This window comes from Choloepus didactylus, chromosome 23, assembly GCF_015220235.1.
Source record: "Choloepus didactylus isolate mChoDid1 chromosome 23, mChoDid1.pri, whole genome shotgun sequence".
NCBI lineage: Eukaryota > Metazoa > Chordata > Mammalia > Pilosa > Megalonychidae > Choloepus > Choloepus didactylus.
Genome location: NC_051329.1, coordinates 12,276,061 through 12,348,149, shown reverse-complemented (window position 1 = coordinate 12,348,149; position 72,089 = coordinate 12,276,061).

The following is a 72,089-nucleotide window of genomic DNA, read 5'->3' as shown; positions in this document are numbered from 1 at the left end:
CCCTCACACGGATGCCCTTTGGCACCTCCTCAATGACCAGCCTGCCACCTTTGAGGCCAATCTTGGTGCCGGCCCTGTCCCTCCTCTCAACAGCTTTGGAGATGCAGCCATCCACCTGGACAGCTCAGTGGGCTTATGTGCCCCCATTCCCCCCAGGAAGACTGGCTGCACCTGGGAGAAAGCAGTAAATAAAGCTAGAATAATCTACACTGTTTCCGAGTATATAAAATCTCTCTGCTCTGTGATGTCCTCAAAGACATGGTCACATTCAGGGTTTTCAAATATCCAATGACGTGACCAAGGTGAATATTGTAACTGCTACAATTTATTAACTGCCAATTATGTGCCAGGCACAGAGCTAAGCAATATACATATATCCTCATTTATCCTGACAGCCATTCTATTAGTGGTTAAAACCACAGGTTTTGAAATCAGACAGATCTGGGTTTAAATCTCAGCTCTGTGGCCTATTGGGTGACCTTGGACCAGTGACTTAATCTCCCCAGGCCCCAATTTTCTCACCTATTAAGGGGTAAAAATACCTACCTGAAAGAGTTGTTGTGGGGAGTAGATGGCATAATGCATCTAAAGAAACTATCACAGTCAGTGCTTGCTTAATATTTGAGAAGAGGAGAAAGAAGAGGCAGTTTAACCAGTTCAGAGAGACTAGTTAACTCACCTAAGGCTACACAGCTCATCAGTAATGAATAAGGGAGTCCAAGCCAGGTACACCTCATTTTCGAATGCTTCTTAGCACCAGAACACTCTCTTCAGATGCATCACAACCCTGCGCGTTTGCATCCTACTTTCCGTACAGCCTTACTCTAGGAAGTGGGAAGGAGTCCCCAGGGCACCAAGGAATACTGTTTGAAAGTCCTGCCCTCTCCACTCCCTCTTGGGAATGCAAAGCCCTCTTACAGGGTATCAGCAGTGCAAGACATGGCTTGTGGGGATCCTGCAGCTTCTCCAAATGAGGAAGCACGTCTGCCTGCAAGCCCATCCTCCATAAATTGTGACTCCCTGAAGGACTCTAAAACCTGCACCTGAGCAAGCCCAAGGCTGTGTGCTCAGCTCTCAGGATTAGAGACATCCTCCAGCCTACAAGACCTGATCTCCCTCCATAAAACTGAGCACTTCAACGTTGTTTTGGAAAAATGGTTTTTCAATAAAACTGCCAGATAAACCAGGAACTAATAAAGGTCTCACCGCCCCAGCCTTCCTCCAAATGCCTCTCAGTCTGTGAGTCCCTCCGCCCCACCCACTCAGGCCAAACTCCTCCCCCTGTGAGGTCTGCCCACCTTCTCTTCCCCATGTGGAAGGGACATATATTATTTGGGGCTATTCCACCCTCTGCATCCTAGATTAAGAACCCAGATTTCTCTTCTGTTGCTCACAAACAAGTATGCTGAGTGACGTACCCTGTGCAGAGCACTCACCCGAGGCTCGGAGTAAACACCACTTCCTAAAGCCTTTCTCACTGGACTTTTTACATCCCTGGCTTGGGCAGGTTTTCCCCCAGAAGCAGACCCTGAGACTAGGATGTGTTCTGGTGGTGATCCCAGCCAGCATGGGTAGTGGAGTGGGGAAGCGGGAAGGGAAGGGAAGGGAAGGAATACAACAAAGGGTGCTTATTGAGCAGGTTATCTCTGTGGGCAGTTGAGGCTCAATCGCACTGAGGAGCTCTGGGACGTAGTATACAACACATCTCAGAGTTATCCCACCTGAGGGTCGAGGAAGTTGAGCTATTTATCCTCCAACTCTGTTCTTCACTGACTGAGGGCTGGAAAGATGGATGGACGGATGGATGCATGGAAGGAAGCAAGCAACCTTCTCTTTTAATACTAAAATGCTTTTAAGGCACCAAAAGTTTAAAAAACAGGGCTTACAGGAGGAAAATTACCTCCTAAAATATAAGCATCAGTTGTATGATCCCTTCTCACTTTTAATTAAAATGTGAAAAGAAAGTGCATCTTTAAATCAAGTTCTCTAAGGCTCTTCTCTATCCATGAGCACCCATGGTTTTCAAAGAATCTTAACTTTCCTGAGATGGATTTGGTTTCTACTTTTTCACATACAATTTCCTATGTGTCTAGATCACCTTCATAATGAATCGTTGTACTAGCCACAGACAAGCGTATCAAGTTGACAAGCCAAGGTTTATTGTACCATCAAACTATAAACACCCTTGTACAAATTATTTTTCCATCTTTTGAATTTCCTTTTAATATATCCACAGGAGAATAACTTTCACAGAATAGGTTGCAGACATTTCTTGTTGCTTCCCCAATAGCTCTTTGATCCATAATAATAGAATTTTTACCTGGATATATGGTAGCCTGGGATGAATACGACATTTCCCAGACTGCCTTGCAGCTAGGTTAGGTTATGTTACTAATTCTGGCCAACAGGATGCAAGCAAAAGCGAGTCAAGCAACTTCTGAGTTGTGCCCTTTAAGAGAAGGCGAAGGTCATTTTCCTCTGTCCCCACTTCTAACTTGCTGACTAGCTGGTGTGAGTGGGTTGCTTGTGGTGGGATTCCAGTTTTCCTTTGATAGAACCATTGAGTTCAGGAACACCTTCCTTCTCCATCATGTTAAAAGAACTCTGTCCCCACATCCTTCAACACCACGGAGCTATGCTTTGAAAAGATAGAAAGGAATGGAATGAGGAGAGGGGTATCTTACTGCCAGACTATACCCCTCACTCTTCAACTCCCGATAGTCAAGACCACAGCTTGTCTAAGCTGGAAAAAGAGTAAGAAGAGATTTAAACTAAATTTTAGGTTGCAGTTTGGAATCAGACTAACATAAAATGGCCAAAAAGTTGACAGATCTGCCTTGAGGATGAAAAATGAGTATTTGACACTGCTCAGCTAGAAGCAATGATGGGACAAAACCTATCCTAGGTTAAGGACCCATAAAACATAAGAAATGTTTTCATTATTTCATCCTATGTATCAGTTATCTACATATTAATGCTGTGTAACAAAAATCACAAATAATAAACATTTATTGCTTACACATCTGGGGTCAACTGGGAGTTGGCTGATCTAGGTTGGGCTCAACATCACTTGTCTCTCATCTTTCTTGGACCAGCAACTAACCCAAGCATGTTCTCCAGGCAACAACAGAAACGTATAAAGCCTCTTGAGGTGCAGGCTCAGAACTATTACATTGTTTCTTCCACCTCGCTTTATTGTCTAGAGTCACATGGCCAAGTCCAGAATCAGAGTGGAAAAGCACTGCAAAATTAGATGGAAAAGGGATCGGCACAGGGTTGAGGGAAGAATTACGGCCACAATTCGACCTTCCACGGCTTACCAAGCTGAGCCTGTTTAATTAACTTATTACAAAGTTTAATCTTTTCTTTACTTTGGGATGTATCAGGTCCTTTAATATGTTAAGAAGTGTTTCAAATCTCCAGTGGATGTCATGTGCCCCACTTGTGTGACAGAAGGTTGTACTCAGGCTCCTCGTGGAGAGTTTGGCTCAGCACTTCTCCCCTCTCTTCTGCTTCGTCACTCCTCTTAGCCCAGCAGTCCCACAGCTATTCCTCTATTCCAGTCCCACAAGGGCTGGAGACCTGTTCCCTACCAGCTGTGTGAGCCTGTGCAAGACACTTAATCTCCCTGAGCTTCAGTGTCTTCATCTATGAAACAAGGACAATTTACCTGCCTTACCCTCTCAGGTTAGACCACCTGGGTAAAAGTACTTTGTGAACACTATAATAATTCTTGAAGCTCCTGGGCAGTTCCTCCGAGGTGATTCTCTCATCACAGCTCCCAACGCCAGGCTCTGCCCACACTAACTCCAAGGGAACTTGCTGCAAGTCTAAAAGTTGGGCCATTTTCTTTAGCTTTGGCATGAGGTAAGAAGGGGGAGCTGTTTCTTTTTGTTTGGACAAAGAAGTGGGGAGTGGGAAAAGAGGGTGGAGGTAGGGAAAAATAGGTCCTGGAATATTCTCAAACTTCAGAGAGTCTTAGTGTGGCTTCTGAAATGCTGAAACCATGCCAGCTCATCTGCTCCCAATGGCAACTTCTGTCCTCCAAACTTGTCCAGAAATACAGGCAACTTAGTTGGTATTCAGGTAGCGGCTGTGCTTGCTAAAGCCATCCAGCATTTGTCACAACCGGAGTCCCCTAACTCCCTTCTGCTTTACTCTTAATTCCAAAAATGTGGGAGTAGGGGGTGGGGAGGGAGCTCATTTCTGATCCATGGCATACAATGGATTTTACACTTTGCTGCAGCTAATGTACTCATAGCCCAAACTAGTTAAAATCATTATTGCAGGAATTCGGACCCTAATACAAGTTTCTAGGTGGATGCTGTTAAAACAGCATCTAGGTTTTTCCTTGCTTCTAACACCACATCTCTTCTTTTGTTGTGTCATTATCGCTTTGTCCTGTCCTGTCAGGTCTGTGCCTGACTGTCCTTGGGTTTAGGAGGGACATTAAGATTCATTCAGTTAAACCACAACATTTTGCCCTCTCTACAACTCCCAATCCAAAGGGGAAATCAGTCAACTACATCTTGACAAGCACCTTCCCAAACTCTACTGAAATGCCTCCAGTGGTCAAGAGCTCACTGTCTCGTGGGGCAGTGACTTCGGATATAGGAGAGCTTCAGATCTTATCCCACCTGCCCATTGCTCCCTCAGCCCTGATTCTGTTCACTGAGACCGTCAAACGTTATTCCCTCTTATGACTGTCCTTTGGCTATATGATATCCATATGATATAGTATGGATATGTCCTTTGGCTCTATACCATGTCTCATCTCTGAGAAAGTGCAAGCCATCAGGCATGACCTTTCTCAGCTTCCCACCCCATACCTGATTTGTATCCCCCTCCATCATCCCGCCCTTTCCTGACATCTAAAGAGTGAACTGCCTTTCCTCTGTTCAAAGCTCACCTTTCCACCTATACCCTTGACTACGTCTTCCCTTGCCTTCTCTATGACCTTCGAGACTGAGATGGAGTTGGGAATCAATAGAAAGAGCAGAGGAAAGGGTCACCAACAGAAAAGGAGAACAGGCTTGAGAGAGAGTTGATGAGTTGAGGGTGGTAACGTGTTGCATTTGAGGTGCCTGAGGGACATCCAAGTGGAAATGTCTAGCAGATGGCTGGACATACGGTTCTGAAGCTTGGGAGGGAGGTCTGGGTTATAGAAGGAGATTAGAGAATCATCAGCATAGAGAAGGTGGTTGGAACATGAGAAGGGATAAGACTGGCCAAAGAGGGTGTAAAGAGTGAGAATATCAGAGAGCCAAGAATGGTATTTGGGGGAATGTCAACTTTTAAGTGGTGAGTGGAGGATGAGACAGAGATGGGAAAGGTACAAGGAAAACCAGGCGAATTTGGTGATATGAACACCAAAGGAGTAGAAAGTAAATGAGGGGTGATCAACCATGTCAGGTGCAATGGCAAGAGCCAGCAAAGTAGCAAATGGAAAACGTCCAGCAAACTTGACAATTAGAAGAGCAGGAGTGACCTTGGAAAGTATAGTTCCTATAGCCGGATGGGGGCAGAAAGCAACTGCAATGGTTGAGAAAAGGCTAAAGGGACTGGAAGTGGAGGCTGCAAAAAGTAGATTCCCCTTTTGAGAAATTTGTATGAGAAGATGGGGAGTTTCTAACATGAGTTTCTGTTTTAGGGTCAAGGTGTGATGGTGGCTGGCTAGAACAACACTCTGACAAAAACTCTTTCCTCTCTCACCAGTCTGTGATGCCTAAAAAATCAATCATTATACTAATAACTCATTCAAGATTTATTAGTTTAGGTAAATGGCTTGTTCTTCTTGGAAAAGTAAATAGTCTCAACAGGGGTAATATTCACTCAAATAACACTACTGAACTCTTCCTACGTGCCAGGCATATTGCCAGGAACCAGCGGTAATAAAATCAATATGATAGGGAAATAAAAATCATTGTTAAATTAATTTCTGCAAATCTTCATGAAAAAGTGAGGCTTACCAGCTCCTAGAAATATACGTGGGTTTTCTTTACTGCACATTTGATATTTCATTTTTCACTTTTTATATCAACCTTATTGAAGCATAATTTGCATACATTAAAATGAATAGATTTTAAGTGTACTATTTGATGAGATTTGACAAGTGTAACCACCCCAATCAAGATAAGAAAAGTTTCCATTACACCAAAAAGTCCTCTCATGCCTCTTTACAGTCAAACCTACCCTAGGTAACTACTGACCTGCTTTCTGTCATTCTATGTTAGTTTTACCTTTTCCATAATTTCATACATGTGGAAATGTATTCTTTGGTGTCTGGCTCCTTTTGCTCAACATAATGTTTATGAGATTCATCCATGTGATCGTGTGCATCAGTATTTATACCTTTTTATTACTTAGTAGTATTCCACTGTATGTACCCCGATTTGTTTATCCATTTACACTGACAGACATTTGAGTTGTGGCCTACTTTGGGTATTTATTAATAAAGCCCCTATAAGCATTCCTCTACCTCTCTGGTCTTGCAGTTTCATTTCTCTTGGATAACTTTGTAGATGTGGTACTGCTGGCTAATAAGGCAAGTGTTTCTTTAGTTTATAAGAAAGTGCCACAGTGTCTGCCTAACCCCCACCAGTGAAGTGTGAGAGTTCCAGTTGCTCTCCCTGGTCACCAACACCTGGTGTTGTCCATTTTAAAAAGCCATTCCAGTCAGTGTCGTGGCATCTTGCTCCAGCTTAATTTGCATTTCCCTGATAATCAATGATGTTGAGCATCTTTTCGTGTGTTTATTTGACATCTTATCTCTTCTTCAGCTAAGTGTCTGTTAAAATCTTTTCTCCATTTTTTAATATTACAAGTTGAGTGTGTGTGTGTGCATGTGTGTGTATGTGTATATATACATATACTCACATATATACATTATATACACGTCATTTATCACATATATCTTTTGCAAATATGTTCTCCTAGTAGCCTTCTCATTTTCTTAACAGTGTCTTCCAAAGTGCAGAAGTTTTATGTTCTTATGAAATCAAATTTATCAAAAAATTCTGTGATTCATGCTTTTTGTATCCTATGTAAGAAATACTTGCCTGATTCAAGGTCTCAGATTTCTCCTATGTTTTCACTAGAGGTTTTACAGTTTTAGGTTTAACATTTAGGTCTATGATCCATTTTGAGTTAACATTTTGCATGATATGATACATCTAGAGCTGCAAATCTTTTAGATGAGGGAAGTTTCCTACCCCCCGGAGTTTTAGTTGAGCCCTGTCCATTCTGACTTGATTGTCTTCTCTGTATGCAGAGGATAAAGAGAACTGTACTTGGAGTCAGAGAACTGGAATGAGAAACAGCATCGCATAGCAATTAAGAGCCTGAGCTTCAGGGTCAGACCCATCTGGGGTCACATCTTCACTCCAATTCTTACTAATGTGTGACCTCACTGAGTCTCCATTCACATAGCTGTATCCAGGGGATGGAAACAATAAGGTCTCACAGGGTTGAGATGTAACACACGCTGTACATGAGATGCAACAAATGGATATAATATATTCAGCACTTTGCCTGGCTTAGTAACTCCTCCATAAATATGAGCAGTTACTGAGTATCTTTGGCCAAATTCTTAATCTCTTGGACTCTGTAAAGTGGGAATACTACCATCTGCAAAGGTGGAAGTGACACAAGAGAGTAAATATCAAAGATACAGCCAAATAAAAAGTCAGACTGGTGGCTGCACATAGGAATCTGAACTTGGTTGGAGAGCCGTGTTCTTTCCTTTCAGTCAAAATAGATTTCCCTGAGAACTGCAGCACTTGCTCTTTTATTAATAAACGTTTGAGATTGGTATATATTATTCTGGATAGACAGCATCCTCAATCTTTTAATGAAGATTAATTTGTTTACTCTGCAAAGAAACAACTCCATTTTTTCTTCCAAAACTGTTACCCTTTTCAATGAAATCTCAAAATGGAAGAGTGCTTGGTGAGCCAACCAGTGCCATGAATTCTGATTAGGCTGTACCCTAGAAGCAACATCAGCTATCTGAGAAACACTTAGCCCTAATCCTTGTCTATGGATTAGGATTGCCAAAATTAGTAAACAAAAATACAAAACTTTCAGATAAACAATGAAAAAATGTTGTATAAGTATGTCCCACGCAGTATTTGGGGTATGCCTATACTAAAAAAATTATTGTTTATCTGAAATTCAAATGTAACTTAGAGACAAATATTTTATCTGACGACTCCACTATGAATTTCATTCTCTAACTGCATGTAGAATTTCCAACAAACTAGAAGGTGGGAGAACTCAGATTGGAAAAGAGAGCAGCTTAGATAAGAGTGACTCACAAATTTCATGGATTTAGATACTTTTCCTCATCTTCAAATACACATTTTTTTTTCCCCAAAAGCCCTAAGGGTCAGCATTATCTACCATTTTACAAATGAGGATATTGAATCTGGAAAAGATCCAGTAACTTGTCTCAAATCTAAAGTAATTATCTAGGAAAGCTGCATGGAAGAAGAGTCCATTTCAAGCAAAAACAATGAATGAGAGAGTCCAGGAGGGAGAATGGCTTATCCTGAGGATGCTGAGTCTAGGGAAGAGGACACTTCCAACCTGAGCACCTGTCGGAGCCCAGCATGTCGCCCGGGCCACTTTCATAGTGAGCTGCATCTCTGTGCTCTCCTAGGCTGCTCACTGTGCAGTGTGGTTCCCTCTTCCCTTCCCTTTCCTCTCCACTCCTCTTGCTTCCCCACACTGCAGCATGGGCATATCATCCTGGCGGTCAGCCAGTGGTAAGAGCAGCATCTGAAGGAAAGGAGAGGTCCCTCTTGGGCTTTGAGGCTAGGTCACGCATCTCAGAGAGACCTTCATGGGGCTATCAACCAAGCTGGCTAGTAACCAAGTAGAACTTGGATTTCCCATTTGTCACTGCCCCCTGTGTGTGTAAAACCTCGGCTAGGAGATGGAGTGGCTGGGCAAAGCAGGATTCAGGCACTCCCTGGGCCCCCCATTAAATTCCACCGAACATGAGAAATAGCACCCAACAATAACAAGTCTGGTCTAGGTGGAGATGAGAGTTCACTTCCGTTGGTGAACAGGAGTGTTGGGAGGACAGAGGACCCCAGAAGAGCCCTGCAGGCAAAGAAGCGGATACTCACGGCATCTGACCAAGGCAGCAGCAGTGCTAAGAGGGCGAGATGCTAACAAATCTTGTGAACCAGCTGATGAAACACTTCCAGCTTCAGGAGGAGTTTTCTTAAAAGATTAGATACCAATTAAGAGGCCAATACAGGAGATCGATCTGGACTTCAATCAACAAATATTTATTTTATTGGGCATCTTCTAATTATTAAGCACCAGTGCAAGGCACTATTCTAGACATTGAGGATGAGTGGAGAGCAAGACATGGCCCCTGATCTCCTGGAGCTTCCATTCCAATAGGGAGAAAGACAATTATGAAATAAACAAGAAAATAAGTAAGATTATTTTGGTTGGCAGTAAGTGCTCAGAAATAAATAAAGCCAGATAATGGGATGTGGAAGGGAGTAGGAGTCCATGATTTGAAAAGATGATTAGGAAAGGCATCTCAGGCTTGGGTTGAGACCTGCAAGATCAGAAGGAGCCAGCCAAGCAAAGATCTGGGGGGAAAGCTTTCCAGGAAGAGGAAAGAGTAAATAAAAGATGCTTGAAGAGAGAACAGACAGGTCATGTGGCTGAAGCAGAGTGAGGGAGGAGAGAGGAGAGGTTTAGGTCAGAGAGGTGGGAAAAGGCCAAATCACACAGGGCCCCGCTGGCCATGGTAAGAAATGTTAATTTTATCCCAAGTGCAGTGGCGAGCCTGTGGATGAAGTGGTAAGTGAAGGCAGCAGTGGGGAAAGGGTACAAAGGTCACTTCAAACAGAGAGAAGACAGGGCTTTATGACAGGTAGGAGGGGAGGGACCCAAAAGAAGTGTAAGTCGAAGGTGGCCATGTGTCTTCCAGCCAGAATGACAGCTGTGTGATGCTCGTACTTTCTGCTTCTGATGTCAAAACCAATACAAAACCAAGATTAACACCACCTAGCAGGTCACAGAATTGCTGGAAACCATCAGTACAAACCAAGATGCTGCTTGAAGAAACGTCAATGGCAGATTCAAAAGTTGATCCCGGAACAGAATGGAGTTTAGCACTTATTTTTAAACTCTGAGCAGGAGTCAAGAACCTCACTGCAGTCCTACATTAGACTCAGGAAGGGAGACCAAACACAATGGCATCTAGAATTTCCCTGGTCTTGTCATTACTGGGCTCTTTTTATTCATTTTTGTTTTCCTAGGTGCTCTCAGCTGGTCAACCCAGATAACTCCACCTCAGCCTCAGGGGCAGGGGGAGGCATGAAATGGTGTTCCCATGTAGGACCTGAACTTGACTCCATGCTCCGCAAAACCAACTCAGTGACCAGAGGCTATGTTTAATGACAGCATGTTAACCCGGACTGAAGAAAACAGGACAGAAACAACCTGTGGCAAAGAGGTTGAAGTTAAAAGGATATGTTCAAGGTAAACTGGGGACGTCACTGACCTCCCCACATCCTTCCAGTTCAGATTCAACTGGCCTTTCTTCTAACCTACTTGGTAAAAGTCATTGAGGAGTGGAAAGCGGCTTTGAAAGGAAGCACAGAGGCTTTGAAATCAGACAAATTGGTGTTCAAACTTAGGCTCTGTCACTTCCTTGCTCTGTGGCTTGTTTCTTAGTCTCACGCTGTTTTGATATGGTAGCCACAAGCCACATGTGGCTTCTGAGCACTTGCAAAGAGGCTAATCCAAATTGAGATGAGCTCCGACTATAAAATACACAACTAGATTTCGAACATAGCATGAAGAAAAAGAATGTAAAACGCTCAGTTGTAACTTCAATATTGATTACATATTTAAATGACAATATTTTGATATATTGGGTTAAATGAAATACATTGTGCAAAATTTATTTCCCCTCTCTCTTTACTTTTTTTAATGATGGCTACTAGAAAAGTCTAATTACATATATGCATTGTATTATATTTCTATAGGACAGTGTCATTGTAACTTGCTGAACCTGTTTCTCATCTATCAAATGGAATGTTAGTGCCCACCAATTGAAATTGATTTGAGAATTAAATGAGATAACATATTTAAAGTAGAGCATCTAAAACTCAGTAGGCAGGCAAAAATAGAATCTATAATGTTACTATTTTTAGCTACTGAGCATTAGTTCACTTAATCCTTCAAAAGGCCTTTGGAAATAAGTATAATTATTCCCCTTTGACAGATAAAGATGTTAAAGCTAAGAGAATGAAAATAATTTGTCCAAAGTCACATGGAAATCTTACTGAGCTAAGATTCATAAGAAAAGGATTAGAGATGTTAAAAATAATAGATATCTTCCTGGTGTAAGGAAAAGGTTCAAAAATAGATTGGGGTGATGAAGGCATAACTATATGATGGTACTGTGAACAGTTGATTGTACACCATAGATGATTGTATGGTATGTGACTACATCTCAGTAAAATTTAATTTAATTAAAAAAAAGATAAATGGTATTAACAAGTAGTCAGTGTTCACCAAAAGGGTATTATACTTCTTATCATGGAAATATATTCATAATGTTTTTAAGTAAAAAGAAAAGCAACTTATAACACAGTAAGCTCAGTGGGATCGTATTTTCTAGGTATGTATGTATATTTGATAAATGACTTCACCCCTCTCCCATTTCCCCTTCCTCAATCCTCTCCAAGAGATTTATGGACTTCTTGACACAGAAAGATGTTCATGCTATTTTAGTGGGTGGAAAAAGCAAATGACAACTTGCACCACGTGAACTCATTTCGTTAGAATATATATAGACACATGATAAATATTACCCTACCCTACCCTCTTCACAAATACCAAGATGTAAATACATGTTATAATATGAGAGACGGTAATAATACATTAAGTGCAAAAGATAAATGATGGAGCAATAAGCACAGTATGATTCCATTTTCTATGACGGTATATTTGTATACATATGGCAGGAGGAATGCCATTTGCTCATCCTTCTGCCTTCCCCTACCCTCACTCCACCCAGGGAGGCAAGAACTTTGGTTGGACCCAGTCCCGGGACTTGGCTGGCCCATGTTTACCAATGGGCAGAGGCTCTATGTGATATGAGATGCATCCTTCTTACCTCACCTCTTGTATCCATACTGCAGAGGGACTGGAGGAATCAGATCCACTCTCATTCTCTCCTCTGTGTCTCAGGATTCTCATCTCTTATCCACTTGTCTCATAGGGTCAGAAGGGTGTGAGATTCTAAGATTCGCCAGGGGCTTGAGGAAGAATAAAGGTCTCTTAAGCCTTGGTAACAAGTGTGTGTTCCAATCTAGCTTACTAAGGATATCTGCATTGGGGTTTCAGCCCAGTCCAGCAAATAATAAAATCACACCTCATTCCTTCTTCCCCACGGTCTCTTGTGTACTTCTTTCCATCAGATATCTTGGGAGAAAAGGTGTGACTGACTCAAATCTAGATTCAGGCGTTCCTGGTTTGTATTCCTTAACCAGATACAAAGCTCTCAACGACCCCCAACAGACACAGAAGTAATTTGGAAGGATACATTTCAAAAATTTTTTGTACCTTAGGAAGTACAAATACAACTGGTTTATATTGTCTTTTTATGCTCAACCATATTTTCTAATTTTTCTGCAAATAATAATGACAAAAAGCAAATTAAAACGATGATAGTTCGTACTATTTGAAGGGATGATTCTCTATGTTATACATGCTTCTTACATTTTCATAAGAAAATGAAATTTTTCTGAAGGAAAATATTCCTTTCTCACTTTTCAGAAAGCTACATATTTCATCTTTTCCAAAAATGCCTAAAACAACCAATATTTAAGATCTGGGCTTCTCCATAGCATAATCAACATAACTTTCTCCTCAAAAAACTGGACTTTTGAGCTTCACGTTTTATCATCTTATTTGCTTTTACAGCTCTGTTGTGAAGATGTTTATTTTCAGCAACAAGCGCAATCAATTCTCTCTCCTTCCTCTCTGCCCCCCGCCTGCCTTCTTCCAGTCCCAAACTGACTTTGAAAGTCCCAGGGTAAAGCCAGCATCCACTAAAGATGGATGTGCTTATCGTGTTATTATACTGCTTGTGCCATGTATAAAGGACCATTTTGTTTTCTTATATTTGTCCTGATTTCTAATTACAATGAAAAACGAAGCTGACAATTGCCTGACCCAAATTAATGCAGATTTTCCATCTTGAAATTGCAAATCATCAAATATCAAATGCCCCTATGAAAAGCAAAAACTCCAAATCAGAGCCTATAAATCAACAGTCCAGGTGGTTGAATTTGGGCCCCTTGTTGTGTTTTATTTAGCTTCTAGTATATTTAGCCTGCATAGTGCTTTAAATCAGAATTATTTATTTATAAGCCAGGAGATTTAATTCCAAAACCCAGATTTCCAACTTCTCTTATAAAATCTATAGACATGGCAGCCCGGGGCCCATTGAGTCTATATGGCCAGGGGACCCGCACCCCTCCCTGCCAGGCTCAGTCCTGTGGGAGGAGGGGCTGTCAGCTCCGGGAAGGACAAGGGAGAACTGCAGTGGCAGCCCTTATCGGAAACTCAATCTACTGATCCAAACTCCAACCATAGATAGACTGAGACCAGACACCAGAGAATCTGAGAGCAGCCAGCCCAGCAGAGAGGAGACAGGCATAGAAAAAAACAACACAAAAAACTCCAAAATAAAAGCGGAGGATTTTTGGAGTTCTGGTGAACATAGAAAGGGGAAGGGCAGAGCTCAGGCCCTGAGGCTCATATGCAAATCCTGAAGAAAAGCTGATCTCTCTGCCCTGTGGACCTTTCCTTAATGGCCCTAAGTGCTTTGTCTCTTAGCATTTCAATAGCCCATTAGATCTCTGAGGAGGGCCCTTTTTTTTTATCCTTTTTTCTTTTTCTAAAACAATTACTCTAAGAAGCCCAATACAGAAAGCTTCAAAGACTTGCAATTTGGGCAGGTCAAGACAAGAGCAGAACTAAGAGAGCTCTGAGACAAAAGGCAATAATCCAGTGGCTGAGAAAATTCACTAAACACCACAACTTCCCAAGAAAAGGGGGGTGTCTGCTCACAGCCATCATCCTGGTGGACAGGAAACACTCCTGCCCATCGCCAGCCCCATAGCCCAGAGCTGCCCCAGACAACCCAGTGTGACGGAAGTGCTTCAAATAACAGGCACACACCACAAAACTGGGTGTGGACATTAGCCTTCCCTGCAACCTCAGCTGATTGTCCCAGAGTTGGGAAGGTGGAGCAGTGTGAATTAACAAAGCCCCATTCAGTCATCATTTCAGCAGACTGGGAGCCTCCCTACACAGCCCAGCAGCTCAGAACTGCCCTGGGGGGACGGCACTCACCTGTGATATAGCACAGTCATCCCTCAACAGAGGACCCGGGGTGCACGGCCTGGAAGAGGGGCCCACTTGCAAGTCTCAGGAGCCATACGCCAATACCAAGGACTTGTGGGTCAGTGGCAGAGACAAACTGTGGCAGGACTGAACTGAAGGATTAGACTATTGCAGCAGCTTTAAAACTCTAGGATCACCAGGGAGATTTGATTGTTAGAGCCACCCCCCCTCCCTGACTGCCCAGAAACACGCCCCATATACAGGGCAGGCAACACCAACTACACACGCAAGCTTGGTACACCAATTGAACCCCACAAGACTCACTCCCCCACTCACCAAAAAGGCTAAGCAGGGGACAACTGGCTTGTGGAGAACAGGTGGCTCGTGGACGCCACCTGCTGGTTAGTTAGAGAAAGTGTACTCCACGAAGCTGTAGATCTGATAAATTAAGAGATAAGGACTTCAATTGGTCTACAAATCCTAAAAGAACCCTATCAAGTTCAGCAAATGCCACGAGGCCAAAAACAACAGAAAATTATAAAGCATATGAAAAAAACAGACGATATGGATAACCCAAGCCCAAGCACCCAAATCAAAAGATCAGAAGAGACACAGCACCTAGAGCAGCTACTCAAAGAACTAAAGATGAACAATGAGACCATAGTACGGGATACAAAGGATATCAAGAAGACCCTAGAAGAGCATAAAGAAGACATTGCAAGACTAAATAAAAAAATGGATGATCTTATGGAAATTAAAGAAACTGTTGACCAAATTAAAAAGATTCTGGACAGTCACAGTACAAGACTAGAGGAAGTTGAACAACGAATCAGTGACCTGGAAGATGACAGAATGGAAAATGAAAGCATAAAAGAAAGAATGGGGAAAAAAATTGAAAAAATCGAAACGGACCTCAGGGATATGACAGATAATATGAAACGTCCGAATATAAGACTCATTGGTGTTCCAGAAGGGGAAGAAAAGGGTAAAGGTCTAGGAAGAGTATTCAAAGAAATTGTTGGGGAAAACTTCCCAAATCTTCTAAACAACATAAATACACAAATCATAAATGCTCAGCGAACTCCAAATAATATAAATCCAAATAAACCCACTCCGAGACATATTCTGATCACACTGTCAAACACAGAAGAGAAGGAGCAAGTTCTGAAAGCAGCAAGAGAAAAGCAATTCACCACATACAAAGGAAACAACATAAGACTAAGTAGTGACTACTCAGCAGCCACCATGGAGGCGAGAAGGCAGTGGCACGATATATTTAAAATTCTGAGTGAGAAAAATTTCCAGCCAAGAATACTTTATCCAGTAAAGCTCTCCTTCAAATTTGAGGGAGAGCTTAAATTTTTCACAGACAAACAAATGCTGAGAGAATTTGCTAACAAGAGACCTACCCTACTGGAGATACTAAAGGGAGCCCTACAGACAGAGAAACAAAGAAAGGACAGAGAGTCTTGGAGAAAGGTTCAGTACTAAAGAGATTCGGTCGGTATGGGTACAATAAAGGATATTAATAGAGAGAGGGGAAAAATATACATGACAAACATAAACCAAAGGATAAGATGGCTGATTCAAGAAACGCTTTCACGGTTATAACGTTGAATGTAAATGGATTAAACTCCCCAATTAAAAGATATAGATTCGCAGAATGGATCAAAAAAAATGAACCATCAATATGTTGCATATAAGAGACTCATCTTAGACACAGGGACACAAAGAAACTGAAAGTGAAAGGATGGAAAAAAATATTTCATGCAAGCTACAGCCAAAAGAAAGCAGGTGTAGCAATATTAATCTCAGATAAAATAGACTTCAAATGCAGGGATGTTTTGAGAGACAAAGAAGGCCACTACATACTAATAAAAGGGGCAATTCAACAAGAAGAAATAACAATCGTAAATGTCTATGCACCCAATCAAGGTGCCACAAAATACATGAGAGAAACACTGGCAAAACTAAAGGAAGCAATTGATGTTTCCACAATAATTGTGGGAGACTTCAACACATCACTCTCTCCTATAGATAGATCAACCAGACAGAAGACCAATAAGGAAACTGAAAACCTAAACAATCTGATAAATGAATTAGATTTAACAGACATATACAGGACATTACATCCCAAATCACCAGGATACACATACTTTTCTAGTGCTCACGGAACTTTCTCCAGAATAGATCATATGCTGGGACACAAAACAAGCCTCAATAAATTTAAAAAGATTGAAATTATTCAAAGCACATTCTCTGACCACAATGGAATACAATTAGAAGTCAATAACCATCAGAGACTTAGAAAATTCACAAATACCTGGAGGTTAAACAACACACTCCTAAACAATCAGTGGGTTAATGAAGAAATAGCAAGAGAAATTGCTAAATATATAGAGACAAATGAAAATGAGAACACAACATACCAAAACCTATGGGATGCAGCAAAAGCAGTGCTAAGGGGGAAATTTATAGCACTAAACGCATATATTAAAAAGGAAGAAAGAGCCAAAATCAAAGAACTAATGGATCAACTGAAGAAGCTAGAAAATGAACAGCAAACCAATCCTAAACCAAGTAGAAGAGAAATAACAAGGATTAAAGCAGAAATAAATGACATAGACAACAAAAAAACAATAGAGAGGATAAATATCACCAAAAGTTGGTTCTTTGAGAAGATCAACAAGATTGACAAGCCCCTAGCTAGACTGACAAAATCAAAAAGAGAGAAGACCCATAGAAACAAAATAATGAATGAAAAAGGTGACATAACTGCAGATCCTGAAGAAATTAAAAAAATTATAAAAGGATATTATGAACAACTGTATGGCAACAAACTGGATAATGTAGAAGAAATGGACAATTTCCTGGAAACATATGAACAACCTAGACTGACCAGAGAAGAAACAGAAGACCTCAACCAACCCATCACAAGCAAAGAGATCCAATCAGTCATCAAAAATCTTCCCACAAATAAATGCCCAGGGCCAGATGGCTTCACAGGGGAATTCTACCAAACTTTCCAGAAAGAACTGACACCAATCTTACTCAAACTCTTTCAAAACATTGAAGAAAATGGAACACTACCTAACTCATTTTATGAAGCTAACATCAATCTAATACCAAAACCAGGCAAAGATGCTACAAAAAAGGAAAACTACCGGCCAATCTCCCTAATGAATATAGATGCAAAAATCCTCAACAAAATACTTGCAAATTGAATCCAAAGACACATTAAAAAAATCATACACCATGACCAAGTGGGGTTCATTCCAGGCATGCAAGGATGGTTCAACATAAGAAAATCAATCAATGTATTACAACACATTAACAAGTCAAAAGGGAAAAATCAATTGATCATCTCAATAGATGCTGAAAAAGCATTTGACAAAATCCAACATCCCTTTTTGATAAAAACACTTCAAAAGGTAGGAATTGAAGGAAACTTCCTCAACATGATAAAGAGCATATATGAAAAACCCACAGCCAGCATAGTACTCAATGGTGAGAGACTGAAAGCCTTCCCTCTAAGATCAGGAACAAGACAAGGATGCCCGCTGTCACCACTGTTATTCAACATTGTGCTGGAAGTGCTAGCCAGGGCAATCCGGCAAGACAAAGAAATAAAAGGCATCCAAATTGGAAAAGAAGAAGTAAAACTGTCATTGTTTGCAGACGATATGATCTTATATCTAGAAAACCCTGAGAAATCGACGATACAGCTACTAGAGCTAATAAACAAATTTAGCAAAGTAGCGGGATACAAGATTAATGCACATAAGTCAGTAATGTTTCTATATGCTAGAAATGAACAAACTGAAGAGACACTCAAGAAAAAGATACCATTTTCAATAGCAACTAAAAAAATCAAGTACCTAGGAATAAACTTAACCAAAGATGTAAAAGACCTATACAAAGAAAACTACATAACTCTACTAAAGAAATAGAAGGGGACCTTAAAAGATGGAAAAATATTCCATGTTCATGGATAGGAAGACTAAATGTCATTAAGATGTCAATTCTACCCAAACTCATCTACAGATTCAATGCAATCCCAATCAAAATTCCAACAACCTACTTTGCAGACTTGGAAAAGCTAGTTATCAAATTTATTTGGAAAGGGAAGATGCCTCGAATTGCTAAAGACACTCTAAAAAAGAAAAACGAAGTGGGAGGACTTACACTCCCTGACTTTGAAGCTTATTATAAAGCCACAGTTGCCAAAACAGCATGGTACTGGCAGAAAGATAGACATATAGATCAATGGAATCGAATTGAGAATTCAGAGATAGACCCTCAGATCTATGGCCAACTGATCTTTGATAAGGGCCCCAAAGTCACTGAACTGAGTCATAATGGTCTTTTCAACAAATGGGGCTGGGAGAGTTGGATATCCATATCCAAAAGAATGAAAGAGGACTCCTACCTCACCCCCTACACAAAAATTCACTCAAAATGGACGAAAGATCTCAATATAAAAGAAAGTACCACAAAACTGCTAGAAGATAATGTAGGAAAACATCTTCAAGACCTTGTATTAGGCGGCCACTTCCTAGACTTTACACCCAAAGCACAAGCAACAAAAGAAAAAATAGATAAATGGGAACTCCTCAAGCTTAGAAGTTTCTGCACCTCAAAGGAATTTCTCAAAAAGGTAAAGAGGCAGCCAACTCAATGGGAAAAAATTTTTGGAAACCATGTATCTGACAAAAGACTGATATCTTGCATATATAAAGAAATACTACAACTCAATGACAGTAGTACAGACAGCCCAATTATAAAATGGGCAAAAGATATGAAAAGACAGTTCTCTGAAGAGGAAATACAAATGGCCAAGAAACACATGAAAAAATGTTCAGCTTCACTAGCTATTAGAGAGATGCAAATTAAGACCACAATGAGATACCATCTAACACCGATTAGAATGGCTGCCATTAAACAAACAGGAAACTACAAATGCTGGAGGGGATGTGGAGAAATTGGGACTCTTATTCATTGTTGGTGGGACTGTATAATGGTTCAGCCACTCTGGAAGTCAGTCTGGCAGTTCCTTAGAAAACTAGATATAGAGTTACCGTTCGATCCAGCGATTGCACTTCTCGGTATATACCCGGAAGATCGGAAAGCTGTGACACGAACAGATATCTGCACGCCAATGTTCATAGCAGCATTATTCACAATTGCCAAGAGATGGAAACAACCCAAATGTCCTTCAACAGATGAGTGGATAAATAAAATGTGGTATACACACACGATGGAATACTACGCGGCAGTAAGAAGGAACGATCTCGTGAAACATATGACAACATGGATGAACCTTGAAGACATAATGCTGAGCAAAATAAGCCAGGCACAAAAAGAGAAATATTATATGCTACCACTAATGTGAACTTTGAAAAATGTAAAACAAATGGTTTACAATGTAGAATGTAGGGGAACTAGCAATAGAGAGCAATTAAAGAAGGGGGAACAATAATCCAAGAACAACAGATAAGCTATTTAACGTACTGGGGATGCCCAGGAATGACTATGGTCTGTTAATTTCTGATGGATATAGTAGGACCAAGTTCACAGAAATGTTGCTATATTAGGTAACTTTCTTGGGGTAAAGTAGGAACATGTTGGAAGTTAAGCAGTTATCTTAGGTTAGTTGTCTTTTTCTTACTCCCTTGTTATGGTCTGTTTGAAATGTTCTTTTATTGTATGTTTGTTTTCTTTTTAACTTTTTTTTCATACAGTTGATTTAAAAAAGAAGGGAAAGTTAAAAAAAAAAAAAGAAAAACAAGGAAAAAAAGATGTAGTGCCCCCTTGAGGAGCCTGTGGAGAATGCAGGGGTATTCGCCTACCCCACCTCGATGGTTGCTAACATGACCACAGACATAGGGGACTGGTGGTTTGATGGGTTGAGCCCTCTACCATAGGTTTTACCCTTGGGAAGACGGCTGCTGCAAAGGAGAGGCTAGGCCTCCCTATGGTTGTGCCTAAGAGCCTCCTCCCGAATGCCTCTTTGTTGCTCAGATGTGGCCCTCTCTCTCTGGCTAAGCCAACTTGAAAGGTGGGATTGCTGCCCTCCCCCCCTGCATGGGATCAGACACCCAGGGGAGTGAATCTCCCTGGCAACGTGGAATATGGCTCCCGGGGAGGAATGTAGACCCGGCATCGTGGGACGGAGAACATCTTCTTGACCAAAAGGGAGATGTGAAAGGAAATGAAATAAGCTTCAGTGGCAGAGAGATTCCAAAAGGAGCCGAGAGGTCACTCTGGTGGGCACTCTTACGCACACTTTAGACAACCCTTTTTAGGTTCTAAAGAATTGGGGTAGCTGGTGGTGGATACCTGAAACTATCAAACTACAACCCAGAACCCATGAATCTCGAAGACAGTTGTATAAAAATGTAGCTTATGAGGGGTGACAAGGGGATTGGGAAAGCCATAAGGACCACACTCCACTTCGTCTAGTTTATGGATGGATGAGTAGAAAAATAGGGGAAGGAAACAAACAGACAAAGGTACCCAGTGTTCATTTTTACTTCAATTGCTCTTTTTCACTCTAATTATTATTCTTGTTATTTTTGTGTGTGTGCTAATGAAGGTGTCAGGGATTGATTTAGGTGATGAATGTACAACTATGTAACGGTACTGTGAACAATCGAAAGTACGATTTGTTTTGTATGACTGCGTGGTATGTGAATATATCTCAATAAAATGAAGATTTAAAAAAAAAAAAAAGTCTCCAGATGATTCCAGCCCCTAGCTATTCAAGTCACCCTGGGGGTTAGACTGCCCCTGGCTGAGCCCTTCAACAACTGGAGCAGCGAGGAGCCATTTGTGCTGTGCCCTGGCTCAATTCCTGACCCACAAAAACCGTGAGCATAATAAAATGGTTGTCGTTTTAGGCCACTTAAATTTGGGGATGATTTATTACACAGCAGTAGATCATCAGAACCGGGACCTAGGATTCTGTAGAGCATAGGTATAATAGCTCATATTTACCGGGCCCTAAGTGCCAGACACCTTGGTAAGCTTTTAAAAGCATCTATTGCCCCCATATAGTTCTCCCAACAATCTTAGCACATTGCTACTATTATCTTCTTCATTTCTCAGATGATTAAATCAAAGCAAAAAAGTCTAAGAAACAAGCCTAAAGCCACAAAACTTCCAAGTGGGAAAAACTGATATTGCACCGAAGCACTACAACTTCCTGCACCCATTTGCTTGGCCCCCTCATTATACTGTCTTCCACAGAACTGTCACAAACAGCAGAAGTATGTGACGGTATCACTAGGGAACCTGTGATGTAGACGGAAATGACAAACCATGAGTATAAAGTATCTTTGAAGTTGCATATTTTATATTTGAAGTTGCATTTTGTGCTCCACCAAACAACTGCTTGCCATCAGATAAAACTGAGGTTCCAGGAAGAAGCTCCGTGTTTAGCCTATGACGTTAATCAGCAACTGGCCTAACGCCATGTTTCCCGGGAGTCGGCACTCCGGTCGGAGAAGTATGGGGCCAGACTGTAACAGCTCATTGCACTGTCAGGAGGTTTGAGGAGACGGAAGTACGGGCAGTGAGCCCATAAGGTGAAAAAGGGGCAACTTGCTCTAATTTGCAAAGGAATCTGGAATGTCCTCGGATCTGGGGGGTGGAAGGATGAGGCCAGAGGATAGATGGGAAAGACACCTGGCCTTATACCCTGTAACAGCACTGTTGCCAAGTAGACAAGGCCCTGGCTTCCAGGTTCTGAACAACCTGGAATCGAATCCCAGCTCTGCCACTAACTCTCTGTGTGACCCTGGAAAAGCAACTGAATGTTTCTGAGCTTCCAGTTCCTCACCTGTAAAACCAGGATCATGTAGCACCAACCTCATAGGGCTATGGTGAGGATTAGAGAGAGAGAGGATGTAGTTAATGGGCAAAGCTGCCCCTCAACAAGGGCTCACCATTACTGTTACACTCCTCCCCACCCCCGCCTCCCGCCACCCCCCAGGATGCTTTGCATGACTAAAGTGATGCTACATGGGAACAGGCTTTGGGAAATATAAACTCCCATGCAAATCCAAGGAAAGGCAAGCTCTCCCACTTCACCTACCGCCTGTTGTATCAAAGACTGTACTTGAGGCGCTGAGTTGTCTGAGATGAAGAAGAGGCATACCCAGCAGGCAAGGCTGGTAATATGAGTGCAAAGTCTACGCAGTCTAACACAATCTTGGTTCTGCAAGTCAGAGTATAAGACAGATAGCTGGGACCACAATTCCCTAGTTTTATCTGAACTCTATTTCTAGGCAGGTTGGGACAGAAAGGAGTAACCAGGACAACCATGATGTGGCTGGGGAATCCAGGAGCCAGGGAAGAGTATGCATGCCCAGGAGCACATGTGTGGTAGGACAGGTTGTCCACTGCACAAGGGCACCCGCCCAGCCAAGAGGACAAGTGGGAGCTGAAGTCCAGGCCACACTACTATTGCCAACCTGGGCATCCTGGCATGGGCTGCATCCACCAAAAGGAAGGAATACCTTTTTCTAATTCCCACGATCGGGCCAGATGGGCCAGGGGTATCCCTGGTGGCGCCAACCAGAGAGCTATAGAGTGTGGGGCTGGCGCCATCCATAAATGCATCTCTGCTTCTAGAAAAAAATCAAAGACAAATGTCTTTCTGTTGGGCAGACTCATACATAACAACCTAGGTCATCATGGTCATCAGCAAGATTGCATATCAGCTCAGCGGGAGGAAGCTGGACTCAGACCTGGGTGTGCATGTCCCCTCTGCCACTTGCCAACTCGGTGCCTTTGAACAAGTCGCTTAAATAATCTGAGCCTCAGTTTCCTTATTGATCAAACGGGAGTAATAAATTCTACCTCATTACTGGGACTGATTATATTGGTTAGTGCAGGTAAAACCCTTAGCATGGGACCTAGCACTTAGCACATGCTGAATCAAAGTTTATTTCTACTGTTTTTTTTTTTTTTTAATAAACTTTTATTTTATTTTTATTTCTTTAACCTTTAGATTTACAGAAAAGTTGCAAGAATAGTACAGAGTTCCTGTATGGTGTATGGTGTACCCACAGTTTCCCCTGTTTTCAACATCAGTGTGGTACAGTAGTCACAACTAATGAACTGATATTGATAAAATAAAATTAACTGAAGTCTATATTTGGATTTCTTTAGTTTTCACTTAACATCTTCTTTCTGTTCCAGGATCCCACCTTACATTTGGTGGTCATATCTCTTTAGGTTCCTCTTTGCTGTCAATGTTTTTCAGACTTTCCTTGTTTTCCATGACCTTGACAGTTTTTCGGGGCGACTGGTAAGGTATTTTGTAGAATGTCTTGCAATTTGTGATTGTCTGATATTTCACTCGTGGTTAGACAGGAGTTATGGGTTAGGGGGAGGAAGACCATAGAGGTAAAGTGCCACTCTCATCACATTATATCAAAGGTACATGCTATTCATAGGAGCTATTTAAAACTAAGTTTTAAATAGGGATTCTTACTGCAGACCTAAGGCTTTAATAGGCTTTTGTGTTCACCAGCCTAATTATTCAGAGACAGACACTAAAGAACAAGGACATGATGGAATATCTCTGAAAAATGAACAACCATTAAAAACCATAATCCCTGAGTTTCAGATCTGTGATTTAGATTTCAAACCACTTCTGATCATACTGGCTTCAGGGAGTTCCTCTAAGTCACTGAATCTAACCTCATTTGAATCACAGAGTCTCTAATAAAAAGCCTGGACCTTCTCCCCACAAGAATATACACCTGCCCCTGTACATAACATTATGATATAATTCTGAGGCATTTGGAGATGTTATTCCTCAAAATCCCATGGAATAATGGTGCACAGACCTCAAGTCACAAAGTCCCCATCGGTAAGTGGAAGTGTCTGCCCTTCAGTTCTAGAAAGGATTTTGTGTCCTTTCAACAACACATTAGATTCACAATATGTTCGATGTAAATGAACTACACATTTATATCCTGCAATTGTTTGGTATTGGGGGGATCACAGATAACAGTGAATGAGACTATGGGAAATGTCAAACCATTTTGTGACTGTCTTTTTGAGCCTTGAAGCAAGAACACAGCAGGAGTGTTTAGGTTGGAATTTCCTCTGAGGGAAGTGGATTCTCCTAGTGCAATCATCGCAGAAAGAGGTTTTTGGATGGGCAAGAGAATAGGTGGGCCTTTGGACTGGGGAAGGGAGGGACTTCTTCCTGTCTCTGGTCTAAGGGATACTGACCTGGATACCAAAGCACCAAGGAACTTGGAATCACCAGGTGTCACTCAGAGGTGAGGATGCAGGTCAAGGCTGGGAGCAGAAGCATGATCAACCCCATCAGGACAATGAAAAGAAGCAGGTCATCAACTTAGGGTTGAGGATGGAAAATTAATGACACATGTTCATTCCTCCTCCCCGTCAATAAGAGCATGAGTGACAGACATTATTTATTGGTTTTCCCAATAGCCATTCCAAATCTCCTTCTCTCTGGCCACCTGAGCCAGTTTCACTTTCCCAGACTCCTTTGCAGCAGAGATAACCATGTGATTCCATTCTGGCCAATGAGATGTAATATGCAGATGGCCTCTGAGAAAATCTTTGATTGCCTGATAAAGGAGACAGAAATGGACAGTATGGACATTTTCCTCCCTCTTGCTTTGTGTGTGAAGATGTATCCCAAAATGGTGGAGACCATCTTGGAAACATGAGGTGACAAGCATGAAGATGAAAAATCCACCTGCTAAGGAGGCCAGAAAAGAAAGGAAGAAAGAGTACTTGGTATCCCCTATTAAAAAGCTGAACCCTATTAAAAAGTTGGGACAGAACAGTCTCTTCAACAAATGGGGCTGAGAGAACTGCATGTCCGTAACCAAAAGAATGAAAGAGGACCCCCACCTCACACCCTATACAAAAATTAACTCAAAGTGGATCAAAGACCACAATATAAGAGACAGCACAATAAAACTGTTAGAAGATAAGATAGGGAAACATCTTCAAGACCCAGTAATAAGAGGTAGTTTCTTAGACCTTACACCCAAACCACAAGCAATGAAAGAAAAAATAGATAAATGGGAATTCCTCAAAATCAAAAGCTTCTGTGTCTCAAAAAACTTTGTCAAAAAGGTGAAGAGGCAGCCACCTCAATGGGGGAAAATATTTGGAAGCCATATATCTGATAAGAGAATGATATCCTGCATATATAAAGAAATCCTACAACTTAAGAACAGTAGTACAAACAGCCCAATTATAAAATGCGCAAAAGATATGAAAAGGTATTTTTCTGAAGAGGAAATACAAATGGCTAAAAAACACATGAAAAATGTTCATCTTCACTAGCTATTAGGGAAATGTAAATCAAAACACAATGAGATACCATCTCATATCAATAAGAATGGCTGTCACTAAACAAACAGGAAAGAAAAAATGCTAGATAGGATGTGGAGAAATTGGAACTCTTATTCATTGCTGGTGGGAATGTATAATGGTATAGCCACTGTGGAAAAGAGTTTAGTGATTTCTCAGAAAACTAGCTATTGAATTACCCTATGATCCGGCAATTGCTTTTCTCGGTATATACCCAGAAGATTTGAAAGCAGTGACATGAACAGACATTTGTATACCAATGTTCACAGCAGCACAGTTCACAATTGCCAAGAAATGTAAACAATCCAAGTGTCCTTCAACAGATGAGTGGATAAACAAAATGTGATATACACACACACACACAATGGAATAGTATGCAGCAGTAAGAAAGAATATGGTCCTGAAACATGTGGCAACATGGATGAACCCTGAAGATATAATGCTGAGTAAAATAAGTAAGACACAAAAGGAGAGATATTGTATGTTACCACTTCCATGACCTCCCTGAACAAAGTAAAATCAATGTCTTATAATGTAGAATTTTGGGAACGTAGTGATACACAGAAGCTAATGAGGGGGAATGATAATCTAATATGTTCATATATGTTAATGATAGTGAATTCAAAGGTATGGGAATGGATAGGGGTGATGATTGTTTGTTAAAGGGATTATAAGTATCAGTGCTGTATTGAAGGCAAATAGGATTTGAAGGGGTTGTTTAAAGCATGTATCCCATAGATCAACACCACAAATACATATAAGTGCTTTCATGATATACTTCTAAGGTATGACACTACTACAGAAAGTTGACCACAGAAAAGTATACACGAAAAATCTACCTATTACATACTAGGGAGTATAATTAACAGGAACATCATACTAGTACCACACAAATCCTATGGACAAATAATTAAGGGCTGAAAAGATCTTCAAAGTGTGTTGGGTCATGAGAATTGTTTTTGTGTGGAAAACTAAGTGATGATAACATGAGATATGGATGGATTATCGTGGACATTACATATGCTATGTGAACTTAGGAACCCCCTACTTTATAAGTCAAGCTCTCAATCTTGAGGCTTGCTCCAGTGAAACTTATGGCTGTAAAGGGGAGGCTAAGCCCACCTCTATTTAGATCTAGGAGTCATCTCCATAGAACCTCTTTTGTTGCTCAAATGTGGACTTTCTCTCTCTAAGCCTAACTCTACAAATAAATTCATCACCCCTCCCCCTGACATGGGAAAGGACTCCCCAGATGAATGAGTCTTCCTGGAGACATAGGACACAGATTCCGGGAATGAGCTGACCCTAGCATCAAGGAGTTGAGAATGCCTTTTTGACCAAAAGGGGGAAAAGAAAGGCAACAGAATAAGGTTTCAGTGGCTAAGAGAATTCAAACAGAGTCAAGAGGCTATCCTGAAGGTTACTCCTATACAAGCTTCAGTTAGATTTGCCAAATGACCACAGTATGATAAGCCCAAGTCAATAATAGTGCCCAAACCCTCTGGAACAGAAAGAAGTAAGAATGAAGACAAGTAAACAGAGCTTTAGGAAGATGTGGTGCACTATCAACCTTATCAATGTACATATTACAGGAATCGCAGAAAAAGAAGAAAGAGAGAAAGGGGCAGGGAGAATATTCAAGAAATAACTTTCTCAAGTCTAACGAAAGACATGACTATACACATCCAGGATACTCAACAAACTCCAAACAGGATAAACCCAAATAGATCAACATTATGGTATATTATAATCAAACTTTCAAATGCCAAAGATAAAGAGAGGATTCTGAGAGTCACAAGAGAGAAGCAACATGTCATTTACAAAAGAGCCTCGATAAGATTAAGTGCCAATTTCTTATCTGAAACCATGAAGGCAGAAGGCAGTGGGATCACATATTTAAAGCGCTGAAAGCAAAAAAAATTGACAACCAAGGATTCTACAACCAGCAAAACTGTCTTTCAAAAATGAGGAAGGCAAATTTAACAAAGGACATGAGTATTACATTCAAGAATCCCAAGAAACTCCAAACAGGATAACTCAGAGAGAACCATACCCAGACACATAGTAATCAAACTGCCCCAAGCCAAGCACAAGGAGAGAGTTCTGAAAGCTGCAATGAAAAGCAATGAGTTATGTACAAGGGAAACCCAATAAGATTAAGTACTCACTTCTCATCAGAAACCATGGAGGAAAGAAGGCAGTGATATGAAATATTAAAGTGCTGAAAGAAAATAATTTCCAACCAAGAATTTTATATACAGCAAGACTTTCTTTTTAAAAATGAGGGAAAGATTAAGGCATTCCCAGATAAACAAAAGCTGAGAGAGTTCATTAACACCAGACCTGTTCCATAAGTGATACTAAAGGGAGTTCTTCATGCTGAAAGAAAAGGACACTAGACATGGCTCAAAGCAGCAAAAAGAAATAAAGGCCTCCGGTAAAGGTAACTATATGAGTAATTATAAATGCCAGTACTATCATACTGTTCTTTTTTGTATGTAACTCTACTTCTTACAGCTGTTAAAATGCAAATGCATAACAAGTAATAATAAATCTAAAGTTTTGATTTGCATGTACAGAGATATAATTTGTAACATTTACTGAAAAAAGGTGGCAGATATAGGGGTACAGGAACAGTGTATGTGTACGCTATTGAAGATAAATTGGTATCGAATCAAATGAGTGTTCAATTTTAACCCCATGGTAATCATAAAGAAAACAGATGAAAAATATATTCAGAAAGAAATGAGAAGGAACTCAAAACGGTACAATACAAAAAAATCAAATACTTATGAAATTCTTGTGTCAGATTGGCCAGGTGATGGTATCCAGGTGTCTGGTCAAGCAAGCACTGGCCTAACCATCACTGTAAAGACATTTATGGATGGTTAATAAATCAGAAGGCTGGTTTATTAAATTATCAGTCAATTGACTGCACCTGTGACTTAATTACATCAATGAAGGACATGTCCTCCTCAATGAGAGAATTCAATCAGCTGGATTTAACCTAATCAGTTAAAAACTTTTAAGGGAGAAAGAGAGAAGACCTTCATTTCTTCTTCGGCTAGCCAGCAAAGCATTTCCTGAGGAGTTCATCGAACACCGTCATCGGAGTTGCCAGTTCACTGCCTGCCTTATGGGATTTGGATTTGTGCATCTCCACAGTTGCATGAGACATTTATAAAATCTCATACTTACAGATATCTCCTGTTGGTTTTGTTTCCCTAGAGAACCCTAACTAATACAAAGACTTACAAAGACAAAATAGAGATATGGCAAAAGAAAGTATTGCATTATCACTAGTAACTTTTAAAGTGAATGGTTAAAATCTCTAGTAAAAAGGGGGATATGAAATGAAAGGAAATAAAGCTTCAATGGCTGAGAGATTTCAAATGGATTCGAGAGGTCACTCTGGTGGACATTCTTACACACTATATAGATCACTTTTTTAGGTTTTAATGTATTGGAATAGCTAGAAGTAAATACCTGAAACTACCAAACTCCAACCCAGTAGCCTTGAATCTTGAAGACGATTTATACCAATGTAGATTACAAGGGGTAACAGTGTAATTGTGAAAACCTTGTGGATTGCACTCCCTTTATCTAGTGTATGGATGAATGAGCAGAAAAATGGAGACAAAAATTAAATGAAAAATAGGGTGGGATGAGGGGGATGATTTGAGTGTTCTTTTTGACTTTTATTTTTTATTCTTATTCTGATTCTTTCTGGTGTAAGGAAAATGTTCAAAAATAGACTGGGATGATGAATGCACAACTATATGATGGTACTATGAACAGTTGATTATACACCATGGATGACTGTATGGTATGTGAATATATTGCAATAAAACTGAATTACTGAATTTAAAAAAAATCTCTAGTAAAAAAAGCAGAGAACAGCAAAATGGATTGGAAAGCATGACCCAACCATATGCTGTTTACAAGAGACTTACCTTAATTTTAAACATGTAAGTAGGTTAAAAGTGAAAGGATGGAAAAAATACACACTGTGTTAAGTAGTAACCATACTAATTTAAGATAAAATAGATTTCAAGTAAAAAAATATGTGACAAGAGACAAAGAAAGCTATTACATACTAATAAAGGGTACAATTCAACAGGAAGTTGTAACAATTATAAATATATATGTACCTAACAGCAGAGCCCCAAAATATATGAAGCAAATATTGGCAAATGTGAAGGGAGAAATAGATGGTTCTATATTAATAGGAGATATCAATACACCACTTTCAAAAACAGATAGTACATCCAGACAGAAGATCAGCAAGGAAATACAAGACTTGAACGAAACTCTAAACCAGCAAGACCTAACAGACATATATAGAACACTTCACCTAACAGTAGCAGAATACATATTCTTCTCTAGTGCACATGGATCATCCAGGATAGACCATATATAAAGTCACAAAACAAGTCTCAATAAATTAAAAAATATTGAAATTGTACAATGTCTATTCTCTCGCCACAACAGAATGAAGCTAGAAATCAATAATAGAGGGAGAAAGAAAAAATTTACAAACTTGTGGAAATTAAATAACAAACTGCTGAACAACCCATGGATCAAATAAGAAATTGCAAGGGAAATTAGGAAATATCTTGCAGTAAATGAAAATGAAAAAACAACATACCAAAACTTATGGGGATGTAGCAAAAGCAACGCTGACAGGGAACTTTATAGTTATAAATTAAAAGAGAAGAAAAAACTAGAACTCAAAACTTCTAGAAAAAGAAGAGCAAACTAAACCCAAAGCAAGCAGAAGGAAGGAAATAAACATTAGAGAGAAGATAAATGAAATAGAGAATACAAACATAGAATCAGCGAAACCAAAAGTTGGGTCTCTGAAAAGATCAATATAATTGAAAATCTTTAACTAGACTGACAAAGAATAAAAGAGAAAGGACACAAATAACTAAAATCAGAAATGAAAAGGAGACATAACCACTGACCCCACAGAAATAAAAAGGACTGTAACAGCATACTATAATAACCGCAAACCAACAAATTAAACAACCTAGATGAAATGGACAAATTCCTAGAAACACGTAAACTACCTACACTGACACAAGAAGAAATAGAGGTCAACAAACAGCAACTAGTTAGAGATTGAATCAGTAATCAAAAACCTCCCAACAAAGAATACAGATGGCTTCACAGAGGAATCTTACCAAATATTCCAAGAAGAATTAACTCCAATCCTGATCAAACTCTTCCAAAAAATTGAAGAGGGGAGAACACTCTTTAGCTCATTCTATGAGGCCAATATCACCCTCATACCAAAGCTAAATAAAGATATCACAAGAAAATTACAGAACAATATCCTTAATGAATATATATGCAAAAATCCTCAATGAAATACTAGCAACCCAAAGCCTATAGCACCTTAAAAGAATTATACACCATGATCAAGTGGGATTTATCCCAGGTATGCAAGATTGGTTCAAAATAAAAATCAATCAATATAATACACCACATCAACAGAACAAAGGAAAAAAGACACACAGGGCCATCTCAACTGATGCAGAAAAGGCATTTGACAAAATCTGACATCCCTTCCTGATTAAAAAACAAAAACACTTAGGAAACTAGGAATAGAAGGAAACTTCCTCAACATGATGAAGGACATATAAGAAAAACTCACAGTTAACATCATATTCAATGGTGAAAGACTGAAAGCTTTCTCTCTAAGATCAGGAACAAGATAAAGATGTCCAAAGTCATCAGTTATTCAACATTGTTCCAGAAGAAAAGCAAACAGGCAAGAAAAAGAAATAAAAGGCATCCAGATTGGAAAGGAATAAGTAAAACTTTCATTATTTGTATAAGACATGGTACTATATGCAGAAAACCCTGAAAAATCTACAACAAAGCTACTAGTGCTAATAAATGAATTCAGCAAAGTAGTAAGGTACAAGATCAACACGCAAATATCAATGGGAATGTATGCACAACTATGTGATGATACTGCGAGCTAGTGATTGTATACTTTGGATGGTTTGTATGGTGTGTGACTATATCTCAATAAAATTGCATTTAAAAAATCAGTAGTGTTTCATATATTAGTACTGAACAATCTGAAGAAGAAATCAAGAAAAAATTCTATTTACAATAGCAACTAAAAGAATCAAAAATTAACTCAAAATAGATCAAAGATCTCAATACAAAAGACAGTACCATAAAACTCCTAGAAGATAATGTAGGGAAACATCTTCAAGACCTTGTATTAGGTGGCCACTTCTTAGACTTTACACCCAAAGCACAAGCAAGAAAAGAAAAAATAGATAAATGGGAACTCCTCAAGCTTAGAAGTTTCTGCACCTCAAAGGAATTTGTCAAAAAGGTAAAAAGGCAGCCAACTCAATGGGAAAAAATTTTTCGAAACCATGCATCTGACAAAAGACTGATATCTTGCATATACAAAGAAATCCTACAACTCAATGACGATAGTACAGACAGCCCAATTATAAAATGGGCAAAAGATATGAAAAGACACTTCTCTGAAGAGGAAATACAAATGGCCAAGAAACACATGAAAAAATGTTCAGCTTCACTAGCTATTAGAGAGATGCAAATCAAGACCACAATGAGATACCATCTCACACCAATTAGAATGGCTGCCATTAAACAAACAGGAAACTACAAATGCTGGAGGGGATGTGGAGAAATTGGAACTCTTATTCGTTGTTGGTGGGACTGTATAATGGTTCAGCCACTCTGGAAGTCAGTCTGGCAGTTCCTTAGAAAACTAGATATAGAGTTACCCTTCAATCCAGCTATCGTACTTCTTGTTATATACCCGGAAGATCGGAAAGCAATGACACAAACAGATATCTGCACGCCAATGTTCATAGCAGCATTATTCACAATTGCCAAGACATGGAAACAACCCAAATGTCCTTCAACAGATGAGTGGATAAATAAAATGTGGTATATACACAAGATGGAATACCATGTGGCAGTAAGAAGGAACGATGTCGTGAAACATACGACCACATGGATGAACCTTGAAGACATAATGCTGAGCGAAATAAGCCAGGCACAAAAAGAGAAATATTATATGCTACCACTAATGCAAACTTTGAAAAATGTAAAACAAATGGTTTATAATGTAGAATGTAGGGGAACTAGCGATAGAGAGCAATTGAGGAAGGGGGAACGATAATTCAGTAAGAACAGATAAGCTATCGTGGGTAAATTTAACGTTCTGGGAATGCCCAGGAATGACTGTGGTCTGTTAATTTCTGGTGGGTATAGCAGGAACGGGTTCACAGAAATGTTGCTATATTGGGTTGCTTTCTTGGGGCAGAGCAGGAACATGTTGGAAGTAAAGTAGTTATCTTAGGTTAGTTGTCTTTTTCTTACTCCCTTGTTATGGTCTCTTTGAAATGTTCTTTTATTGTGTGTTTTTTTTAATTTTTAAAATTTTCTTTATTTTTATACAGTTGATTTAAAAATAAAAAAAAGTTTTTAAAAAAAGAGAACAAGGAAAAGAATATGTGGAGCCCCCTTGAGGGGCTGGTGGAGAATGCAGGGGTGTTGGCCTGCCCCACCTCGATGGTTGCTGAAGTGCTTACAGACATAGGGGACTGGTGGTTTGATGGGTTGAGCCCTCTACCACAGGACTTGCCCTTGGGAAGACTGTTGCTGCAAAGGAGGGGCTAGGCCTCCCTATAATTGTGCCTAGGAGCCTCCTCCCGAGTGCCTCTTTGATGCTCCGATGTGGCCCTCTCTCTTTAGCTAAGCCAACTTGAAAGGTGAAATTGCTGCCCTCCCCACTACGTGGGATCAGACACCCAGGGGAGTGAATCTCCCTGGCAACGTGGAATATGACTCCCGGGGAGGAATGTAGACCCGGCATCGTGGGGTGGACAACATCTTCTTGACCAAAAGGGGGAAATCAAAGGAAATGAAATAAGCTTCAGTGGCAGAGAGATTCCAAAATGAACCGAGAGGTCACTCTGATGGGCACTCTTACGAACAATATAGACAACCCATTTTAGGTTCTGGTGAATTGGGGTAGCTGGCGGTGGATACCTGAAACTGTCAAACTACAACCCAGAACCCATGAATCTTGAGGACGATTGTATAAAAATATAGCTTATGAGGGATGACAATGGGATTGGGAAAGCCATAAGGACCACACTTCCCTTTGTCTAGTTTATGGGTGAATGAGTAGAAAAATGGGGAAAGGAAACAAACAAACAGACAGACAAAGGTATCCAGTGTTCTTTTTTACTTTAATTGCTTTTTTTCACTTTAATTATTATTCTTGTTATTTTTGTGTCTGTGGTAATGAAGGTGTTGGGGATTGATTTTGGTGATGAATGTACAACTATGTAATGGTACTGTGAACAACTGAATGTACGCTTTGTTTTGTATGACTGCGTGGTATGTGAATATATCTCAATAAAATGAATATTAAAAAAAATCAATTATCTAAGAATAAATCTAATAAAGGATGTTGTTTATACAGAAAACAGCAAAACATTGCTAAAAGAAGTCAAAGAAGACATAAATAAATGGAAGCACATTCGGTGCTCATGGTTCAGAATACTAAATATTGTTAAAATATCAATTCAACCCAGGGCAATTTACAGATTCAGTGCATCCCAATCAAAATTCCAACAGCTTTCTTTGCAGAAATGGAAAAGCCAATCATCAAATTTATATGGAAGGGTAAGGGGGTTCCACTTTCCAATATTAAAACTTATTTCAAAGACACAGTAATCAAACCAGCATGGTACTGGTACAAGGACAGACATATAGACCAAGAGAATCTAATAGAGAGCTCAGACATCAACCCTCACATTATGGCCAACTGATTTTTGACAAGGGTGCCAAGTCCACTCAATTGGGAAAGAATAGCCTCTTCCACAAATGGTGCTGGGAAAACTGGATGTCCATATGCAAAAGAATGTGGACCCCCTACCTGACATCATATATCAAAATTAATTCAAAATGGATCAAAGACCTAAATATAAGAACCAGAACTATAAAACTCCTAGAAGAAAACACAGGGAAGCATCTTTAGGCCCTTGTGTTAGTCAATAGTATCTTAGACTTTAAAACCAAAGCATGAGCAATAAAAGAAAAAAATAGATAAATGGGACCTCATCAAAATAAAAAAACTGTGTATCAAAGGACTTTATCATGAAAGTAAAAAAGACAACCTATATACTGCAAGAAAATATCTGGAAACCACATATCTGATAAGGGTTTAATATCCAAAATATATAAATAAATCCTGCAACTCAACAATAAAGGCAAACAACCCAATTTAAACATGGGCAAAAGACCTGAGTATACATTTCTCCAAAGAAGATGTACACCTGGCCAAAAAGCAGATGCGAAGACGCTCAACATCATTAGCCATTAGGGAAATGCGAATCAAAGCCACAATGAGATTCCATTTCATACCCACCAGAATGGCTACTATTAAAAAAAAAAACAAAACACAGAAAATTGCAAATGTTGGAGAGCATGTAGAGAGACAGGAACATTCATTCATTGCTGGAGGGAATGTGAAATGGTGCAGGTGCTGTGGAAGACAATTTGGCAGTTCCTCAGAAAGCTAGATACAGAATTATCCTATGACTGGGCAATCCCACTTCCAAGATTATACCCAAAAGAATTGAGAGCAGGCACTCAAACAGATATTTGCACACTGATGTTTATAGCAGCATTATTCATAATTCCCAAAAGGTGGAAGCAGCCCTAGTGTCCATCAGCCAATGAATGGATAAATAAAATATGGTATATACATAAATGAAATATTATTCAGCCACAAAAGGGAAAGAAGTTCTGATACATGCAACAACATGGATGAACTTGAAGACATTGTGTTGAAATAAGCCAGATACCAAAGGATGATCGCACTGGATGATCACACTGTTACGAAACAATTAGGATAAACAAATTCACAGAGTCAGAAACTAGAATATAGGTTACCAGGGCCAGGATGGGGTAGGGAATAAGGATTTAATGCTTAAATTGTACAGAGTTTCTATTTGGGTTGTTGGAAAAGTTTTGGTCATGGATGGTAACACAACATTGTGAATATGATTCATTGCACAGAATTATATAATTGAAGATGGTAAAAAGGGGAAATTTTAATTTGTATATATGTTACTAAATTTTTAAAAAACATTTTTAGCGACCTCCTGAAATAATGTACCAATTCATGTTCTTTATATCAATATATGGATGTTCATTTCCTTCTCTGGGTAAAAGTAAGTATTGAACTTTGTCATCTGACAGACAAAATTGATACATCACTATTGTTTAATCTGCATTTTTTTGATTACTAGTGAAATTGAACTTTCATATATTTATTGGCTACTTTAAATTTTTATTATATCCATTGCCTAATTTTCTACTGGCGTGTACCTGTTTTCCTTATTGATTAATAAGGGCTGTTTATTTAGCAGTATCTTCAATCCCTTTTCTATTACATGAGTTTAGAATATATTCTCCAGTTTAGAAAAAAAAAAAGAGGGCAGGGTTAAGACATTCCTACATAAACAAAAGCAGAGGGAGTTCGTCACCACCACTAGACTGGCCCTACAAGAGATGCTAAGGAGTGATCTTCAGTTTGAAAGGAAAAGCCAGAAGACGAGAGATCAAAGCTGCATGAATGAAGGTCCCTGGTGAGAATAACTACATGGGTAAATATAAATGCCAGTACTATTGTATTTTTGGTTTGTAGCTCCACTTTTTACTTTCTACAGGATCTAAAATGCAAACACATAAAATGTAATGAGAAATCAGTGGTTTGGGACTCATAATGTATAAATATGTAATTTGTGACTAGAACTATATAAAGGTGGAGGGACAGAGGAGTATAGGAACATAGTTTGTGTACATTATTGAAGTTAAGTTGGTTTTAAAGCAAACAACACTGTTACAGACTTAGGATGTTAAATTTAAGCCCCATTGTAACTACAAAGAAAATGTTGGAAAATACGAAAACTCATAGAAATTAAACTACAGGTTTCCAGGGATGGGAGGGTTAGGGGAATGGGGGGTAAATGCAAAAATGGATTCAAGGTTTCTTTTTGGGGAAATGAGATTTTTAGTAATGGAATATGGTGAGGGTACTGCAACACAGTTAATGTGATTAATCACACTGAATGATATGGTTGGGAGGGGTTGAGATGGGATAGTATATACTGTATATATATTCCAACAATTAAAAAAAAGAGCAAATAAAGAGAAATGACAATTAAAGGCAATACATGATCCTGGATGGGATCTAACAAGGGAGGAGAGAAGGATCAAAAGGACACTTTTGGGATATATGAAAAAATTGGAATATACACTGTAAGCTTTATATCAATGTTAACTTTGTTGAACTTGATAACTGTACTTATGGTAGTTACATAAGTGAATATCCTTTTTCCTAGGAATGTACATGGTAATATTAGGTATTCAAGGAGCATGATGTATACAGCCTACACTCCAAAAAATGGATCAATACAAGATAGGTAGGTAGGTAGGTAGGTACGTAGGCATTCTCCTGTAAGTTTTGTGTCTTTAAATAGGATCTTTCCTTCACCTTTATTTCCTACTAGATGCCACATCTTGGCTTCCTTATCCAAAGCGCAGCCATTTTCTCTCATTTGCCCTGGCAATATGAGGTTTGTTAGTGACGGTAGCTAAATGCGATAAATGTGAGGCCTCCTCTGAGTGAGTTGCCAGTTAAAATGGTACTGGAGCAGGATGTCAAGAGCAAACTGGAGAGATATGCACAAACTTAGGGAAGCATAATCTGAGCCTCACTAACAACCAAATAAATAAAAATAAAAATTAATTTTTTCATCAGATTAGCAAATCATTGGTCTTCTGGAGAACCGATAAGGATAATTACAAATGAACATTTTCATAAATTGTTGTTAGGGGTTTAAATTAGTACCAGGTTTTGGCAGAGCAATTTGAAATGCCTACTGGAATTTTAACACATATACCTTTTTATTTTATCATAAAGTAACACATATACCTTTGATGTTACTCTACTTTTAAGAATAAATCTTGTAGAAATATCTGCTCAAGCATGATCTATATTTGTAGATAGTCATAGATCGGTATAGCTATATATATTGTGAACAGATGATGATAATAAAGAGATTGATAGATAAATAGATATCCAAGGATGTTTGTTTTCAACATTATTTGTAATGATGAATGTAAAGGCCAATAATTTTTTTAAAGTAGTGTCTATCAACAGAGAAACTAGTAAATAAATCATGGTGCTTTTATCCAATGGTGCACTAAATAGCAGTCAAAAAAGAACATGTCAGAGCTAGATAAATTGACACAGAAAGATGCTTGGTGACATATTAAGTGAATAAAGTAAGTTACAAAACAGTGTTGGGACTGTTTTAATTAAACACACACACACTCACACTATGGTGAGCAGACCCAAAGGTGACCCTCTCCCCATAATTTCCAGCTTCGGGGGGGTCCATGCTTTTGTGTGGTCCTCCCTGCTTGAGTGTAGGTGATACATGTAGCTTGCTTCTAACCAATAGAGTATGGCAAAGGTGATGGGATGTCACTCTCACGATTACGTTTCTTTATATAAGACTGTCATAGTGGTCTGGAGAAAGAGAGGCTGACTCTGCTTGTGGGCTTAATAAGGAAAGCAGCCATGTTGGAAAAGCCCACAGGCAAGGAACTGTGGTAGCTCCTAGAATCTGAGGGTTGGCCCCCAGCCAACCATTAGCCAAAAGCCGGACCTTCAGTGATCCAGCTGCAAGGAAAGGGGTTCTGTCCACAACAACCCGAATAAGCTTGGAAGCGGATTCTTCCCCAGCCAAACCTCCAGACCACAAGCTGAGGACCTAGCTAATCTGTGCCTGGAGACCTGATGCACAGAAACATGTGTGCTGCTTTAAGCCTCTACATTTGTGGTAATGTGTTATGCAGCACAGAGAACTGATACTTCCATACACGTGCATACAGGTATATTTGTAAATATCTGGAAACAAAATATGGGAGTCTGGATAATGGTGGTTGTCTTTCATTTCATTCATTCCACAAATAATTTTTGAGTACTCACTGGGATATGGGAATGAGTGAGACCAAAAGCTCCACACTCTTGGATTTATATTCTAGTGGCAGATACAGCAGATAAATAAGCAGGAGAGTTCCAGGCTCTCTTGGGAGTGATGGGTGGAGGGGGCTGCTCAAGATGGGAGAGTCAGGGAAACCTCCAGTGAGGGGGTGACATTTGGGCTGAGATTGGGATGATCAGAAGGACCAGCCAGGTACACATTTATGAGAAGAGCATTCCTGGCTCAGGAAACAAAAGCACGAAGGCCCTAAAGCAGGGGTATTTGAGGGACGTAAACATCACCAAGTGAGTTTGGAGATGGGGACAGGGGCCAGATCCCATAAGGCCTCAGGGATTACAGGAAGGAAGCTGAGCTTTATCCTGAATGTTAGGGAAGGCCTCCTACTATTTCTTAGACATGCAGATGGACTCTGAGGATGCAGGGCTGTATAAGATGGATAAGACGTTCCTCATGATGATTACAGGCTAGCAAGAAAGATGGAAGTAATTCTGCCAAAATATTAATTACACACATGCAAAATAGTACCAAAGGGATTTGCAGGGTGCTATGGGGTCTGAACCTACTGAAAAGCAATGTTTAAGATAATTCCTTACTGTGTGATGGCAGCACAATCCTGTAAGTGTAATTAACAAAGCAGAGTGTAAGTATGGTTGAAAGGGGAAGGCTAGAGTCATGTATGTCACCAGAAGGAAAGCCAGAGGATAAAAACTGGGACTGTATAACTTAGTGAAATCCGGAGTAGATGATGATGGTGGTTAATTGTATATACTTAAGAAAGTTCTTACATGAACTAGAACAAACGTACATCACTATTACAAGGTGTTAATATTGGGTGTTATACGGAAAAAATACAATGAATGTACACTAAGGTCTATGGTTCACAGTAACATTGTAATATTCTTGCATTAATTGTAACAAAGGCACCATCCCAAGGCTAAATGTCAATAATAGGGGGAAATAAGGGGTATAAGATTTTTTCTTTGGAAGAAATGAGAATGTTCTCATATTGACTGCAGTGGTGAATGCATAACCATGTGATTATACCAAGGGCCATTAATTGTATAGTGAGGATGGACTATATGGTATGTGAATAAAACTGTTTAAAAAAAAAGGATGATTCCTGGAGGATAAATAGGAGCTAGTCAGGTAAGGAGAGACCAGCATTTCAGACAAGAGATGTAGCTTGTGTGACGCCTCTTGAGCAGAAAAGAGCATACAGCAGAGGAGTTAACGGTCACCAAAATCCATGCTCCCCTTCTACAGTGTACCACTGTCCCCGGGAAGGTGTGTTCACAGGACTAATTCTTGCTGATACATATGTGTGGAAGTGACATGTGTTACTTCTGGATCAAGGCAGTGACAGTGAGTCTGTCTTCTCCATCCTGCCTCTGGCTGGATGAAGCTCTCCAAGGCTCCAAGCAGTCAAGGACAGAAGAGCCTGGGTCCCTGAATCCCAAGGAAGAAAGGCACCCATCAATCGGGTACAAGAAATAAACTAATGCATCAAGCCACTGAAACATAAAGCCTTAGTTGTTACAGCAGCTACTGTTGTCCTGACTAATTGCAAGGCCATTCGAGGAGCCAGGGGCCAGAAAGAACGAGCGGGCAAGTGTTACCAGATGAGCTGGGTCTAGAGTTCACAGAGCCTTGCCAGCCATGCTGAGAATGTCAGTATTTATCCCGAGGGCCGTGGAAAAACATTTTTTAAAATCTTTAATTGGGAGAGAACATAATCAGTTTGTAATTTTTAAAAGTTGCTTTTTACTTTGATTACCAACTATTAGCCTTGGTTGTTTCTGGGTGGTGGGATGTTGGATGTTGTTTTCTCATACCTTCTTCTTTAAACCTTTCTGTACTGCTTGAATATCCTGTGATTAATACATACCTCTTTGACCAACAAAAGACATTATTCAATAAAATGAAAAACTAAAAAGGACAATGGATTAGAGAAGGCAGTTAGGAGTCGCTGAAAGATTCAGAGAGAGAGCTGAGGGTGGCTTCAAGTTGGGAAGTAGCAGAAGCGTGGACAGAAGAGGCCATTAGAAGTCACTGGAGGGTTCAGGTGGGAGAGTAATACAATCCGATTCATTTTTTTAAAGTCTCTTTACTGCTGAGTGGAGAACAGATTGTAGGAGCAAGAACAAAATGGAGGGACTGTGAGAGGGCCAGGTGGGGCCAGCCAGACCTGGGGACTGGAGAGCTCTTTAGAAGGCAAAGCCTACAGGCTTGGAGATTGATTGGTGGTGAGATGGTGAGGGAGAAGGAGGTGTCGAGGATGATGCTGGGTCTCTTGGCTTGGCCAATGGAGAGATGGAGGTGTTGTCTGCCCAGATGCAGTGCTGCAGTGGAGGAGGGGGTTTGGGGGAGGGGTTGTTTGGTTAAGGACCCAGCCCCAGAGCTCTCAGGAGTGGGCTAAGAAGAATCTGCAAGGGTTTCCTTCTCTCCCCTCTCAGGGGAGCAGCCACTTACGATGCTTGCAAAAAGAAAAAGTAAAAATGAAAGTGGAATGGCTTGTAGCCCAAGGGTGGGGAAGGAAGGAAAGGACAAAAAGAAATGGAGAGCTCATTCTGCCATCTTTCTGTGCCTCCATAATGGAGCACATGAACATCCTGGCTGACGCACTCAAGAGTGTCCACAATGTGAGAAGAGAAGTGAACGCCAGCTTCTCATCAGGCCATGCTCCCAAGTCGCCATCCGGTTTCTGACTGTGATGACGACGCATGGTTACATTGGCGATTCTGAAATCACTGATGACCACATAGAGCTGGGAATATTTTTGTGAACCTCAATGGCAGGTTAAACAAGTGCGGAGAGATCAGCCCCAGATTTGATGTGCAACTCAAAGATCTAGAAAAATGGCAGAATAATCTGCTCCCATCCCATCCATTTGATTTCATTGTACTGATAACCTCAGCTAGCGTCATGACCACAAGGAAGCAGGATGAAGACACGAGAGGGAAAATCCTGACATTCTTTTCCTAGGGATGTAATACATACATACAAATAATGCCTCAATGGAAAGGAAGGAAGGAAGGAGGGGGGAGGGGGGCAAGGGGGGAAGGGAGGAAGGAAAGAGAAGAATGGTAGAGGGTCTAGAAGGCAGACCCCTTACCCCGGGCTCCAGGGCCCTATTTAATTTGATCCCTGTCATGTAGAACAAAGACCTTTGTCTTCAGCTCTGCTTCCCTGAGTACACCATGAGCTAGGAAGGCGTCAGGCGATGATGTCGCGTCCACGTTGATCTCGGGTCCAAGCGCAATGCCTGATGCAGAGTCGGCTCCCAATTACTATTTGTTGAAAGGCTGTTAAATCCTGCATCTCATCTCTCCCCTATTCCCAGCCTGTTCTGCCAAACAGGTGACAACAGCTACATCCAGATCCTTACAGATCTTAACAGGAGATGGTTCCAGACAGGAAAGAATAAGGGTGTTTTTCCTGATAGAAAACCCCTCATGGGCATTGATTTTGCTGTTTTTGATGACTGCATTTATTGTGTTATCTCCACATTCTAGGCAGACCGAATAAAGACCCAGATATTCAATGCAGATAAAGTATCAAATATCCTTTCCTATTGCCCTCATAACTGCACGAGTATTTTCAATTTCTTTTTCTGGGTTCTGAATTTAGGAAATTCCTAATTCAGGAAATTAGGAAATTTAGGAAAAACTGAATTTAGGAAAAACCTAAGTATGATTTAGTTATCTGGAGAGAAAAACTCCTCGAGTTTAATTCATAACAAAATAATAGCTGCCATGTGTGGCTGGTGTGCTGCAGGCCAGGCCCTCTGCTAAATATCCTGCATGCATCCTGTATCATTTAAGCCAGGAACGTGTGAAGCAGGTATTATTTTTATCCCCATTTGCAGAACAGAAAACCGAGGCTCAGTACAGACTGTGCAAGGTCACTGTTATGGATTGAACCGTGTCCCCAAAAAGATACATGGAAATCCTAAACCCCAGTACCTGTGAATGTGTGCCCTTGTTGGAAATAAGGTCACTGCAAATGGAATTAATTAAATTAAAAAGAGGTCACACTATAGTGGACCCTTAATCCAATATGACTGGTACTCTTATAAGAAGGAAGGACGAGACACCCAGGGAGAAGCACAAGAAGACAGAAGCAGAGACTGGAGTGAGGCAGTCACAAGCCAAAGGACACCTGGAGCCACGAGAAACTGCAAGAAGCCAGGAAGGACCCTCCCTAGACCCTTCCGAGGGAGCCCGGCCTGGCTGAAACCTTGATTTCAGACTTCTACCCTTTAGGACCATGAGACAGTCAATTTCAGCTATTTTAAGCCACAAAGTTTGCAGTCCTTTATCAGGATGCCCAGGGAAATTAAGATCCAGGGAAATTAAAATCCAGGGAGAAGATGACAGGTGCTGGGCCATGTAACACCTGAGGCTGTGCTGCCAGCCCAGATGCGCTTGGTTTGCTTTTGGGTTCTTTGTTGTCCTTGTAGAGAGCCGGGTCTTGTCCCCCCTCACTTGCCAGCAAGGCAGCTCCTCAAGAGGGCTTTGACAGGTCAGCATCAGGAAACCGTGGGGTTACTTTGCTGGGTGTTATTCTTTCTTTATCTAGAAGCTCGATGTCCTGGAGCTGTGTGCCAGTGTAGGCCCCCCTTTTTGTGAGCCCCTAAAGAGTTTCTGTCAAAGAAAACCAGATTTCACTGCAGCCAGGGGAAATGAGTAAACTTCAGAACCCCAAGTGGGAGGAATAAGAAAAACCCAGGCCTGCTGGGGACATTCCACCTTCAGCAAGGCAGAGAAGTTACTGCCACCTTCACCCCTCCTTCCTCCTCTCCCTCTATCCCTAATGTCATTGATTTATTTCCGGCTGCCCCTCTTTCTGTCCACCCATCCTCTTAGGACAGCTCAGCACAATCTCCTAGCATACCCCCAGAGCAGCTCATTTTCCCAGCTCATTTTCCCATCATCACGCTGCCGAAGGAGTTCTCTAAAAGGAGACAGGTCTGGCGCTCTCTGAGCCATTAGTGCACCTGAATAATTTACCATGCCAGGATAAAGGGCCCTGCCCCTACACAATTTCCTCCCACACCTTCAAATTTCCTGCAGAGAGACAGCTGACAGGAGGGAATATGGTGGCATTTGAAAGGACGGCTCAGAACCATTCTTATTGGCATTTAAAGTTATTATCTGGGGCTGGAGTCCAATTCTGAAATCAAATAAAGTCACACCAAAATCGCAGTTTAATTAGTGAGTTTAACTCTGTAGGGAAAGAATCAGGGAAGAGTCTCAGTTGGAAAGCCCAGGGCAGGTTTGATGAGTAGACTCAGCCAAGAGCCCTAAAGTATTGATGGCTACTAAGGGAAAATAAAACCCAAAAAACCCAGAAACAAACGCATAGCCTAGATGAAGTTATAAGGCAATTCAGTGGGAAAATGAATTTGATTTACAAAACTTAACTTGACATCTGTGCCAGCCTTGGACCTGTTCATCCTCAGAACCACCTTCCACACCACTGTTCTGCCACAGACGACCCATAGCACAGGCTGCATTTCCCAGACTCTGATCACCGGCTTCAAGTTGGGCTCAGAAATGGGGGACACTGGTCGAGATGGGGGCAGGGAGGTAGAAGACATACCCTTCTCAACTTCTCCAGTAGGAGCTGCATCTCCTCCATGGCTCCAGCACTGCTGGGCAGCCCTATCCTGGTGCCGGCTTCCCCCAGCATACCGCACCCCCCAGACCCTCCCTAGACCCCTCCTTTCTGTCCTTCCAGCCGGGGGCTTAGGGGGGTGGGGGGTGGCAGGGTAGCCGCCTGCTGTTACTCATCTCTGGTTTCCTAAGCATCTGCTATGCTACCAAAGCCCACATTTAATTCCCTCTATTTTAAATATTTCTAATCATTTCTATTTTCCTAGTAGGACCCTGACTGATACAACCCCCAGTACTGACTGATATGAGCCTGAAATTACAAGATTGTCAGGAATGCAGTTTTGCATAGAAAGTGATGTATATCTGCACCAAGATTACAACCCTTCAGATATCTGCAGAGCTGAAAATAAAGAACTGCCAGGGGTCAAGGATTCCAAAAAGCAAACTTTCATTCTCTTTGGAATAATAAAGTGGAAAAAATAAATATAAAAAGAGTGGGCTTTGCATTCAAGCCAGGCTTCCAGCTCTGCCTTGTACTACGGAAGGACCTTGAACAAGTAACTTAACCTCTTTTGAGCCTCAGTATTCTCACCTGCAAGGTGGGGAGAATAATACCTGTATTTTATATGGTTGTCTAGAAAATATAGAGAGCACAGTTCCCTGGCACTGAATGAACTGTCCTGTAAACTTTTGGAGTAAAGTTTACTGTTAGTACACATACATTCTGTGGGTGCAAATTCAGCCTCGAACTCTTGCATTAACATTTTTGGTCCTTCGTAAACATTCCAGAAATGTGAAAGAGTGTTGTTTTAGTTTGCTAGGCTGCTCAAAGCAGATACCATGAAATGGGGTGGCTTAACAGTGGAAATTTATTAGCCTACAGTTTTAAGGCTGAGAAAAATGTCTAAATCAAGGCATCATCAAGGTGATGCTTTCTTCCCAAAGACTCGCTGCCAGCGATCTTTGGCTCTTCTGCCACATGGCAAGGCACAGGGCGGCATCTGTTGGTCTCTCCCTTCTCTTCTGGGTTTCATGGCTTTCAACTTGGATTCTGGCCCCAGGTAATAACTTTAAAAGTTTCTGTGGCTTTCTCTCTCTGTATTCATCCCTTTTATAAATGACTCCAGTAAGAGGATTAAGACCCATCCTGAAGTAGCTTCATCCAAAGATCCTACTTACGATGCATCCACACCCATACAGGAATGGAATAACTTTAAGAACATGTTTTACTGGGGTACATAGTTTTTCAAACCACCACAAGTGCCCTAAGCCCCTCAAAAAGCCACAGTACCTCTTGTGAAAATTCTAGAGGTAAATCATCAGAAAGAAAAACAAAAGTTATTTCCTGTAGCAGGGGCAAAGCACGTTCTAGTGTCAAATAATAAAACTTTTGACACATGAAACCTGCCCAGTGTGGTTTTAGCTTTGACAGAGATGACAGAAAGACAGATTTGCTTAAGATACTTCTGCAAATGACATCTCTTTGGAGGCAGGGAGAGATTGCTACTGTTTTACAGGTTTGAAAGCTGCCCCATGGGACCCTACTGTTCAGAATTCTTTAGTCTGTGATTGCCTCAACAAAACTGAAAAGCTGGCTCTGACTTTCTCTTGTGATGTTTAAAATAGACCAAGGAAATAAAGCTCCCGAGTGAGAATATGGATTGGTTCCTTTTTTCTCTCCAAATAAACCCCTCCTTATAACTTGCTATTGCTCATCAGATAAGGGATTATCCAACTGCTTTTGTACCTCTTTTGCAGGTTCTTCTTAAATAAAAACTCAGATCTGATCCTCCCGAGCATGGGATGAAAACTCTTATCCTGATATCTTGATGGATTCCTGGGACAGGGTCAAAGTTATCCAATCTATACACTCTGTCTCTAGGTGGCCTCAGGGATATTGCAAATCCAACAAGAGAGATTTCCAGCATTATCAGACACCTACATGTGCCATGCAATGCCCACCTAAACAAAACTCACTAGATGTGCAAAAGGCAAGTAGTGACATGGGAGGAGGGGCTGACAGGTGGAGCAGATTTAAGACCTTGTCTTAAATCTCACCTGCTCTTTGTTGCTGTGCAGTCATTAGCAAGTCTCTTGCCTCTCTAAGTCTCTGAGCTTCAGTTTCCCCAGGTGCTATATAGAAATAATGAAATTCCTAAATATAACAGTATTCTTGGAACTTCCTCCCTCTCAGCATTACTGTGAGATTCAAAGGAGGGACTGGAGGGAAAAGTGTTTGATAATAATTGTTTAATGTATTATTTGAGATTGGCTTCCTCCAGAAGCAGATGCTGAGACAAGGATATGAAGGCAAGTGGTTTATTTGGGATCACATTTCAGGATGCACCTGCAGGGAATGGAAGTGAGACAGGGAAGGGAAGGAAGCTAGGAAAGGGTGTGTGTAATGTGCTGTGGGAAGCTCAGGCTATCTTCTGCTGGAGAACTCTGGGAGATGGTATAGCACACACCTCAAAGCAATCCCAACTGAGGAGCCAGTAAGCTGGGCATTTACTCACAATCTCCCCTTCTGTCATTGCTGAGGGCTGCTTTGTGGGGGGAGTGACTCTTGGCACCACTTGCTGGCCCGATGCACAGGCAACTGGAGCTTAACTCCACTGGGGCAGTCTTGGGGCCAGTGTAGAGCATGCACCTAAGCTAGTATGACCATTTCTGAAAACCGACTCAACAAAAATACCTGCGCATATACTGAAAGATATATATCAAAGATGAACATTTCAACATTGCTCATAATGGCGAAACATTGAAACAACCCAAATATCCACCAGTTGGAGATATAAATAAATTCTACTATAGCCATACAATGAACAGCCATAAAAAGGAATCACCTTATGTGCTGATACAGAAAAGCATGCTAGATGTATTAATGAAGAAAACAAGTTGCAGAATAATATGCACAGTATGATCTCATTTATATAAATCATGGATATTGAACATGTCTGTACACTCTAGAAAAATACGTTCATAGAAACATTTTAAAAATCTGGAATTTGATCAAGCAGACTCTGAATAGTGATGGGCATCATGGAATTTGATGGGGAGGGATTATTTCACTTTTTACTCTACTTCTTTGTAGTTTGGGGTTATTTATCAAAATGTGTATTATCTTTATAAGGTAATAAATTAATCACCTGGGAGACATTTAAGCATCAATGACCTACCGTGGAGAGGTGACAATGCATTTAGTAGGCCTCTTGGTCAACATTCCTTGACTACAAACCAGTCATGTTCTTAACTTATTTCCAGGACCATGGCTAGTTCAAATTGCCTTTTCTGCATATTAAGAAAAGGAGCCTCCTCCTCCAATTCTACCCCAGGTGGTGAGCAAAGTGTGAGCTGGGCTTCAACCCCCACTCACCTCCTGCCCTCACACAGTGAGCAAACCTGCAAAACACCCAGCAACTCTGGTTACCAGAGATGTACATCTGGCTTTGGTGGATTTAGATTGAGTAGGGGATTTAAAATAGAAGGAGAGTCATTCATTTTTCATTGCTCATGAAGCTACTAGGAAAACAAATGTCTGCCTATAAATCCACGCTGCTGTTCTGCTCAGAACCCAAGAGGATAAAAGCCATAAGGAGTACTGAGAGTGTGAAATCAAGGCAGCCGCAAGAATGCTGCACTCCTAATTTATTCCCTGTTTAAAAAAATGAACCAGTGGGAAACCCTGTTTACAGCACAGTCAAGTTAGGGGGTGGCTGACTTTTCCAAAAGCAGCACTGGTCACATTAATCACTCTTTAAATATCATTATCTTCCTCTTAGAGAGGACCAATCTTAGAGAAAGTTCATTTATTCATTCCACAAGTATTTTGTTGTTGGCCGGCTGTGTGCCAGGAGTTGTGCTGGGTATGGGGACAAATGATGAGGAAGAAAAATACAGCCACTGCCATCACCAATCTTACCATTTGGTCAGTGAAGATATAAACTAATTAAATAATCACACAAATACATAATTACAACATGTAATGGGTCTATGAAGGAGACCATGGAAATGTACAGCGGGGCAATGATTTGTCCGGGGGAGTCAGGGAAGGCTTCCTGAAGGAAGGGACATTTGAGTTGAGGTTTGAAAGATGTGTAGGGCTTAACTAGATAAAGGGGTTGAGGGGAGGGTATACCATTGGTTTTAGTTTCCTAGCTGCTAAAACAAATACCATACAGTGGGTTGGCTTAACAACAGGAATTTATTGGCTCATGGTTTTGAGGCTAGGACAAGTCCAAAATCCAGGCATCAGCAAGGCAATTATTTTTCCCTGAAAATGTGGTGTTCTGGGGCAATCTTCTAGTCCATGGTAATGAACATGGCAGCATCTTCTTTCTCTTCCAGGTTCTGTTGACTTCCAGCTTGTTTCTCTGCTCCCCATGGCTTCCCTTTGCTTATAAGGACTTCAGCCATATTGGGTTGAGGCCCACCCTCATTCATCTTGAGCACACCTTAACTAATGACATCTTCAAAGGTCTATTTACAAACGGGTTCACACCCACAAGACCAGGGGTTGGGACCTTCATGCCTTTTGTGGGGGACATGATTCAATCCCCAACACCATCCATTCATTCTATAACATTTTTAGTTACTACTTAGGCCAAGCACTAGTCCAATAGGGAACTCTAGCAAGAGATCAGATGAAGGCAGGAGAGTAAGATCAGGATATTTATCCCTCAGTCTTTCCTTATAAAGTTGCCTCAGACTGGCTGGGGCCCTATCCTCAGTGACCCTCCAAGGTAGCTGCTCTATACAACTCCCTCCTTCTGGGTTCCAGGACCCTCTCTCCCTTCATTCGTCTCATCACAGGGGTGATAACAGCTCTTCTGCTGGGTTCCTGCACTGTCCCTAGGGTTTCCTTTTATTCTACCATACCTTTGTAATTGGTCCCTTTATAAATAACCTCTCCTTAAATTACCCTGATTTGCGTATGCCATGTTTCCTAGGGATGCTGACTGATGCAGAGAGAAATCACAAATGAATCCTGGCGTTTCTGCCCAGAGCAACCAGTTAAAGGCTGGTACCACTTACAGAGGTGGGATTTGGAGAAGAGAGGGTCCAGGGAGGGAGGAGGGATCAAAAGCTATTTTAATGTACTATTTGTGCTTCCTTGTAGACATCCAGTGAAGATGTAAAGATGACACCCAAGTATATATACAGTTCTGCATTTTAGGGTAGAACTTGTGGTTAGAGATACAAATCTGGGAGTTGCCAGCACATCCATGGTATTTAAAACCTTAAGACTGGATGAGATCACCTAGGAAGAGGCAGAGATAAAGAAGAGAAGAAAGTATGTGCTAAGGCCCTCTGGCAGCAGGGAGCGAGGCACTGTGCTTTCAAGGAACTTGAAAAAATCCATGTGGCTGAGCAGAGTCATAGAATGACTCGAGATGAAGCTACAGAGGCCCTGGGAGGATTCAGGTCTTCTTCTAAAGAGTCTTGGAAAGCACTGAAAGGTTTTAGGTCAGCATTTCTAAAAGATGATGCTGGCTGAGATGTGGAGAATGGATTGAAGCTAAATCTCTGATGCCTGGAGATAAATCATAAATGAACATAAAGCCCATCTGAATGTATTATGACAATGACGTTAAGATTTGAGCTCCTGAAATGTGGCTTCCATGGTTTCTCAGGACTTTTTCTTCTGGGCACAGTAGATGTACTGGATGGCAGCATTGGAAGACATTCAAGAACAGAGTCCTCCCCTCCCCCACATAGCTTCTAGCACCTTCCATATGAGAGCAGGCATCTCTTCTTCCACCCTAACAACTGCTGCCTCACTCAGTTCACCTTGATGAAAAAGAAACTTGAATCTCAAAAAAAGCCCTCCTGAGTCTTATTCTCTCAAGTCCAGACTGTGAAGGGGAAACTAGAACAGCCTGATTTTCAGAACCTCAACTGCCTGGCTTGACTGCAACAGTGAAATCAAGAGGTTTCAGGTGAGGCCCATACCAACTGCAGGCATCAGGGCTGGGTCCAAAAGGCAGGGAGAATTGATGGCAATCAGGGCTAAAAACTGGCCAGGGAAGAAAATCCAGAATCCAATCTAATGGATGAAATAGGACCCTAAAAGGCAAGGCTTTCAGACATTACCCACCCCCCTTCCCCCCTCCCCCCCACTCCTGCCCAAACTATTAACATGCCCCTGGCACCATGCAGCAGAGAAAGAGACATAAGCTATTAAGTTCCATTTCTGTCTGAAACAACAGCAAGATAATTTCCCATTAGTGGCCTACATTGTGACTGCGGCCACAGCTGAATCTGCAGAACCTGACTCCCAACTCAGATAAATGCAAGAAATTGGAGTCGTCTAACATATTGATGCTTGTTCCAAGTGAGCAGTGAGGGGGCTGGCCTGCTAATCGTGAACCTGATGGTTTTTTGTTTTTTTTTTTAATTTTTTTTTGTCACTGAGGAATTAATATTTAATATCCAATATCTATAACACAAAAGTTTGATATGTTGACAACTTAACTTCAACAGCATATACAGTCTCAACTCCTATATCCCTCTGCCTCCACTCTTAACATTTCCCTGTCACTTATTACCTCTCTCTATATGTCACACAAATGTGATTTCTTATGCATTTGTATTTTTGATATTGTAAGAAATGAAAAGTATAGTTACTGAGAATAAAATAATACTGGCATTTGTATTTACCCATGTAGTTACATTTACCTAGGTATTTATTTTTTCAGAAGGCTCTAAGCTACTAGCTAGTGTCCTTGATTTCAATCTGAAATATACACTGTAGCCCTTTTTGTAGGGTAGATCTAGTGTGGATGAACAACCCCAGCTCTTGTTTATCAGTCCAGTGGTCTGGGGCATGCTGACACATCCCTTTCAGTTTGAAGGACAATTTGCTTCATTTGGCTTCTCTTAACCCTCCACAGGATGAGTCCAAATGTTTGAATCCTCTTCACCAGGATTTCAGTGCCACCTCAGGATATCACATGTACCCATTTCTAAGGCTCTTTTCATGTTAGATGTAATCTCTTTGAAACAGGAAACAATGTCTTACTCAATTCTTTATATCAGGACAATATTTAGTGCCTGCCACGGATATTAGATGAGTAAATGGTTGTTGAAAACCTGAAGAATATTTCACAGCTCTTCCTCCTTAGGCATTTGTGGCTTGCCTGGATCTTTCAATGCAGTTTGTAGGCATGCTCCTAGAGGTGGAAATTCTGTTTTCATCCACAGCAGCAGCCGTTGGGGTCCTGGATGGGGGGTGGGGTGGCTAGAAACCCTCTAGTCCAGCTCTTGGAGGTAAGTCTCTCTGTCAGCCGTGGAGCTGAGATTCCTGATTGTCCCACCTCAGGGGTCCAGGCACCCACAGAGCAGCACATTGTTCAGACCTTGTGTCTCACCTTCAGTGCCCGAACCTGATGGTTTTGACTCTAAGTTCACTTAGCCTCATCTGGCCAGGAAGTGGCTTTGTGCTTCTGCAGTTACTGTGCGCCCTACGAAAGCCACACATGGCTCAGGAAAGCCTCACTGCTCCCCACTTTCCAGAAATCTGGTATTTTTAAAATCTAAGTTTATAAAAGTATTAAGGGTGATCATCTGTATTACAAGAAGATGCTTCCCCTTTATCAAATGGATTCACAACTGAGTTTAAATAAATAAGTCTAATCTCCTTGTGCAAAAATTAAGCTTTTGTTTATAGACTATGAACTCTAATCTGAGAGGCTGAGAATGGCGAAGAAAGAATTAAGAAAGAGAAGCTTAAAGTGAGAACACTAACAGCCACAATCAAGCAACCATTCAAATTTAAACAAGTAATAATAACATCAACAATGATGACACAAAATAATAATAGCTATAACTTACAGGACACTAACTTTGAGCCAGGTACTGTTCCAATTCCTTTACATATATTTACTGATTCAATCTTCACAACATTTAACCTATAAGATAGGAACAATTATTATCAACCTTTTACAGATGAGGAAACTGAGTAACGGGGATGTTAAGTAGATGGAAGTTTCTAGTAAATAGAAGAGTCAGGATTCAAACTTGGGCAGTCTGAGTCCTGTGAGTAAAATGACTTTTAGTCACATGAGTTTCAAGACTTCAGATAAGATTAGATAGTCTCTGAGACCCCTTTCCCTGCTGACATTCCTATGTGCACTAGTCATTAGGAGCCATCATTACATTTTATATGAGCCAAGTTGGAGATCATTTTAGCGATCTTTCACAATGGAGCCTGAACATGGACTTGGGTGTAGAAAGCTTTTTGGGGAGGTGATCCCAGGAAGCAGGAGTGAGGGAGTAGAAGAGTGATACAGGGAAGGAGTAAAATCAGGAAAGGTGTGTTAGTGATCTGGTTTCCTCTGTGGGTAAATGAGGCTCAACTTTGCTGGGGAGCCTCCAAGGCACCACGTAGTGTGGGACTTAGAATGTCCCTCCAAAGGACATTCTGGGGTATTTATTCACCGACTCTTGACCCCCAGTGATTGAGGGCCACTCCTGGGGCTGTGAACTCCCCAACCAGTGCATGGGCTGAGTGACCTTCTGCAGTATGGAAAGGGCTCTGAGGCAGAAAAGCATTCAAGAGTGGAGCTGTCCGCCGCGGTGGTGCTGAAATCAGATGTGCAGAAGAGATGTCGTGCAGACAACCAAAAAAAAAAAAAAAAAAAAAAGCATCTGCTACAGAGAACAAGGGGCAGTCTGTCTCACTACCATTGATCCAAAACTGAAATTTGCCCTCCCCTGCCATCAACTGTGGCTCCTATATATCTTGTCCTTGTGATGACAATGAGAACAATTCACTTAAACCCAAATCCCCAGTGGGCCAATTTAGCAGCACTAGCTAGATGGTTAACTCCTCCAAGCTTCTGGTAAATAGTAAAAGGAGATTTTATTTTCAGCTTATCACAACCAAGAGACATGTTTCCACATCCCACACCCACTTCCACCTGCCTGGGTAACTACAAAGATTCCTTACTGGTCTCCCTGTCTCCAATCTTGCCCATTCTTCACCCTGCAACCACTCTACATTGTACTTTCTGGAGAGAGAATCTGATCAGCCACCTCCTGTTTAAATCCCCTGTTCTGGTTTGCTAATACTGCCATTATGCAAAATACCAGAAATGGATTGGCTTTTATAAAGGGGATTTATTTGGTTACAAAGTTACACTCTGAAGGCCATGAAAATATCCAAAGAAGGCATTAACACAAGTATACCTTCATCAAAGGAAGGTCAATAGCATCCCGAAGACCTCTGTTAGCTGGGAAAGCACATGACTGGCATCTGCTGATCTCAGGTTGTGTTCCAGCTCCTCTCTCAGCTCCCCTGCATTCTTCAAAGTGTCTCTCTTGGCTGCAGCACCTCTTTCTGTCTGTGAACACTTTTATATGACTCCAGAGATTCAATTAAGACCCACATTGAATGGGTGGGGTAACATCTCCATGAAAATTAATCAATCAAAGTTCTCACCCACAGCTGATTGAGTCACATCTCCATGGAAACACTCAATTAAAGGATTCCAACCTAATCAACACTAATATATCTGCCTCCATAAGACCGCATCAAAAAACACGGTGTTTTGGGGGACAAAATACTTCCAAACTGGCACATCCCAAATCTGTCCCCACTGCCTTCATGGTATAATCCAAATTCCTTGACATGTCTTATAATTTCCCTCCTTCTTTCTCCATGGTCTGGCCTCTCCCTTTTCCTACCACTAACCTCATTTCCTCTCCACGTGTACCCTATACCATTTGAACTTCCAGAATTTCCTTTATATCCACCTGACTTGACACATGCTGCCCCATCTTCCTTGCATATTTCAACCTCCCCATATATCCCCTACACATCCTTCAAGACTCAGCTCAAGAATTATTCCCTTTGGGAACTACTGGTTTGGGCTTCTCAGAACAGGCACCACCACCACCACCCCTGCAACATGTCCTTCCCCAACCCACCCCCAACTATGGGTTGAGCCTTTGAATCAGGCCTAGCTAATCAGTCAATCAATCTGCCATCCTTCTGAACTAAAAGAATTGTTAGGGATGAACATGTGATCCAAGCTTAGACAATCAGAGATCTTCCTTGGGATTTTCTGCTAAACTGGCAAGGAAGACAACCTCTTAAGTCTAGGTTTATGGTGCTAGAGAGATATTACTCTGGGCTACTGGAAGCCATATTTCTAGTCACATGCAAGAAATGAGTCTGTAGTAGGAAACAATAGGCCAATACACTGGGGGTGTATTAGTCTGGGCTTTTTGGGCTCCAAGTGACAGAAACCCAATTCAAACCTGCTTAACGAGTAAGTAAGTAAATAAATAAAGATTTATTGGCTCACATTACTTGGAAATCTATGGCATTGTGTGCTGGTTGGAAGCTGTTATATACCCCAGAAAAGACCATGTTTTTTTAATCCACTCCTGTGGGTGTAGACCTATTGTAGGTGGGACTTTTTGATTAGGTTCTTTCAACTGAGATGTGATCCACCCAATTCAAGGTTTTTATTAATCCTCTACTGGAGTCCTGTATGAGGATAAAAGACAGAAAAAAAGGCCAGGGAGCTCAGAGAGAAACACCCAGAGAGGTCTGGAGACAGCTAAGAGAGGAAAGCCCCAGAGATGCTAAGAGAGGATCCACAGAAGCTCAGAGAGGAGGCCACTGTAACCAGGTGCTGAAAGCAATGAAATCCATGAGGGAATGACTAGCAGACACCAGCAATGTGCTTTTCTATCTGACAGAGGTACCCCAGATGGCAGCAGCTTTTCTTCAGAAAAGGTATCTTTCTCTTGATGCCTTAATTTGGGTATTTTCACAGTCTAAGAACCATAATTTTCAAACCAATAAATCCCCATTGTTAAAAGCCAGTCCATTTCTGGCATATTGCATTTTGGCAGCTTTAGCAAACCGAAACACTAAGTGTTCAGCTTAGCTCAGGCATGACTGGATCAAGAAGCTTAACCAATAAAATCTATCTCTCTATCCATCCCTTGACCATGCTTGTCTCTGTTAGGCTTCACTCTACATGATGGTCCCCTGTGGCTCCACACTCCCATTCTTCTAGCTTAGCAATCCCACTGGAAATCATACTTTTCTCACCATCAACTTAACAATTCCAGGGAAGTCTCTGATTGGCCCAGCCAGTGTCATGTGCCCACTTCTGTAACTATGGTTTCAAGAAGGATTGGGCACCATAATTGCCAACCATCAGGACAAACGAGCAGGAGGTGGCAAACTACAGTCCTTAGATCAAATCTGGCATATTGCCTGTTTTTATGAATAAAGTTTTATTGGAACACAGTCATGTCCATTCATTTATGTACTATCTATGACTGCTTTCTTGGTACAATGGCAGAGTTCAGTAGTTGTGAGTGAAGTTGCATGGCTAGCAAATCCTAAAATATTTACTATTTGGCTCTTTGCAGAAAATACTTGCTGACCACTGCTACAGACAAGTGAAAAGGAGAAAGTTTCCTTTTTGCTATTAGCAAAAAACCCCAGCACTTCTTATTGGCTGTGTAATGTTAGGCATGTCACAACCTGTCTGAGCCTCAGGTCCTTATCTATAAAATGGAAATAGCACGATCCCCCTCACAGGAAGGAGGATGGATAGATGAATGGATGGACACACAGACAGATCTCATACTAAAATTTCTTTGTCCCATATTGTCTTCCTTTGGAGTTAAGATTTGCTTGGGGAAATGATTAATCTGTAATGAGTCAAATGGAAGACATGCCAGGAAAACACTCCTCAACAATTAATAAACAGCTTAGCACAGAGTCAACACACAGTAAACACTCCACACATGGTAGACACAAAAAAATGTTAATGGAAATCCAAAGAAAGCAAAGCTGCCTCACTGAATGAGAGCAGAGTAAATAACTTTACAAAGCTACAGAGTGACTTTCAGACATTTCGTCCTCCCACCTCCCTACTGAGATCCCGATGCAATTATGTCTCAGTCAAAAGAAAGCAATTTTGTCCCCTTTGTGTGGAGAGGAGAGGATGTCCCTGCCTTGATGTTGAAAACCCTCATGATGTTTGGGTACAGCTGCAGGTGGCTGGCAACCCAGAATGCACTGGGTTGCCTGGTTTTGGGGGGGCGCTTGTTCAAAGCTGCTGTGGAAAAAGTGGTTTCATTTCAATCAGCTAAAGTGCTTCCAGAATCACTCTTCCTTAATTGCTCACAGAAGGTAGCATACCCACTTTTAAGGGAACATTCTGAAGATGGAACAGGAAGACGAATCTCTGAATACCACACCTGCTTCCTGGCAAGAGCCTCTTACTCTTTCTTGGGCTCAGCTATCTCATCTGTAAAATGGGAGGACAACTCTTCACTTTCATGAAAATCCTTTCCATGGTTATAAACCAAATTACATCTCTAATTACAGTGTTCACCTTTTGAAGGAAACACACTATTGCCCGAAACCCAGACAGGAATCCCAGGAGCATATTTACCAACCACTTACCATGGTCCAGGCTCTCTGCACGTCCCTCACAGAATTCCCACACATACCTGAGAAAGCAGCTGCTGTAATTATACTCTTTTTTCAGATGAGCAAATTGAGGCTTAGAGTAAAGAAGGGGTACATCCACGATTTGAACTTAGGTCTGTCTGACTATGAACCCCACACTCTTGGACATTTTACAGTTAATAAAGCCAAGGCCCCTAGAGGTTAAGTGAGGCACCAAGTTCTCATCCCGTTTGCAGCCACCACGCCACTCTCCAGAGGAATGGGAAGCATAACTTACAGCATCTTGTCGCCTTTTCACAGGAGGCCTCTGGGTTAGGCACTTTTACTATCCCCATTTCTCAGATGAGGATACTGAGGTTCTGTGAGGCTAGGAAAGAGCCAGTGATGGAATGAATGTAGATTGCTTTACCTCTTCTAAAGATGGTACCAAATAGACTGACAGATCATCAGAGCATGTATAGTTCAAGGAATTAGTCTTCTCTGGGGGGAAGAGAATTCTCAGGTTCTCAAAATTTCATTAATCATAATCTCTGCTTCAAGACATACACTTTCCAAATATCATTTATCTATACATTCATATATTCATTCATTCCTATAAATGTGAATTATTTAAGATACACAAAAGCAAAGTTGGATGATTGAAACTGGGGAGTAGAGCTCAGACCCTGCCCTCTGTATCTCCTCCATCCTCAACAGACCCCAAGGCACATCTGTGTAACTAGAGGGCTCCATCTAACACAGTTTGAGCATAACTGATCTACCTGTCCTACCACATCTCAGACAGGAAGAGTGAAATCCAGAAAGGAAAAGGAACTTGCTCCAAGATTCACAACTTGTCAGGGACAGAAGAGAATTCAAACCTTCTCATTAAAAGGCCACGGGTAAACATCCCACCTGATCTTGAGATACACCAAACACACATGCACATGTGTCCACAAACACACCAGAGAGGAGTCAGGCAGTCCAAATGTTAGAGAAAAAATGTGGCTTATTAGACCAGCAATTAGTCACAGCTACCAGGACCCAGGATCCTTGTGACTTGGTCCCTGGGAGCTGCATGTAACATAATTAAGAAGTTGTTTGACTAGAAAATCCTGGGAGAATCTACTGGCCACACGGCAACCACCAAGCCACAGAGTCAAGTAATGTCTGGTTCTGACAGAGAGAGATGCTATCAGAAAGCTTGCAAATGACAGTAAATTACAAGCTCTCCTTCCCAGTGAAATTCCTGTCACAAAATACAGATCCTCACACAGTCACAGAACATGAGGGAGAGAAAAGGAAGCTTTTTCAGAAATTTAAGAAATGTTGCCCATGAAAGATCTCGAAGTCAGATTCCAAAGTGAGTCCCAGGCCAAGCTTCAGAAACCCTCAAACCTAGATTTTGTATACCAGTTTAGGGAGAGATTGCCATTCTTCAGCTTCTCTGTAATTAAAAAAAAAGAGCAACTAAAAAGACAATGATAATTAAATGTAATACATGATCCTGGACCGGATCTAATAAGGAGGAGATAAAGCTCAAAATAACACTTCGGGAACATCTGAAAATATTGGAATATAGACTGTAAGCTTTATATCAATGTTAAATTTCTTGAAGTTGATAAAAGACAGTTACATAAGTGAATATTCTTGTACTCAGGAAATGTATATGGCAGTATTAGTTGTTAAAGAAGCATGGTGTGTATAACCTACAATCAAGTATTCAGAAAATGGGCTGATAAATAGGGAAGGAAGGAAGGAAGGAAGGAAGGAAGATAGATTGCTAGATAGTCGGATAGAATGATGTGGCAAAGTGGCAAAATGTTGAAACTGGTCAACCTGGGTATCTGGGGGTTAGGTATATGTTGGAGTTCTCTGTATGAGGTTTGTATTATTTTTGTAAGTTTGAAAGTATTTCAAAATAAAAAGTTAAAAAATGGACAAAGGAGCCAGCTTGAATTGGGAACAAATGATAGTAATGATGAATTTGTAATCCACTTAACAAAATAGGCAACAGTAAGTCCACACAGATATAAATAAATAGATGAACAAGTTGAATGCTAGATAAAGAATGGGATGCTTACACATCTCCAATTTTACCATCCCACAAAATATACATGAATTACAAAGGGGAAAGGGGTAACTTTATTGGGAGAAACCTGGCAGATATCACCGTGATCAAGTAATCAAAGTGAACGTCACCAGTAATGAGACAAGCCAAAATCGTGCACCAACCAACAGGATATAAGGAGAACACAGCATCAACTCTGTGATACTCCTGCTAAAGATGCATTAACCTGAATCCAACCACCAGAAAACATCAGCTAATCCCATACAAAGGGACATTCTACAGAACACTGGCCTCTAATCTTCAAAAGTACCAAGGTCACAAGAGCAGAGGCAAGTTCGAGAAACTGCTCCAGGCTGAAGGAGACTGAAGACACATGACAACTAAATGTGATACCTGATTCAGAACTGGAAACTTTTGCTATAAAGGATATTACTGGAGCCTCGGTATGGATGTAATTTTATTTTATTTTATTTGATGGTTAGATGGTGGTAAAGCAGGAGAATACCATTGTTTGTCGGAAATACACCCTAAAGTATTCCTGGGTGACAGGGCAGCAGGTGGTAACTTGCTCTGAAATGATTCAGGGGGGAGAAACATTTTTAGCATTTTGGATACTTCACTCCCAACTTTTTCCTGTAAGTTTGTGATTGTTACAATTTTTAAAAATATATATATTTATAAGGGAGTATATCTAGTATATGTGTTAATATGTGTAAAGTGCTACGAACAGTACCTGGCCTAAAGCAAGTTCTCAATCAAGGTCAGCTGTTCTCACTGTCAGCACCTTCATCCCCCTCCTCCAAAGCCAAGGAGATGCCCCATGAAGCAGGAGCAGTGAAGGTCAATGAATCTGACAATCTGAGCACCAGCCCAACAGCAACCATTATCTGTCAATGGAATGGTCTCGCCCCAGCAGATAAACACTTAGCAGCCATTCCTACAAATGCAGCAAAACATTCGTTTTCTTTAGGGCATTTCACCGACAAACAAGTTATGCAATCCATCAGCAAATCCTTTTGGCGCTGCCTGCAAAATATGTCCAGAACGCACACACTTCTTGTTCCCTCCCCAGCTAACTCCCCAGGAGAAGCCCCATCCTTTCTCACCTGCATCACTGTAACTGCCTCCTAACTGGTCTCCCTGCACTTGCCCTTGTCCCCTTGTACTCAACACAGCAGCCCGAGTGATGCTGCTGAAAAAAAAGGAAAATCAGTCCCAGTTACTCTTTTGATGAAAATTTTACAGAGATGCCCTACACAGTTGGCCCTCCAAGATCTCATAAACCTTGTCTCCTCCCATTTGGCCTCGTGCTTGCTCTGGCCCAGCCACACTGTTCCCTGAAACACTAGGGAGGCTCCCACCTCAGGGCCGCTCCACTGGCTGTTCCCCTACCTGGAATGCTTTCCCTCACTCACGTGGCCAACTCCCTCACCTCCTCCAAGTCCTTGCTCAAATGCCACCTTCTCAGTGAGGCTCTCCCTGACCCCCTATTTAAAAGTATAACACCTCTTGTCCCAGCACTCCCCACCCCCTTCCCCTTTTTACTTTTTCCCATAATGATCTTCACTTTCTAAAAATCCTATGTTATTTATTTTTTGTTTGTTTTGTGTGGACTACTTATAATTATCATAATATTAGCTTCTTAGGGCAGAGGTTTTGGCTGTTTACCTTCACCAAAATATCCCAGAATCCAAAATTGTGCCTGATACATGACAAAAGCAATCAATAAACATGTTGGGGAAAAAAATGAATGAATGAACAGATGAATGGGTCTTTGCATGGAGCAGAAGAAAGGAGGAGGAGTTGCAGAATAAATGTGCAGAGAAACCAGAACTGGAGATGGGAGTTCTCCAAGGTCAGGGCCTCACGTCTTCTCCAAGCTCACTCACCAGGTGCCCAACCCATCCACCCACTCTGGCCTATGGTTAATGTCACAAATGCAGAGAGTGACTGGCTTTAAAAATAAGGTTCCTCCATTCCATGGCATTCATTGCCACTGTAACAAGAGCAAGGTGGATCTATGGGACTGACATGGAAAAGTACCAAGATATAATCAGGTAAAGAAAAAATGTGGAATGGCCTTTATAACATGAGCCTATTTGCATTTTTAAAAAAAATTTCAAGTGCACATATATCCACTCATGCATCCAATAAGTATTTATTGAGTGGCTCCTATATACCAGACACTGTTTGGGGTGCTACGATGCAGCATGGGGAGACAAAGTCAAACCTCCCTGCTCCCACGGGGCTACCTCTGATAAGTGAGCCTGCAGATGAGGAGGGAGATTTTCCTTTTTACCTTTATGTACTGTTTGAATTTTTTACTGGGAGCATGTGTTAAAGTCCTAGTTTAAAAGCTACTTTGTAAAAAGATATAAAAGAGGATGAGATTCTAGTCCTGAATCACCAAATTACCCCTCATTATGCAAGAATTTCTTCTTGGTTTCCTTTCCTCTTACCCAACCTGATGAGGAAGCTTTAGTTCAAGGAAGAAGGGAGGATTTCCAGAAAATTCCAAACTGGGATTAAGAGAGCTTGGCAATGATCAAGCCAATCTCCTGGGTGTGGCAGGAAGGTTAGAAGCTCAACTCTGACTTCAGGGAGGCCTGGACTCGATCCCCAGCTCCTCCAGCAACTGGCTTTCCACAAGTCATCTAACCTGTCTATACCTCAATATCCTTACCTGTAAAACAGGGTGATATTAAAGATAAGGTTATGCTCAGGGGGGTTGTTTAGGCTGCTTGGAAACGTGAACTTTTCCAGACTTCTAAGATGCTTTATTCATTTATTCACTCAACAAATGCTTCCTAAGACCCCACAGGCTGGACCGGTGCTAAAAGCTGGACAAACACTGGTGAATAAATCAGACGAGGCATCTGCCCCCACGGGGCTTACAGCCTGATGCAGTGTCCCTGGAAGCACAGACACCCAGTTGCCGTAAGAACTACATGAGCTAATACAAATAAGGTTTAACATGGCCTGATACAACTCAAGTGCGCAGAACACGGAAGTCCTGCAGTCTTTAATATCTATGGGGAAACTGAGGCCAAAAGAGAAGGTGGGGCTCACCTCGGGTCTCAGACATGGTTCCATCGATTAGCCCATCGACGGCTGTGGAAAGTTCATTACTTGTACTGCCATCGCCTTAGTTCCAGTATTGCCAAGAGTCCTCAAGCTTACCAAGGCATCACATGCAGACCTTTCTTTGTAATAATTTAAAATGAAAAGTGCCAGGGGCACCAAATAGCAAATCTCATTAGGCTCAGAGATGAACGGACTTGAACTTTTCCAACTCTAAAAGGGATTAAAATGGAACGTATCTGTGTCTGAAGTCTCCAGAGAAAACCAAAGAACCAACAATAAACACTGTTGGTTTTAAACTTCTGTTAAGTGAAAAACCAACCACCTTGAACTTTGAAACAGTAATTTCAGATTTCAGATTTGACACTGTCGCCTAAGGAAACAACTCTAAACATGAGGGAAAAAAAGCATTATGCACCAAAAAAGTATGCACAAAACTTTATGGTTAGAGAGAAAAATAGAAAGCAAACAAAATGTCTATTAACTGGGGAATAGTTAAGTAAGAGGCATTCAGCAGACTATTATTTAACCATGACAAATTATGTTATAATACATTTATATTATGGAAAATGTTTATGTCATCAGGCCAAGTAAAAAATAGAATATAGAATTGTATACAGTATATGTAGTGATCACAACTGCAAAAAATTTTTAAAGTACCAGTGGGAAAGACAGTAAAATATTAATAGCCATTGTGTCTATCTCTTCTGTATTTACCAAATTTATCTACAATGAGCACGTACATGCTCTTTTCAACATAGAAGAAAACTAATTTTTTAAAATATTTTTCAACATTGAAAAAGCATACAGCCTGAATTCCGCCTCCCCCAAAAAATGAATCATATTCTGAAGGCTAATTGTGATAATAACAATGATGACAACAATTAATATTTATTAAGCATTTACCATGTACCAGGCATAGTTCTAAGTACCTGACTTTAATTAACTCACCTAAACCCTTGCTCTCTCTCTGTTCCTGCATTGGCCTCCCTGCTGTTCCTCAAACTCTTCATCCTTGCTCCTATCTCAGGGCCTTGGCACGTGCCACTCCATCTGCCTGCAATGCTGTTCCCGTAGATATACATCCACAGGGCTCCCTTTCTTCAGGGCTTTGCTCAAATGTTGCCTCCTTAGAGAAGCCATCCCTGTCTATCCAACCGAAAGCAGCATGTTCCCTCCCTCTCTCACTCCACTACCCTGGTTTATTTTTCTTCTTAGCACTTATCCCATTTGTCCTATCATGTAGTTTACTTGTTTATTGCCCAGTGCCCCTGTTAGAATATCTGTTTTATTCACTGCTGTCTCTAGCATCAAGAAAAACACACTGTCACAGAGCAGGGCTTCAATAAATATTAACTGAAGAAACATTCATGACATAATAAAGGTATGTACCTTTATTATCGCCATTTACAGATTATGAAACTGAGGCGTAGAGACCAAGCTACTTGCTCAGGGTTATGCAGCCAATAACTGTAAGAGCACGGCTTCAAATACAGACAGCCTGGCTCCAGAACCCACGTTCTTAACCAAGAAATGGCTTGAGGTGGCGTTGTAAGAGTCACAGCCTTGGTAAACAGGGAACAGATTTTAAAAAAATATGTTTAGGAAAGACAGCCAAGGGAAACATAACTTCCATTAATGAAGCATACAGTATGGGCCTTTGAGTCAGAAAAAAAATAATAACTGGTTTTTACAAGTGCTATATACCTAGATTCCTTTGATTCTTGACTCTGGAAGAACTTAAGCTAAACTGTGATGAAATTCCAGTTCAGAGCACCCCATGGCCTAAAAGAATTAGCACAGTCTCCATAATGATGAGATGTGTACCCTCCAGTATTAGCAAAAGGACCACGCAGTCAGGACCTGACCATTTAACAAAGCCATGTCCACATTTATCATCAGAACAACTCTGTGAACTGGGGGCTCCGGCCGGGTACCAGTGACATGAGGACAGTGATTAGTCTGTCTTGTTCACCATGGTGTCCCTGGTCCCTCAAGCCGCATCTGGCAGAAGATCAGCAAGCACTGAATATCAAAGATGGAACAAATATTAGGGATGAGGGTAAGTGGGGGGAAGTCACTTTTTCAAAGTCACACTGCTAGCAGGATTTGAAGGTAGAGAAGGGAGAAGCAGCCCAAGCCTGTTTAGATGACAAGGTGGCAATGGGAGGATGCAGCTCAGCTCTCCTCGCTGCAAGGAGCCTAATGCCCTAACAGCCTCCGACTGCTGCACCTTTGGTACACACACCCACACACACCTACCCACCCACCCCCAACCCCCCCATACACACACCAGCCCCACTGTCCCCTAACTGTTCCCAGCCAGTAACTGAGCCCAGCATGGTTAACAGAACTGGGCCATTCCTGTGGGACTATTTTGACCTGCAACCCTTGCTCTGAGGCTCCCCATCAGCCTGGCTGGGACTTTCTCAGAGCTGCACTGGGGTCTGAGGCTCTGCCTACCCCATCCCCCTTCCTTCCCCCACCCTTTTCACAGGTGTCATACCTGCACCACACTCTAGTCCTGCTCCCTTACCTCTTTATCCTTCATAGGCACTCATCCCTATAATTCCCTCCTGACTTCTGCATCTTGGAGGACCCGAACTGACACAAATGGATTCCCAAGTGGAAACCAGATCCATCTAATAGGGTTTTAAAGGATGCTGGGTCATTGTGGTAGACTAAATGGGCCCAAAGAAGCCCATGTGCCAATCCCCAGAAACTGGAATGTTACCTTATACAGCAAAAGGGATTGTGCAGAGTGATCAAGTGAAAGATTTTGAGATGGGGAGACTCTCCTGGATTATCTGGGTGGGTCTGATGTCATCATAAGGGTCCTTATAAGAGGGAGGCAAGAGGGCAGAGAGAAGAGATGATACACAACTGGCTTTGGAGATGGAACAGCCTCTAAAGCTGGAAGAGGCAAGGAACTGATTCTAAGGAACACAGCCCTGCTGATACCTTGATTTTAGCCCCATAAGACTCATTTTGGACCTCTGACCTCCAGAACTGCAAGGCAATAAATGTGTGCTGTTGTAAGCCACCAAGTTTGTGATGATTTGTTACAGAGACAATAGGAACCCAATACAGTTATAACACACAAAGGAAGTAGCTGGAACATCACATTCCCAAAATTTTAAATGCATTTATATTATCCCTCTTAGACAGATTAACAAGTACCCTTGGCAGGGTGGATGAGACAGCTCACAATTTACCATCTCGGGTTCCTTTAGGCAGTCTGATTCCCGAACAACGATGTATCTGCTTACACCCCCAAAGTGAAGGTCAAGGACCAGTCCTGGCTTCGAATCCCAGCTCTGCCAATATTTATTAGCTGTGGGACCATTGGCAAGTCACTAAGTTGCCCTGAGCCACCATTTCTTTCCCAGAATATTGGGGATGGTCACTCGTGACACAAATGGTTCCCTAGAGATGGAACTGAGGTTGCGGAGGTGCTAACAGTATGGTCTGCCCCTTACAGAGACCAGATATGACTGTTGTCAGTGACTATTCTATGATCAAACAACCTTCCTCTAAGGGAGAAGCAGCTCTCCGGTATCTGCATCTGTCTCATTCATTCATTCCACAAGTATTTACTGAAAGCCTGCTATGTGCCAGGTCCCCCGGGTGCTGTCTAAGAGCAGAATCGCAAACTTACCATCTGTAAAGAGCCAGATAGTAAATATTTAGGCTTTGGGGGTGAAAACAGCCAGAGACAAGATGTAAATGAGAGGGTGTGGCTCTGTCCCAATAAAACTTTATTTACAAACCAGGCAGAAGCCTGCAGGGCAGAGTTTGCCAAAACAAAACCCTGTCCTTGATATGCCTTGGAAAATAAAACAGACACAATTCTGCTCAAATGAAGTTTCCAGTCTGCATTCAATCATTTTCTTAAATTAAAAAATGAAAGCATTTAATTCCTTCTCCTCCTTCTCTGCAGCACCACGGCAGTATGGTTTAGAGCTAAGCTTCTGAACCAGACCATCTGGGTTCCAGTCCTGGCCTGCCACTTGCCAGCTGTGCAACCTTGAACCAGCCACTTAACCTCTCTGAGTGTGCTTCAGTTTCCTCATCTGCCAAATGAGGTAATAATCATACCTACTCCCAGGGGTGTTGTGAGAATTAAGAGGCTGTTGCCTGGCATCAAGTGAAGACTTATAAAGTTATCATCATTGCTAAAGTTTAATGAGCACTAATTATAAGCCAGGTGCCACAGAAGCAATTTCCTAGTTACTCCCTTACAACCACTCTCTGAGGGAGGATAACTGTCCCCATTTTAAAGATGAGGAAACAAAGGCTCAGAGAGGTGGCATAACTGTCTTATGTCACACCGCTGTAAACTGTCCCATCAGATTTCAACCCCATCTGTTTGGCTCCAGATTTGGGGGCCCTCGGTAATCGTGCTCAGAAGCCCCACATGTTTGACTCATGTCATTCTCTGATATTCAGGGGAAATGGCCAGTAATTTGTGCATCTTCTCAACTCCAAAGCATCAAATGAAAATTAGACTTAACTTTGAAAGTCTGTTGAGATCCCTGGATATGCTTGCTCCCTGCACATGCTTAAAAACATCACAAGGTCAACCTCTCTGAGCAGTGGCTGGGCAGGTCCACGAATGGCCATGGCCAATCAGCCTCTGACTTGGTCCTACAGAATTAAAAGTACCAATACATATGAAAGCACATTGGAGCATTGTTTGTAATTAAAAAAAGAAATGGACATGAATGATGTCATCAACATGACAACATAAGACATGCCCTGGAAAAGTCTATCAACAGAATCAACAAATAAAAGGACAGATCTCACTTGCTTAGAACTCTGGAGGACAGTACAGCCTGGAGAAGGAGGCCACAAACATTGAATCAAAGAAAAAGAAAAATAATATCCAAGATCAGTTACTTCTTACTTTTGAGGATGTTGCCACTGATTTCACGGAGCAGGAATGGCAGAATCTAGAGGTGTGGCAGACGGAGCTTTACCAGTATGTAATGAGAACCAATTACGAGACTCTTGTTTCTCTAGGTGATGGAATTCCCAAACTAGAACTAATATCCTAGATTGAACAAGGAGGAGATCCCTTCAGAAATTGGGAAGAATCACAGAAACCAGAAAGCATAATTTGTTCCTCTGCTGTTAAACATTTTGATCCAGTTATTGAGGGGCAGCTGTTTGGGGGAAGCCAAAAAGCTGTACATTCAGAAGAAATTAAATGCCATTTCCAAGAAGTCCATCAGCAAGATATGCATCAGGGACAGAGGCACTTCCAATTTACCGACTGTGAAAAGAGATTTCACCTGAAGAGCAAGCCAAAAGCCCAACTGTGCAGACCCATCAGGAAGAAGCGATTTTCTCGCAGTGACTGTGGCCAAGCCTTCGTCTATCCTTGTAAACTCCGTGATCACATGAGAGTACACAGTGGGGGAAAGCCTTTCCAGTGCCCCGAGTGTAACAAGTGCTTCCGCTTAAAGGGCATTCTGAAGACTCACCAGCACATCCACCGCAAGGAGAAGGGGTTATATTGTGGGGAGTGTGGCAATGGTTTCACTTTTATGTGTAAACTTGATGACCACATCAGAGTGCACAGAAAATCATCCCGTGCTCCAAAGGAGCCTGTTACTAGGAAAAGGCGTAGCCAACCATACACAATGGTAGAAGGTGACTGGAGTTGAGGTAGACTACAACATCCAAGGGTGAACAGAGCTTATATTGCCTGAGAATTCACAATAGTACCCAAACCCATGGTAGGGAGATTTAAGGAACAGGGGCCTATTTTTCAGCAAGAATGCAATACTAATTAGGAATCTGAGAAACCACAAAAGATTTTCTCTTTTTAAACAACCAATTATATTTCCTATCCATTGATTAAAAAAAAAAAATGCTCTTTCTACCATCTTAAGTGGTAATTTTCCTCCCAAATGGTAAGCTGGCTCTGAAATCCCAGCATGAATTAAGACAAGGAAATCCCTCCAGTACCTTTCTCAAAGTTGAAGAGATGAGGGTGGCTGTTAATTGTCAGTTCTACTTTTTTTTTTTGTTTTCAGACTATGATGGTAAACTGTGGGTTAAAATCCATTCATTTTCATTACAGGTGCTCATATAATAGTGGATATGATTTGGCTGGTTTATTTTGAAACTGATAGCAATGAAATAAGTTGTCTGAAAAAAAAAATCACGAGGCTGGGGGAAAAAAAATCATGACTCTTAAACTCTCCCTCCTAGTTCCCCCGAGACATTTTGTTAGGGTGAAAAGCAATGAGTCTTTTCTACTCAGCACCTCCTGTCTGTCCCAGCACTTGGACTAAGGTAGGCTCTTTCTCTTCTTCTCACCTAGACTTCTGGAAGAGCTGTCCATCTGCTCTCCCAGCCCCTGCCTGGCTGCTTCGTGCTTTCATTCATCCTTTCAGCAGATAATTTGCTCGCTGGGTATATGGCAGTGATCAAGACAAAGCCCAGCCTCTAATCTCACGGAGCACCCTGTCCAGAGAGGACAACCAAAATTAAATGGGAAATGACAACTGTGAAGAGAGGCTCAACAAGAAGTTACCGGGAACTGTGAGCACCTTGAGGTGGGATGACCAAATCTAGCGAATTAAAAGACGTGGTCTCTGCCCTTTGGTGACTTGCTAACCACTCTCCTTTCGATCTCCTTTCCAAGTGTCTACATCCCAATGAAAGAAATGAGAACCTCATATGTCTACTCTTACTTAGGAATAACATTTCCCAAACAAGCAAATTCACCAATACTTGGACCTTACTCCTCCAGGGGAAAGGAATCTAGCATTTGCTGTGCGCTCACTACATGCCCCTGGGCTAGAAGCTTTCACGTTTAATCCTCCCAAGAACTCGGCCAGGCAGGTATATTTTCTTCCCACTTTATAGATGAGGAAACTGAGGCTCAAGGACCTTAAGTATGAAATTTTCTAGCTAAGAAGTGGTAGGCCAGGATTTGAACACAGATCTATCCAGCCACGATGCCTGTGGTTATTTCTCTATTCCTGTCTTCACAACAACAAACTTTTAAAACAAAATTATTTTCCAAAAAAATCTTTCTTAAAAGGAGCACATATTCCCGGTGAATGTAAATTAGCCACAGCATCATCTTTGTTGGAATATACCAGCATTTACCAAATCAGGTGCCATGCAATCAACATTAATTTCCAGATTGTGAATAAGTATGACATGATAAAAGAAGTTGCATGGACAAATATGTTTGGAAAATACTGGACTGAACAAAGATAAACAGGCATCTACAGGTGTCTTACCTGTAGGACTTCTCAGAGCCTTTAATAGGCAAGTTTATATTATCAATCTCCAAGAAGGATCATAAATGACACAATGTTTCTCAGACTCAACTTGAGAATGCTTTTTAACAGAACATCTTAAAGAACACTTTGGAAAAGTCTGGTTAATTGTTCTCAAACTTTAATGGGCACAAGAGTCGCAAGGATGCTTGTTAAAATACAGATTATTGGGCTTTGCCGCCTAAAAGGAGATCCAGAAATTTAGAAGATCTGGGGTAGGGGTAGAGCCCCAGGTAAGCAGTGATCTATGAACAGTTCTGTGAGAAATCACTATACTAGAGGATGATATTCTGGTCAGTTTGAGGAGTTGCTCTAGGAATGAGTAGGAAATCAGAAGGCTGGATGAACTGAGACAAACCTCAAACATGAATGAATGAATGAAATGAGTTAGCTGTCAATCAACTAAGGGTATAGGATATGGCCCAGAGACTCTAATTTTAACAATAAGCAAGAAGTGATTAATAGGAAAAGACATGGAGGAAACTTAAATGCATATTGCTAAGTGAACAAAGCCAGTCTGAAAAGGCTACATACTGTATGATTCTAATTACAGGACATTCTGGGAAAAAACATAACTACAAAGAGACAATAAAAAGATCAGTGGTTGTCAGGGGGGCTAGCGGGGAGGGAGGGATAAATGTGGAACATGGAATTTTTTGGATAATGAGACTTTTACGTAAGATGCTGTAATGGTGGATACATGACATCATGCATTTGTCAAGCCCATAGAGACTGAGCCCTAAAGTAAACTATGGACTCTAATAATAACATATCGCTATTGGCTCAGCAATTGTTACAAATGTACCATACGAATGCAAAATGTGAGTAATAGGGGGAAACAGTGGAAGGAGGGAGAGAGAGGGGATCTGGGGACTGTACTTTCTGAGAAATTATTCTAGAAACCTAAAACTGCTCTAAAAAAATAAAATCTATTTTTAAAAAGTGACAGAGAGAGAGAGACAGAAGAAAATGGAACTTCTGTGTCTGGACATTAAACTGCATCTGGATATCACATCCAGAACAGGGACAGCCATGTTGGACATTACAGCAGCTGACACTGAGATGGCAGAGCAGAAATATGAGAAGAACGCTGGTCCCCAGTGAAGTTATCAAGGCACTGAATTAATCTTAGAGTGACTGTTACTTGAGATAATAAATGTTCCTTATTGTTTAAGCCAGATGAATCTGGATTTTTTCATCATAATAAAAGCATCCTAATTGATACAAATAGCTACTATTTATTGAGCACTAACTGTGTGCCCACAGCAGTACCCCCAATTCTGCATCACTGGGTGAGGTGCTCTACATTCATTATCAGATTTAATCCTTACAGCAACCTGTGATGCAGGCAGTGTTATTAATGGCATTTCCTACAGATAAGGAAATGAAGCCCAGAGAAAATATGAAATTTGCCCAGAGTCCCACAGCATGTAGAAGAGCTGGGATTTGAACTCAGAGTAGAAGCCCTTGTGTTTAACCATCCATCTATAAAACTCTCTTCCGTGAACGTCCACAGGCTGACAGCCACCATCTCCCTCTGTTCGAAACCCCACTCATATTTACAAGTTGATTCACAGAACAGCTGTCACACCCATGAAGTTATGAATCAGATTCATTGGAAGCAACTGCAATCTTCAAACAATTCCATGAAGATATTAAGAGCCATCCTATGAAATCCAAACCAGATGTGATTTACCCCCAAGGATGGCAATTCAAGCTCCAGCTGGAGTGGAAAGATGAAATTTGCAGAGAGCTCTCAGTGCTTTGAAATACTCTATGCCTGCCTCCCTAAAAGTGAGATTCCAACTTAGTTCAAGCACCACTTGCAGAATTTTTCTTAGGTTGTGATAACAATCTTAAAACACAGTTCAAGTGTTTTGTCAAGTGCTTAAAGCACACCTTTCAGAGAACAACAAGGTTTCTTGGCAATAAACTGAGTAGATCCTAAAGTGCCTGGATGATCTATACCAAGGGAATCTAGAAAAAGCCACAGAGCTAAGGGTATCGTTTGATAAGACCAAAGAAACAAGCACTTATCTACTAAGACCAAGTAGAGTAACATGAAAAAGAGGTAGAAATTCATACATACCGAGGTCACACAATGTGACCCTTCGTTGTGTCACCCCAAGAATCAGGACGGAACACCATGAGATACTAAAATTAATGATGACTTGGGGTTTGGTCTAGTGACTATCATTTCAAACTCTGGACACTTCCTATGCTTCATTTCTGCAACTCTCAGAGTTACTCCCAAATAAACCAAATAAATCATCTCCCAAATAAACCACTTGCACCCAAATCCCAATCTCAGGGTTTGCTTCTGGGGAAATCCAGCCTAACAACAAGCATGAATGCAAGTAGCCTAGAATCATAGAATTTTAACCTGAAATGAATGTTTGGTTGGATTTCAAACCCCATGTGGCAGAAAATATGTCTTGTCTTTGTATCTCCACTGCCAAGCAGAGGAAGGCATGCAGTAGGTATTTGGTAAATGTTGGCTAAATGAATGGACGAAAAAAACACCTTAAATTCTACTTTGGAAAACAACATACACATGAAAATGCTTAACTCCAACTTAGCCTAATCTGGAGCTCCTGACAAGGAAAATATGGATAATGGGATTCAGGGGGAAAGTGATGAATTAGGAATCAAGATACATGGGTCATGGTTCCATCCTTGCTACCAACTGGCTACCCACCTTGGGCGGGTTATCTAATCTTCCTGTTCCTCTCTGTCCTCACCTGC